This window comes from Vigna unguiculata, chromosome 6, assembly GCF_004118075.2.
Source record: "Vigna unguiculata cultivar IT97K-499-35 chromosome 6, ASM411807v1, whole genome shotgun sequence".
NCBI lineage: Eukaryota > Viridiplantae > Streptophyta > Magnoliopsida > Fabales > Fabaceae > Vigna > Vigna unguiculata.
The window spans coordinates 1467294-1539382 of record NC_040284.1 but is presented as its reverse complement, the minus strand read 5'-3'; the positions used below and the strand labels follow the sequence as shown (position 1 = coordinate 1539382).

The 72089-nt window shown below is 37.0% G+C and overlaps 3 protein-coding genes across 3 annotated transcripts; all 3 read right to left on the bottom strand.

Annotated features, from left to right (window-relative positions):
- Positions 1-35275: 35275 nt before the first annotated feature.
- On the bottom strand, positions 35276-37302 carry LOC114188270 (B2 protein-like). The gene is made up of 5 exons (XM_028076863.1): positions 36507-37302; positions 36237-36337; positions 36030-36113; positions 35708-35818; positions 35276-35568 (listed from the first exon to the last, which is right to left on the bottom strand). Exons 1-5 carry the CDS (start codon positions 37219-37221, stop codon positions 35497-35499), a joined length of 1083 nt encoding a protein of 360 aa, XP_027932664.1. The 5' UTR covers positions 37222-37302; the 3' UTR covers positions 35276-35496.
- Positions 37303-51734: 14432 nt separating this feature from the next.
- On the bottom strand, positions 51735-52640 carry LOC114187814. The gene is made up of 2 exons (XM_028076188.1): positions 52165-52640; positions 51735-52053 (listed from the first exon to the last, which is right to left on the bottom strand). The coding sequence occupies exons 1-2, from the start codon at positions 52638-52640 to the stop codon at positions 51735-51737; spliced, it is 795 nt and encodes a 264-aa protein (XP_027931989.1).
- Positions 52641-59321: 6681 nt separating this feature from the next.
- LOC114187813 lies at positions 59322-60227 on the bottom strand. The gene is made up of 2 exons (XM_028076187.1): positions 59752-60227; positions 59322-59640 (listed from the first exon to the last, which is right to left on the bottom strand). Exons 1-2 carry the CDS (start codon positions 60225-60227, stop codon positions 59322-59324), a joined length of 795 nt encoding a protein of 264 aa, XP_027931988.1.
- Positions 60228-72089: the final 11862 nt, after the last annotated feature.

Genomic DNA, 72089 nt, shown 5'->3' with positions numbered 1-72089 from the left:
ATGTTACCCGAGTTGATCAAGCCTTGTATGCATGCCTTCTAATGGATCAATCATAGGGAAAACAAGCTTGAAGATTGTAATTCATATTGTAGACCTTTTAGCATTAATTAGATGTATAGGGTCTTTGTTGTGTCTTTTAATCTGTTGAAATATTTTTCAATAGGTTAAATGGTGTCTTTTAATCTATTGAATGGATTTTTAACATATTAAAAGGGTAGCTGCAATAGTCTTAATTGTGACTTATTCAATCAATTGATTTATTTTTTAATCGACTTATTTCACTTAAGTTAAGTGAAATCAACGAATTGATTTGAAAATCAACCTGTTGAATTTCAAAATAGTTTGACTATAAGTACTGTATTTTTTGAAAGAGAGTAGCAAGACCATTTTTGAGCGCAAAATCATTATGGAAACCTGAGAATTCTCTCTTTTTCGTGATCATACAGATTGTAGCTGGTGAAGATTTATCTTGGATCAATTCTTGAAGCATTTTGCTTGGTGTTTAAAGCTTGGAGAAGGTGGTTGTGGTAGGTAGGGTTGTGCTACCATTGAGGTTTGATCTTTCTCAAGCTTTGTGTGTGTGCCTGATGGTTTTCTAGGTTTGCAAGATGTGTCTTTTTGTGCTGGTTTGATTCTTGTGTGATTCAAGAGTCTTTTGTCCGTGTTTTTGCATATTTTAAAAGTGTAAGGGTGTAAAATTTGTAAATATTTTGAAATAGTGCAAAGTCAGGCTCAGGTTGCCTTGAAAACTATATGTAGCTCAAGTTTGAGTGAACCAGTATTAAAATCTTGTGCATTACTCTTTTCTCTAAACCTTCTCTTGCATTATCATTTAAAGTTTAAATAATTATGATATAAACAATCTTTTTGACATTCTTGAGAGTTTTGGCATTATCTACAGCATTGATCATGTTTGTATAACTCATTAAAACATGTCTTGACTGATCTTTTACATTGATCTTGCTTTAAATTTCGAATCTGCATTTATGCATTTTTCCCAGTATTTTAGTCTATTGTTTTCGTGATTCAATCGATTGATTATACTAGTACTGCATTTGTTTAATAAAATCAATCGACTAACTCTATTTTTGATCGATTAAATTGTCCACTCCATAAGTGTTTGCATCCTTACTTGGTTGTTGGGTTGATTCAATTGAGGATAATTTTAAGCCTTAAAAGTTACCTTATTTTTTAACTAGCCAATTCAACCCCACCTCTTGGCATTTCAACCATTTCAAATCTTACAATTGGTATCTAGAGCTAGGTACTTGAAATTTGCTCAAGTAAGATCCTAATTCTGTTTTTTAACTACTTGAAATGGTTGAAAACAAGCTCCCCTTTGCTGAAGGTGTCTCCATTCATAGACCCCCTATGTTTAGTGGCATTAATTACCAATTTTGGAAAATTAGGATGAAAATCTTTATTGAATCAATAAATTAAGGGATATGGGATGCAATCATAAATGGACCATACATTCCTAAGCATACTGTTGAAAATGTGCAGGTTGATAAGCCTTGGACTCAATAGACAGAGGAAGAGAGGAGAAAAGCTCAATATGATTGCAATGCTAAGAATAAACTCATGTCATCTCTAAACATGGATGAGTTTTTTCGTGTTTCATAATGCAAGAGTGCCAAGATGTGGGAGGTGCTTGAAGTAACTCATGAAGGAACCAATGACATGAAGAGAGCAAGGAATCATGCCTTGATTCAAGAGTATAAGCTATTCAACATGCAATAAGGAGAGTCTATAGCAGAAGTACAAAAGATATTCACTCACATAGTCAACCAGCTCATAGGTTTGGGTAAGAAATTTGACAAAGAATAGTTAAACATCAAGGTGCTGAAGTGTCTTGATAGATCTTAACAACCAAATGTCACAGCTATCTTAGAAATAAGAGATCTATCCATATTGACTACAACTGCATTATTTGGCAAGCTAAGGGAGCATGAGATTGAGATGCAAAGGATAAATGAGCTAGAGTCAAGTAAGAAAAAGGTAAGGAACATAGCCTTGAAGACTAGCACCAAGAAGAATGATGAACCCGAGGATGAGGTGGTTGAATCAACTAATAGTGAGAACTTTAATCTCCTCGTCAAAAGGTTTGGTAAGTATCTCAAAAAGAAAGGTAGCAAAGATAATCTCAAGAGGTACACTTCCAAACAAAATGAGTCAAATTCTTATAATTTCACTTGTTATAATTATGGAAAACAAGGACATATCAAGATTTAATGTCCAAATGCAAACAAAGAAAATGAGAAGAGTTTTGATATGAAAAAAGGAGAAGAAACCAAAGGACAGACATGGATACATAGCATGGAAGGACAATGATGATTCAACAAGTAACTTTTCACAAGATAAGAGTGAGGAAGCCAATTTATGCCTCATGTCTGGTTGTGAATCATCCTCTTCAAGTCAAGTAAGTTCTCTAGACAAAAATGACTACAATCAATTGTTGCATGATTTTAAAGAGTTGCATAATGAAGCAAACAAGATTTCTTCATTAAACAATCGATTGAAAGGCTTAAACAACTAGTTGGAAAATAGAGTTAGTCATCTAAAAAGAAACAGCTGATTTAAAACTGATTTTGAACATTTAGAAATAATTTTAAGTAATTCAACCGATTGTTCTTGAAATTAGTCGGCTGAAAAATCCTATGAAAACTACACAATTTTAAAAAATCAAGTAAAATACCTTTTGAAAACTTGTGCTAAGTTCACAAGAAGGGAAGCAAACTTAGAAGTTGTCCTTGGTGTTAGTTTTGAAATGGTTGAAATTCCAAGAGAGGGGGGTTGAATTGGCTAGTTAAAAATTTAAGCTATCTTTGAAAGCTAAAAAGCACCTTTGAATAAATTAATTCGATCACAAAGTTAGGATGCAAAAGCCATTGGACAATATACTTTCAATCTGTCAAAAACAGAGTTAATCGATTGATTTTACTAGACATATTATGTACTGGTATAATCAATCGGTTGAAATAGAAAAATAGTCGACTGAAATACTGAGAAAATGCAGAAATGCATATTCGAGTTTTAAACCAGGAACAATGCATAAGAATGATCAAGACAGATTCTAATTGATTATGCAATCATGCTTAATGATGCAGATGCCATCAAAACACACAAGAATATGAAAAAGATGATTCAAATGCAAGTTCTTTAAACTTTAAATGATTATACAAGAGAGGAGGGTTAGAGAAAAGATTGGATCACAAGAATTTTATACTGGTTCACTCAAACCTGAGCTATTGTCAAGGCAACATGAGCTCGACTTTGCACTATTTCAAAAGATTTACAAAGTTTTCACTCTTACACTTTCAAAATAAGCAAAAACCACACACAAGACTCTTGAATCACACAAGAATCACACCAGCACAACAAGAACCCTCTTGCAGACCTGGAAAACCACCAGGCACACACACAAAGCTTGAGAAAGATCAAACCTCAGTGGTAACACAACCCTGCCTACCATAAACCACCTTCTCCAAGCTTCAAATACAAGCCAAAAGCTCCAAGAATTGATCCAAGATCAATCTTCAACAGTTGTTGTCTGAATGATCACGAAAGAGATTAATTGCTTCACCATTGAGCCGACCCTAATTAGATATGTTCTAACAAGGCCATACATATCTTCTAAAGACTCCAACAAGCACTCGAAACACTCCAACCTTCCAACTTTAGGGGTACTCATCCTATCCTAGTCGGGTAGGGGTTGTGCCTACAAAAGACACTATGACGCTTAAGTTCACCAAGTGCGTCAACGTGTAGTAAATGTAGTAATTAATGAAATGTAAAATATTACCTCGTAAACTGTGCTATTTATATTATTATTTTTGGGCTTTTTACCTAGATAGGTCTTGTCCATGTGGCTTATTACCTAAATTAGTCTTTAATTAACCAATCCTATTAATGATGATTTAATCTTGATGTTAATATGGTAAACGTAGTCAATGCTTGCCACAAAGTTTGCCTAGGACAATATATAGTTGGCCAGGTCGTCATGGTATGTCTCTATACCATAAGGGTCGAGTGCATATAGGCATAGGTTGGGATAAGGGGTGGGAAGGTGAAAGGGTGTGAGGTTTTGCTCTAAAATGGGGTTCATTTGCCTTACTTAAGCAGTGAAATCTTTAGAATTTGATCTAGTGTCGATATTTGGTGAGAGAAGTTCAATACTCGAGAGCTGACTAGTAACAGGTATGTCTCATAAGGGGTCCAACATAGGTATTGTGAAGGAGATGAAGGTGATTATTGAGAGCGAGAGGATCCTCTTGAGGAACATGTCGAGGATCAATTACCATAGAGGGAGGGTATGAGTGGGTAGATCCTTCAGATAGGAAATATTTTTCAAAGATTAAATGGTCAAAAATCTTAAATTCTTGGCTAAATAGTGTACTCATGTTTGAGAATGAAAAGGTACAGGATATAGTATCCTTTAGTGTATGAAAAGGTAAGTGACATTGGTAATGTATGTCATGGTTGAGTGTATGAATAGGAATTTTTTTGTATGTACATGTCCTTTTTTGTTAAATTGCACACCCGATTACCCTTTGACGAGTTCACAATGGGTGTTCTTTGTTTGCTAAATGTTGTGCTAACAGAACTCCATTCAAATAGTTGGGGTTGTCTTTAGGTGTTTAGGTTGATATGTTAAGCTCTTTATCTGCCACTTCAACTTGGGTGTTTCCTTCATTCTTACCTTACTCGGCCAAGGAATTCAATTACGTGGTTGTCTTTATCACGTACTACAATTCATTTAAGAAGTTTAAAAATGGGTTTTTTAGGGTGGTAGTAAACCCAACTGGCCGATCATATTTCTATGATGACCATAATAAGTTAAAGCTTCCCTTCTATTTTCTATTAAACCGAAGGACATTATGCCTGATAAGGATAAAAGGATCGTCAGATTCTTGAAGCAGCTATTCCGCAAACTTCCTACTAAAAACATTGTTAAATGTTTACTTATCACCACATCTGGTTACTAACCTGTGTGGTAAGTGTAGAATTTCTTGTAGTTGGACTACTTTTGAGATAATCTGAACATTTTTTGTTGTTTGTAGGTTATATGGCACAATATCCAGCTAAGATGGGAACTAAAGAAGACTTGTTTTGCAAAGTTGTGCCTCCCAAGGAGAGGGGTGTCGAAAAGACAATAAGAGGTTGAAAGTCAAATTTGGTCTTCAAGGTATTAGCTATGGTAGCAAGGCCACTAAGTATGGTGGGTTGAATAATCCTTAATTTATAATGTGTAAAGGTATCCAAGTGTCTATGATGGAGGAGGAAGATGGTGGTAGAGGAGGATGAGCCAATAGTCTTATACTGCCTTCCTGAAATTTCATAGAATACACTTGTGTACAGGCAACGAATCTCTAACCTGCTAAGGAAGGAAATGGCAGATGAGGAGAAGGCCAAGGCGGCTAATGAGTCGGCTAACATGAAGAAGAAGTATGAGGCCAATAAGAAGCCATGGGTCGAAGAGAAAGAGACCCTTAAGGGCAAGAGAAACCAAAATGAGAAGAGGTTGAAAACCTGGAAGGATAGGTGCCTTGACTCTGAGAAAAAATTGGAGAAAGAACAAAGACTTAAGGAAGGTGAATGAAAATTTGAAGGGAACATTTGCCAATAGCGGAAGGCTCATGTAGGAATTGAGGTTAAGATGGTTAAACTTCAACAATTTATAATATATGAGCATACCAAAGGCTTCATTAAGGCGCTTCGGCAAGTCGAGTTCCTCTACGAAGAGGTCTCCTCAAAGGATGCAAGATTTGATGTGAACAAGGATATCTATGAGTGTCGAATGCTAGATGTTGATGATATAGTTGTTGCAAAGGTAGTTGGAAAAATGATCATAACCGAAGATGTCCTTTTTGAAGAGGAGACCAATGATGGCTCTGATGAGACTTACAGAGTCTCTCCTTCTATTGCTACCAACCCCTTCATTAAAGATGAAGAGATGTTTAACACATAATATCATAGACCAATTGATAATATTGTTTTTGTTGTTGTTGTTATTTTATTATTATTTGGAAAGAGGGTCGAGATACATGTGTAAGCCCATTCATGTAATGACTGTCCATTTTAGGCTATTGTCAATGAAAGGTACTTTTGGTCAATGCTCTTTTTTTTCATTCTTTTTTCTTTTGTAACTTGAGAATTATCCCAAATGGTTAATTTCTTAGGCTGGAGTGGTTAAGATCGAGTATAAGGTTTTACAACTAGCTGATTTTCAAAACAACAGGTTGAATTACTTTAAATCATGTCCAAGTGTTTGAAATCAGTTTTTAATTCGATTATTTTTTATTCTAATGGATTAACTATATTTTCTAGCCAGCTATTTAATTTTTTTATTTATTGTTTATGACAACAATTCAGTTAGCTTCACTATGCAATTCTTCACAATCATGCAACAATTAATTATAGTCATTCTTGTCTTTTGATGACAAAGAACTTACTTGGCTTAATGAAGACTCATATCCAACCATGAGGCACAAGTTTTCTCTTAACTTCATCTTGTGATGAGCTACTTGTTGAATCATTATTGTCTTCTCAATCTATGTAGGCTCGTCTTTCCTTGGCCTTTTTCTCCTTTTTCATGTCACCATTATTCTCCTTCTCTTTGTTAATGTTTGGACTTTCAATTTTGAAATGTCCTTGTTTTCCACAATTATAACAAGAGAAACTGATGGAGCTTGGTGGAGACATGGAGCTCCAAATGCAGCGGAAATGATGGAGGAAGCATGGAAGAGTGGAAGGCAAGTTTACAGGCTCTTGCTTGCAATGGATAGGTGAAAGTGTGAGTGATTTAGAAGTAGCTTTAGCTTAGGAAGGGGGCTAGAGGTAAAGAGAGTGAGTTCTCTAAAAGATGACTCTCAAGTACCAATAGTGAAGAGTGTTCTCAACTCAATGTGTCTATTGCACAAAAATTCAAGAGTGAAACAAATGAGTGAATTTTTGGTCTTTATATGAAGCCATTTACACATGAGAAAGGAGAACCATTGGATGGATTGGGCCTTGATCTTGGACGTTGATGAAAGCTTGGAGAAGGAGGCAATGTCACGCCCCTTAGATCTTGGCTTGAAGAACAAGAAGGATTCTTAGCCTTTAGATGTGATGACCAACCTTAGTCAAACCATGAAGCAAAGAAGCCTCCTTGTCTTGCCTTGATAGTCTCGGCAATGCATGAAGAGAATGGGTCGAGCCCAATTTGCACCCCATCTTATGTTCCTTTCATGTCTTATGTATTATTGGAAAACAAAGCCTAAACATTGGCCCAAAATAAATTCTATTCTACTGCAATTACATGTAATCCTTCATATCTTGGTGATTTCCTTAGCCCATGTGAATAATGTGTGGAAGCTTTGGTCTTGATGGCAATTAAGATGAATACCCATTTGAATCTTTCTCATCATAGACCTTGTTGTTGGGCCTCTCAATGGGCTTCCACTGGATGTTAGGCTTGAAGAATCATGTATGCTTGGTGGGATCACATCAGAAACTGGGAGTATTACTTAAATCATTTTGTTTAGAATTGCACCTCTTTTGATTACCTTTGTTTATTTTCCTTGAGATACTTTCCAAACCTCTTAACTAGTAGATTCAAGTTTTCATTGTCACTTGATTCAGCTACCTCCTCCTCCTCAGGTTCGTCATTCTTTTTGGTGCTAGTCTTCAAGGTTATAGTATTCACCTTTTTCTCACTTGACTCTTGCTAATTTAGCATTTGCATCTCAATTTCATGTTCTCTTAGCTTACAAAACGATGTAGTTATGGTCATAGTGCCAACTCCTAAGAAACTTTAGCACTTTGATGTTCACCTCTTCTTTATCAAACTCCTTTCCCAAGCCTATAAGATGGTTGACAAAGTGTATGAATCTCTTTTGCACTTCAGCTATTGATTCTCATTGTTGCATTTTGAACAACTTATATTCTTGGATAAAGGCATGCTTTCTTGCTCTCTTCACATCATTTGTTCCCTCATGAGTAACTTCAAGCGCACCCCACATGTCTTTTGCACTTTTGCATTGATATATTCTAAAGAACTCATCCATGTTTGATGGAGATGTAAGGATATTCTTGGTTGTACAATCATACTGAGCATGCCTTCTTTCCTCCTCTACCCATAGATTTTATGGCTTGTCAACCTGCTTATTTTCAACAACAAATTTAGGAGTGTAAGGTTCATTCACAATTGCATCCCAAATACCTTGGTCAATTGATTCAATGAAAATTTTCATTCTAATTTTCCAAAATTGTTAGTTAATACCACTAAACATAGGTGATCTATGAATAGAAACACCTTTTGTAAAAGGAAGCTTATATTCAGCCATTTTAAAACGTTTTAGGATCAAACTTAAATAACTTCCAAGAAACTTGCTCTAGATACCAATTGTAAATATTGAAATGGTTGATTTAGTCAAGAAAATGGTTGAATTGGATTTATAAAACTTTTTTAAAGCTTAAATACCCTTTTCGTTGAATCAAACTAACCACGAATCAGAAACTTTTCTTGTGCTAACCCTTTTCATTGCAGGATAATACACTTTCAACTGATTAAAATAAAAAATAGCAAGTTAATTTGTTCATACACTTTGATTCAATAGGTTAATTTGGGAAATTATGCAAAAATGTGAAATTCATGAAACTCACTCAAATAACATGCTTTTTCAATCAAGATGTTCCAATCAACATATCCAACTTGATTACACTACTAGATAACGTAAAAACACATGCACACCTAACAAAGATTGATTTGCTTGGTTTTCTTGATATTTAAATGATGAACACGATAAGGGAAAGAAGATCATAGAGCTACATCCAGTTTACCAGGACAACCTGAGCCTGGTCTTCCACTTTTATCAAAAAGTTTTACAAAATTACACAAAGATTACACTTTTAAATAAAGCAAACACCAAGATTTTTTAATCCAACAAAAATATTATCCCCCCACTTACAGACCTAGAATCACACCAGGAACACTATAGAGGCACAAGAACACAAAACCTTATGGAGGCTCTCCCTAGCCAACCAAACACGTGTTCCTCAAGCTTCAACCAAGCCAAAAAAAAGGCCTCCAAGATCAACCAAGATCTTCAATCTACAATTGCAACTATGTGATTATGAGAGAGAGAGAGAGTTTTCCAAATACATATGACTGTTTTTCGTGCTAAAAAATCTCAATTTGTACCTTATCTCTCTGAATACCAACTTATAAAGCTTTGTCATAAGTGAATTCAACAGGTTGATTTGTCCATACAATTTGTTGATTTCACTTAACTTAAGTGAAATCAGTCGATTGAATAACAATTCAACTAATTGAATACATTCATACCAAAATTATATGTAGCAAGCCTTTTTAGTTGTTAAAAACCTTTTTAACAAATTGAAAAGGTCACACCTAAAACAAAACGACATCTAACCTATGTCATATAGTCTACAAATATAATACAACATATAAATGTCATGGTTTTCACATCATTTCCAGATTCAAAAAATTAGAAGTTTGATCATCAATGCATCCTCACCAATTCTTCATTAACATCATGTGATCTCATGCACTTGCTCTATCAAATCCTTGCACCAAGGTCACTTGTGCTAACAATGAATACTTCATTCTTCTCCTTCATCAAATATATCCAAATCTTTCTCGTGAACTTATCTAGAAAGGTGATAAAGTACTTGTTACCACCAAGTTATGTTATATCAAAAAGCCCACACATGTTCGAGTAGACTACTCCATGTGGTTGCTTTGATTTATGTGGTGCAGTGGTTTTGAAGACCTTCCTTGATTGCTTTCTAATGATACACCTCTCACAAGTTTTCAATGAAGGAAAAATGGTGGCATACAACACACCATTTGCTTTCTAATAAGTATATTTAAACTCTTAAAGTTCAAATGACCATATCTATAATGCCACAACCAAATCTCCTTATCAAACATTAGTGGCTGACAAGCACTGAATTACAGTAGCCTTTAAATACACCACGAATGTTCTATTTTTTTTATAGTGGTGCCTTAATCACCAATCTATCCTTAGAATTATAAATTTCAATATGATTATGGTGCATGTTCATTATGTATCAGTTTTCCAGTATTGTCCCAAGGTGAAATTGTTCTTCATGGTGGGAACATAACACATCATTCATGTAGGCTATTTTCCCATCTTTTGATTGATCAACACTTTGTTTATTCTTTCAATAACAATTGTACTATCATCAACAAACTTCATAATGTTTTCCACACATGGATTGATATCAATCAACCAACTTTAATTCCCAATCATGTGATTTGAACATCCTGTATCTAGATACCAAGATGTGCAATCTTCATTATTGATTCCTGCACCAGATTAGCTTTTTCATCTTTCTTTCCTTTCCTGTTTGCATTAACCTACCAACATTCATATAAATAATGCCCAAACTTACCACAGTTATAACACTACATTTTTGTTTTGCAAAAATTCTTCGTGCCCTTTCTTCCTCTCCATCTATGATGATTACCTCCACTCATATCGTTGCTACTATTGGAGGAACGTTCTTGTGATATTAAATCAGTACCTTTGTCTCTATTTATTCCTCCTTCGGATCCCCCTTTGCCTCTGTTAGACAATATTTGTAGCATATCTATCTATTTTGTCGTTTTTGTTTTCTCTCTCCTTTCTGTTTGTATACGTGGTAGTCATTCTGTTACCTTTTATTCTTTCTGTTAGTAATACACAGTGAGTCATCATCTAGGAATCTTTATATAAATTGGTGTATCGTTGATTGTTGAATTAATGATAATAACAGTCTTTTCTTCTTTCCTGGTTATTCTATTCTAACATGGTATCCAGAGCACAATAATATTATTATTTTTTTATCTTGTAGCTTTCCTTCTTCCTATCTGCTCATCATGGGTACTCTTGTAGACCCCAAAACTACCTCTTCACCTGTCCTTTTCTCCTATACTGTCTCTGAGAAACTTACAGACACTAATTTTCTCCTCTGGAAACAACAGGTGGAGCCTGTAATCAAAGGTCACCGCCTCTACCGCTACGTGGTCAATCCCCAAATACCACCTTAGTTCCTCACCCCTTCTAATCGTGATACAATTACCAACAACCCTGATTTCAGTCTTTGGGAAACTCAAGACCAACTCCTTTTATCTTGGTTGCAATCTTCCTTGTCTGTAACCTTGCAAAAGGGGAACAACTCCATCAATGAGTTTCTTCTTCGCATCAAAACTCTCATTGATACTCTCACCTCCATTGGCGATCAATCCTAATTTCAGTCACTAGGAGTATTCGGTTCAACCCTCATCTTTCTCTCCCGTTCGATCAGCACCCTCACTCGCGCCTTCTCGTGCTCCGCTGCTACCCACTCCTCATCAACCTTCGCCAGCTGCTGCCTCTGCTTATTCTGCCTCAGTGCAGTCACCCATGCAGCAATCTCAGACCTAGTACATTGATTCTGGTGCTTCACATCATCTCACCCCTGATGCAATGAATCTCACAGATGCCAGCTCTTCCCATGGCGCTGAGAATGTCTTCTTAGGAAATGGACAAGGTTTGCCCATTCAGTTGTCTGGTTCTGCTTCCTTTCCATCTAGTCACAATCCATCTGTTACCCTCCGTCTTACAAACTTATTACATGTTCCCTCTCTTAACAAAAATCTTGTTAGTGTTAGTAGGTTTGCTCGTGATAATTGTGTTTATTTTGAGTTTCATCCTTTTGTTTGTTTTGTCAAATCTCAAGTTGATGATTCCATTTTATTAAAAGGGTCTTTTGGTTCAGATGGGTTATATCAATTTTCGTTGCATTCGTTCCATTCTCCTGTGCCTGCATCACCAACATGTCTCTCCTCCTCTGTTGACCTACCCATTGCGTCTTCCATTCCTGTTTCTTCAAGTCCTGCGTCTTCAACTCTCACCAATCACAAACTTAGTTTATATTTCAAATGGCACAATAGACTTGGCCATCCATCTCTTACTGTTTTAAATCATGTTCTTAAATTTTGTAATGTGTCCTCCATCAATAAAATGTTAATGGATTTTTGCATAGCATGCTGTATGGGAAAGTCTCACCAATTTCCTACTTCTCCTTCTTCTACTATTTATACTCATCCCTTACAACTTATTTTCTGTGATCTTTGGGGGCCCTCTCATGTCACTTCATCCTTGGGTTATAGTTACTATGTGTCATTTGTTGATGTTCATAGTCGCTATACATGGATTTATTTTCTCAAAAGCAAATCTGATACCTTACAAATCTTCAAATAGTTTCAATCCATGGTGGAACTGCAATTAAACCAGAAAATCAAAGAAGTACAAACTAATTGGGGAGGTGAATTTCGTCCCTTCACTCCCTTTCTCAAATCCTTAGGCATTCATCACCGTATTATTTGCCCCCACACCCATCATCAAAATGGGCTTGTTGAACGCAAACATCGTCACATTGTTGATATCGGTCTCACTCTCCTCTCACAAGCTTCCCTACCATTGAAATATTGGGATCATGCCTTTCACACTGCTGTCTATCTCATTAATAGACTCCCCACTTCCGCCCCTCCTCATACAATACCTTATTCCACCATTTTCAACAAACACTATGTTTATAACTTTCTTAAAACCTTTGGTTGTGCCTGTTATCCACACACCCGACCTTATCACACTCACAAACTCCAGTTTCGGTCCACTCCTTGCATTTTTCTTGGTTCTCATCTTCTCACAAGGGCTATAAATGTCTTGATGTTCATGGCAAACTATTTATTTCAAAGGATGTTCTCTTTGATGAAAATACCTTTCCTTTTCTTTCTCAATCAACCCCCCTTCACGTTTCGCCTTTCACTCGCGCACCATTCCACTTGGCATACTTCCTAATGTTGGTCCCTCATTTCCCATTCAGCATGCTTCTCTGGAATCCCCTGATGTCAGTACTGTCTCACCCGTATCTTCTACTTCTCCTAACATTACTAGGTCATCTCCTCTACCTCCACCCATTGTTCCCATCACAACTTCCACTCATCCTATGCAAACTCGGTCCAAATCAGGAATTGTTAAACTCAAACAATATCCCACTCTGCTTCTCACTATTACTGAACCAGCTTCTATCAAGCATGCCTTGTCTTCTTCTATTTGGCGATCAGCTATGCAAGAGGAATATAATGCATTAATGGCTAATAACACGTGGACTCTCACCTCTCTTCCACCTGGTCGCAAGTCTATTGGATGTAAATGGATCTTTCGTGTTAAAGAAAATGCTGATGGAACTATCAATAAGTATAAAGCATGCCTGGTAGCAAAAGGTTTTCATCAAAAGTATGGTTGTGATTATACTGAAAGTTTCTCTCCCATTGTCAAACCGGTCACGGTTCGCCTCATTCTTACTCTTGCTATCACCAATCAGTGGCCTCTTCAGCAAATTGATGTTAATAATGGATTCTTGAACGGTCTTCTTCACGAAGAGGTTTACATGGATCCTCCGCCCGGCTTTCTTCCCTCCGATTCCAATCTCGTGTGCAAACTCCACAAATCAATTTATGGTTTAAAACAAGCTCCCCGAGCTTGGTATGAGAGACTCACTTCCACTCTCATCAGTTTTGGGTTTGTTAACAGCAAATGTGACCCATCTCTGCTGGTTCTCAACACCACTGCTAGTTGCCTTTATGTACTTGTACCGTACCTAGCCAAACTGGACCAAATAAGTAAACAATGTGCATGTCGAGACCGCTAAGTATCCAACCCAGGCCGAGTTAGCCTAACTTGTACCGGTTTTAACCTAAACTAAATGTCTAAGAGGACAACCTGCACCTCATATCACCAACATAAGCCATCAAGGCAAGTAGTCGGTCTAGACCGACTACTCGAGCATATCTGGTAAGGTTACAGCCTAAGCCGACCACTTCAATACACTCAGTATGATGAAACCCCCGCATTCAATAAATCTTAAGGGCCTGGGTTTGGGCCCTGGCCCACTCGCAAGCCCCACCTAGAGCTCAAGTCAAGGCCTAGCCCATGAAATTGTCAAACGTCATTAATGCTCTATAAATACGCGTGGACCCCATCATTTAAAGGTAAGCATTCATTAATCACTGATTTTACTCTCTGAGAGCTTTGACTTACTTGAGCTTCGGAGACTCTTCTGCAGGTAACCCCTCCTGGGTTCAAGCTGACATGTATCGACTGGGAAGAAGCCAACTAAGGAGATAGCGGACTACGTGGTAAGGTGACGCTTGTGCCTAACCTATCTTAATTGTTCTCTGCAGGAACAATTGGCGCCCACCGTGGGGCACGAGACGAACACCTTTAGTACCCGTTTTTTCTCCGAAGACGGTTTCTACCCGCAACAGAGCTGGAGCGAAGAAGCAAGCGAACGCTGGTCCCTCTGGACCTCCCAGCATCACCCCTGACTTGGCCGCTGTCCTAGACAGCCAGGCAAAGATGCAACAAGAACTCGCAGACCTGAAGAAGCGCAGTGCTGAAGAAATGGAGGCATTGAGACAAGAGAACTCTCGCCTCAGGCGAAGGATCGAAGCGGATCCCAATCTGAAGGGAAAAGCCAAAGAAACCTCTGAAGCTGTGAAGTCTCCGGCTTTCCAGCCTACAGAGGAAGAAAGTGAATACAATCCCACCCCCCACACTTTCACCACCACCCAACAGACACCCGTTACCTCTACACATCCCCATCACTTTCCATCCGGTCAACCGGGACTCACCGCACCCCCAACTCCCGCCCCCACCATCCCCACCACCCACGCCCCTTACAACATACCCATCGCCCTCCATACCACACATATCCCACCCTACAACCCACAATATCTTCCCACAACCCACATTCCTCCTCACAACATCACCTCCACCTTTCCTGCTATGATCAACCACCCACCCCCACCCCACATGCCCCCCCTCACCAACCCAGACGCCGCCACCCATTCACGGATTTTATCGCCAACACCTCTCTCCCGGCCCAGTGGGAACCATTCAACCTGGATCGCTATACCGGCGAAACCGACCCGGACGAACACCTGAAAGTCTACATCACCCATGTCGCCCTGTACACATCCCAAGACGCAGTCTTTTGCAAAGCTTTCCCCACCACCCTCAAAGGCCCTGCCCTAGAATGGTTCACCACCCTTCCGCCCTACTCAATTGATAGTTTCGACATCCTCTCCCACATGTTTTCCACCCATTTCGCTGGAAGCCGCCCACATCAAACCACCACCATATCCCTACTGGGTATCAGACAGGAACCCAATGAACCACTCAGAACGTTCATTGATCGCTTCAGTAAAGCCGCCCTTCGTACACCACACCTCAACCAGGAGATGATACTCCAATGTATGACTCTTACCCTACAGCCCGGCCCCTTCGCCAACAACGTCTACCTCCACCTACCTACCTCCATGCAGGAACTCAACCTACATGCAGCCGACTACGTCCGCATGGAGGAAATGCAAACCCTTCACACCAAATTCTGCAACGACTACGCAGCCAACACCTCCAACCCCACCCCATAACCTCACCCACGCCCTGATACCCGCCCACGCGAACCCCGCCAAGCTCGCTTCACCAGATACGCCCCCCTCACAGTAGCCCGCTCCCGCATCCTAGACGAGGCCCTCCAAGTTGACCTCCTCCCCCCACCACGCAAGACAACCACACCTCCCAACGCCGACATGACCAAATATTGCCGGTACCATCGCAACCATGGTCACACTACGGAAGAATGCAAAGTGCTCCAGGATAAAATAGAAGAACTGGTCCGTGCTGGCCACTTTCGCCGCTTCATCCGTAGGGATGACCATTCCTCCTCCTCCCGATCCCGCAACCCCCCGCGACCTGACCACAGACGCCAACCAAACGACGCCCATCACAATAGCCACCCCACCCAACCCAACAACCAACAGCCACAGCCCGCCCGTACCGACATCACCCCTGCCGACCCCCTTTACGAGGCACCATTAACACCATCTCTGGTGGCTTCGCAAGTGGAGGCTCCACCTCGTCTGTCAGAAAGAGACACCTCCGCCATATACAATCCATCAACCATATCACTCATTCCCACCACATACGCCGTATGCCCCCCATCGTATTCACGGATGACGACTTCCACGGCCTCGACCACCAGCAGGATGACCCCATGGTCATCACCATTGAAATCGAAAATTATGCTGTTAAGAAAGTCCTTGTGGATCAAGGCAGATCAGTTGACATCCTCTACTGGACCACCTACCAAAAATTACAACTTCCTGACACCGCCATGATCCCGTATGATGACCCTAGAATAGGCCGGGATGTCCGCCTCGAACCAGTCGAGGACACCACTCCTCTGGAGCTCCCCAATGGCCACTCCATTAACTTAGGCACTGGTTTAAACTCAGATGAGCATGCCACCATCACACCCATCCTCATCAATAACACAGATCTTTTCGCCTGGTCAGCCGCCGACCTCCCTGGAGTAGACCCCCAGGTGGCATCCCACAAGCTTTCCATATATAAAGAAGCCCGCTACGTATCCCAGAAAAAGCGCAAGCTTGGGGAAGAACACCGACAAGCGGCCAAGGTGGAGGCCGACAAGTTACTGAGCGTAGGGTTTATAGAAGAAGCTCAATACACTACTTGGCTTTCTAACATTGTCTTGGTAAAGAAAGCCAATGGCAAATGGCAGATGTGCGTAGACTACACAGACTTGAATAAGGCATGCCCTCGCGACGCCTACCCCTTACCCAACATCAATCGACTCGTAGACGGCGTGGCAGGAAACAAGGTGCTTAGCTTTTTAGATGCATATTCAGGATATAACCAAATCCCCATGGCCACAGCAGATATGCACAAGACCGCCTTCATCACAGACGATGCCAAATACTTCTATAGGGTCATGCCCTTTGGCCTCAAAAACGCCGGGGCAACTTACCAGCGACTAATGGATAAAGTCTTCAGCCATCTAACAGGACACTGTGTCGAAGTCTACGTCGATGACATGGTTGTCAAGTCCCCCAGCCATCCTCAACACGCTAAAGACTTGGAGGCAGTGTTCTCCGCGCTGCGCCAATATAACCTCCGCCTAAATCCCGATAAATGCGTATTCGGCGTCGACCGGGGTAAATTCCTTGGTTTCATGCTAACCCAACGCGGCATAGAAGCTAACCCTGAAAAATGCAAGGCTATCATCGAAATGCGCAGCCCCACTACTGTCAAAGAAGTCCAACGCCTAATTGGCTGCCTCACGGCCATCTCTCGCTGCTTACCCAAACTAGCGGAACAAACTCAACCCATAATCCAGCTCCTAAAGAAATTCGCCCGGTTCACGTGGACTAATGATTGTGAACAAATCTTCCAAAAACTCAAAACAACCCTAACCTCACCCCCCATCCTCCACAAACTAGACACCAGCCAACCCCTGTTGGTATATATCACGGCCACCGACTATACCGTCAGCGTAGCCCTTGTTCAAGAAGTAGAAGGCACACAACATCCTGTGTATTTTATGAGCAGAACACTACAAGATCCTGAAACCAGGTATCAGATGGTAGAAAAATTAGCCCTATCCTTGGTCCATGCAGCACGCCGCCTACGCCCATGTTTCCAAAACCACACCATAACCGTCAAGACCGATTACCCAATCCAAAAAATATTACAAAAGCCGGATCTAGCCGACGCATGTCATCATGGGCCGTGGAACTGTCAGAATTCAACATCCGCTATGAACCCCACGGCCCCATCAAAGCCAAGTGTCTCTTAGACTTCGTCAATGACCTACAACAAACACCCGTTGAGGACCAGTGGACGCTTCATGTAGATGGCTCCTCAAACCCAAGGGGTGTCAGCGCTGGCATCATCTTAGAAGGCCCCAATGACATCCTCATCGAGAAATCCCTTCACTTTGCTTTCAAAACATCAAATAACCAAGCCGAGTACGAAGCTATCCTCGCCGGCCTTTCCCTAGCCCATGAAGTCGGCGTCAAGAAGTTAACGTGCAAAACCGACTCCAAACTCACCGTAGGTCATCTAAATGACGAGTTTCAGATCAAAGACCCCATCCTTCTACAATATTACCATCTGGTCCGTGCAGTTATTCAATCCGCTTTCGAACAAGTCCACGTCGAACACATCCCAAGAACCGACAACGTCAGGGCCGACATCCTTTCCAAATTGGCCAGCACCAAGCTCAAAAACCGTAACCGATCCCTACTACAGCAAACACTCTCCACACCTTCCATTACACACACTTGCCAAACATTAACCCACACCCCAGCTAACAACGTCACCCCCTCCCAAACCCAAAACTGGATCACCCCCTATATTCAATACCTTAAAACCGGCAACCCCCCCTCGACGCGGACAAAGCTTGGCTGGCTAAGGCCGCCAGGAACACTATGATAGGTGATGACCTCTACAAACGTGGATACGGTCAACCCCTACTTAAATGTGTCACGACAGAGCAAGCCCAATATATCATCAAAGAACTACACGAAGGAATTTATGGTTATCATTCAGGCGCACGCACCATGGCTACAAGAGTTCTTAGAGCCGGATACTTCTGGCCCACTATAGAAGCGGACTGCCAGGATCATGTCAAGAAATGCAAGCCATGCCAGAGGCACGACAACCTTATTCATCAAAAACAGGAATAACTACACCACATACTATCCCCATGGCCATTCGCTAAGTGGGGAATGGACATCCTCAGCCCCTTCTCACCCGGCAAGGGGCAAGTAAAATTCCTCATATTAGCCGTTGATTATTTTACCAAATGGATCGAGGCCAAGCCGCTAACCACCATCATGGCCCAGCAAGTCCAGCAGTTCGTGTGGAAGGACATTATATGTAGATATGGTGTACCACATACCATTATAACAGACAATGGCCGGCAATTTATCGACAAAGAGTTAGCCAAATTCTACACCGGCCTAGGCATCAAGCACATAACAAGCTCTGTAGAGCATCCACAAACCAATGGCCAAGCAGAGGCAGCAAATAAAGCTATCCTCGTGGAGCTGCGCAAGAGGTTGGATACCGTAAAAGGCCGAGGGCCTGAAGAATTAATAGAAGTACTATGGGCTTACAGATGCACCCCCCAATCATCAACAAACGAATCCCCATTCAGCCTAGTCTACGGCGTAGACGCCATGATACCGGTAGAAATTGGTGAACCATCCTTGCGCCGAGAATTATACGACCCAACCCACAACAACCAAAACATGGCCTTACATCTCGACCTCCTACCCGAACTCAAAGAAAAAGCCCAAATACGCAATCTAGCTGCCAAACAACGAGCTGCAAGGAAATATAACGCAAATCTACACCCACGATCATTTGTCGTCGGGGACCTAGTATGGACAATGGCCAGTAGTGCTAGAAAGAAGGATGGCAAGTTCTCCGCCAATTGGGACGGCCCGTACCACATACGAGAGGATGCAGGAGGAGGGGCTTATCGCCTAGAACAATTATCTGGGGAAGAGATTCCCAACACATGGAATGTATCCTACCTCAAATTCTACTACAGCTAAATGTGTATTGTAATTGAACCAATACTTGTAACCCCGGGTGTACTCTTTTTCCTCACTTGGTCTTTTTTCCCTAAGGAGGGTTTTGGCCAAGGAGGTTTTAACGAGGCACCCCTATTTAATAAATAAAAAGAAGGGTTCCCTACTTTATGATTCTATGTATTTACTCTTGGTTAATTCGTTTAAGTTCCCCACCCTTACCCCAAGTAAGCGGCCTGGGTCGAACACCCTTTACTCTTGGTTAATTCGTTTAAGTTCCCCACCCTTACCCCAAGTAAGCGGCCTGGGTCGAACACCCTTTACCCTTGGTTAATTCGTTTAAGTTCCCCACCCTTACCCCAAGTAAGTGGCCTGGGTCGAACACCTTTTACTCTTGGTTAATTCGTTTAAGTTCCCCACACTTACCCCAAGTAAGCGGCCTGGGTCGAACACCCTTTACCCTTGGTTAATTCGTTTAAGTTCCCCACCCTTACCCCAAGTAAGCGGCCTGGGTCGAACACCCTTTACTCTTGGTTAATTCGTTTCCCACACTTACCACAAATAAAACGATCAGGGTCGAATACCCTCAATAAAAAATCGAATTCGCAAAACATCACATACATCAAAACACCCACTCATAATTATACCATCCGCTAACGCACCACTCTCACGCAAGTTATCGGCATCCAATAAAAAACATAACATACACAAAGCATTCATCATATTAAAGACAAAGTAAAATAGTGTACGGATGATTACAGACATAGAATTCCAGTTTCAAATTATAAAAAATAAAGGTCCTACGTCACCTTGTTATCATCACCCTCCACGGCAGCTTTCGCATCCTTCTCCTCCTCAGCCGCCTTCTCCTCCACCTCCTCAGCATCCCCTTCATCCTCCCTCACCAACTTCCCATCAACTATGTCCTTATCTACGTCAAATCTTGAATCTGAGACATCCACATCCGGATGGAAGAAGGCCGCCTGCCACAACCCCTTCTCGAAACCATTAATATGCTCTTGGATGACGTTGTTCTTCAGATCATCAAGTTCCCCAACAGCCCCATCATACTTATCCTTCAAATCCTCATAGTCTTCCTCCAACTCCCCTATACGCTTGTTTAGTTTTTCCTCAGAGTCCAAGCAACACACCTTCCATGTCGCCAGCCTTTTCCTTTCCGCTTCCCAGCCTTCTTTCTCCTTTTCTAAAGCCGCCTTCTCCTCCTCAAGCTTATCCACCTTACCCTGCAACTCCCCCACCTCCTTTACTTCCCTTCTGTAAAGAGACCCTACACGCCGGCTCAGGACTAAGGCCTTGCTTCCAAACTCTACCATTGTTCTCACAATATGATCCACCTCCATATTATCAATAGAGTTAACAACGGTATCCGGAAGGTCGATCGAGATATCCTTCCTAACGGATATCTCCGGCAACTCGATCAACCCAGCTTCAGGCACCTTCTCCCCACTAGCCGACCCCGCCCCGCTAGCCGTTCCAATAAGAGTTGTCCTTATCTTCTTCACATCTTTGCCCTTCCCGGGTCGAGGCGGAAGCTCAGCTTTCCTTTTCGTCCCGCCATGTACATGCACCTCCACAACCAATTCCTGCAGGTTGGGAACATCAGCTTTCCCAGCCGCCTTGGCCTTAGCGGCCATTTCCTTCCTCAATGATTGAAAGAGCGCCAGATTCTTCTTGCCAGATTGCGCCATATGCCCTGCAATAACATATCACGACTCGGATCAAAACAACTTAGCATTATTAACACAGCTTAAGTAATAAACAGATACCTTCAATATCTATTATCGGATGCACCGAATTATAAACCCTAACTGGGCCCTTAGTGGGCAACTTATCCACAAACTTCAACAACATCCCCACCACCTCCCTGTCACCAGCCGACAACTCCTCCACTCCCATGTCTTTATATCGAGAAGGATTGTTGGTCCAGCTAAAGGGAAACTTGGTACTCCCATCCGCATTCAAAAAATGAGATTTACCCCCTTCCTTAACGACGACTTTGAAGTACCTGTCTTGGAAATGCTTGAAAGACTGGGAGAAAGCATCCAGTCTGCTAATGCTGGGGCGACTGATTAAAGAGAGCCAAGTAGCCGGCCTCCGGGGTCTGGTGTCATAAAAATATAAGAAAGCATAGGGAGTAGGCTCCAAATATAAGGACTCGCAAAGAATGCGGAAGGCCTGCAAGTAGGCCCAGCTATTAGGATGTAGCTGAGTAGGTGCCACATTCAACGCTCGCAGCACACCCATAATGAAATCGTCTAAGGGCAGTCGCACATGAAGCTGAGGAAAGTGGCACATATACATGTAGAAGAATTTTTCGGTAGCCCCCTCCTACCCGTGGCATACCCGGTCGACAACACTCACCCTCTCCAGCAAAACAATGTCTCCACTGACACCCTTGGACATGACGGGTGTGCAGTTCAGCCAAGAGTTCAACAGACGAGACCACCTGAATAAAGATGATTGATCACGAACATCAGCAACAAACCACCCATAGCCACCTTTCACCGGCCAGTTGCTCCCCTCCAACTCTTCGGGGGGATCCTCTCGAACCTCCCTCACAACCTCCATCGGCATCCCGCTCGTAACAACTCCAGAACTCGTACCCTCTTCGCCGAGTCGCCTATCCTTACTTCTATCTGACTCAGTACTTTCACTACTACTAGACGAAGACACGCTACCACTACTGGACATACCTGATTTCATTTTTTACGAGAAGATGTCGGTCGAAATTGAGGACTAGTCGGACACTTTTACGCGCACAAGGTCTCTAAATTCAGAATTCACAAATGAAACAAGTAACCCCTCATCTGTTTGCAAACCCATATTTATAGTCCATAATCCCAAACGACGAACCTCTTCCCGCCAAAACCATATCACAGACCAATCGACACCATCATTACAAAAGATATGACACTTCAAAACGACGGCGCCAAAACTTTTCGATTTGACCACTGATGCCCCTTCACCTACCCTCTGACGGTTATCACTTTTTTAGCCTTAACACTGTTCACTACACTTAAAGGCTGGGGGACTGGTGTATCACACCTAACCGGTTCCGCTAGCTTATCAACACATATCATCCTTGACCGACAACCCATATCGAACAAGGCTGGGGGACTGGTGTACCGTACCTAGCCAAACTGGACCAAATAAGTAAACAATGTGCATATCGAGACCGCCAAGTATCCAGCTCAGGCCGAGTTAGCCTAACTTGTACCGGTTTTAACCTAAACTAAATGTTTAAGAGGACAACCTGCACCTCATATCACCAACATAAGCCATCAAGGCAAGTAGTCAGTCTAGACCGACTACTCGAGCATATCTGGTAAGGTTACAGCCTAAGCCGACCACTTCAATACACTCAGTATGATGAAACCCCCGCATTCAATAAATCTTAAGGGCCTGGGTTTGGGCCCTGGCCCACTCGCAAGCCCCACCTAGAGCCCAAGTCAAAGCCCAGCCCATGAAATGGTCAAACGTCATTAATGCTCTATAAATACGTGTGGACCCCATCATTTAAAGGTACGCATTCATTAATCACTGATTTGACTCTCTGAGAGCTTTGACTTACTTGAGCTTCGGAGACTCTTCTGCAGGTAACCCCTCCTGGGTTCAAGCTGACATGTATCGACTGGGAAGAAGCCAACTAAGGAGATAGCGAACTACGTGGTAAGGTGACGCTTGTGCCTAACCTATCTTAATTATTCTCTGCAGGAACAGTACTGATATATGTTGATGATATTATTTTGACAAGATCTTCTTCTTCACTACTACAGGTTGTCATTTCCAAATTACATTATGTGTTTGCTCTCAAACAGTTGGGTGATCTTGACTATTTTCTTGGCATCGAGGTAAAAAGGTGCTCTAATGGTTCTCTGTTGTTATCTCAATCTAAATACATTCGTGATCTTCTTGCTAAAGTTGGTATGACAGATGCAAAAGGCATTGCCACTCCTCTTCAAGGAGGATTGAAGTTATCCAAACATGGGTCCAAATATATGGATGATCCTCTTCTTTATCGTTCTATAGTCGGAGCGTTACAGTATGTTACTATTACCCGGCCTAAACTCAGTTATAGTGTCAACAAAGTATGTCAATTTATGGCTCAACCTTTATTGGTCCATTGGCAAGCTGTAAAACGCATCCTTCGCTACTTAAAAGGAACTCTGGCTTTTAGATTACACCTACGACCTGCTGCTCTCACTAATGGGTCTTACACTTTAAATGCTTATTATGATGTTGATTGGGCCTTAGATGTAGATGATCGTCGATCTACCTCTGGTGCCTGTATTTTCTTTGGCCCTAATCTAGTCTCCTAATGGTCCAAAAAGTAGACTCTGGTGGCACGTTCTAGTGCTGAGGCCGAGTATCGTAGCCTTGCTATCACTGCATCTGAAATTCTCTGGCTGCAGTCTCTTTTAAAAGAACTTCATATCAGTTGCACTACTCCTGTGATTCACTGTGACAATCAAAGCATAGTAGCTCTTACTCACAATCTTGTCTTACACGCTCGCACTAAACATATGGAGCTTGACATTTTCTTTGTTCGTGAGAAAGTTCTCAATCAGTCCTTATACGTGACTCACATCCCTGCCATTGATTAAATTGCAGATCTTCTCACCAAACCACTATCTCACAGTCGTTCTGCCTTCTTCGTGACAAACTCAATGTCATTGATATTCTTCAATCACCATGAGTTTGAGGGGCACTGTTAGAGAATATCTGTAGCATATCTATCTATTTTGTCATTTCTGTTTTCTCTCTCCTTTCTGTTTGTATACGTGGTAGTCATTCTGTTACCTTTTATTCTTTCTGTTAGTAATACACAGTGAGTCATCATCTAGGAATCTTTATATAAATTGGTGTATCGTTGATTATTGAATTAATGATAATAACAGTTTTTTCTTCTTTCCTGGTTATTCTATTCTAACAGCCTCTTCTATTCCAACCACCACAACCCTTGCTACTTTGACCAGTCTTGGCTTGTATAGCTTGATCTAATAATTTTTCACTGTTCTTCCTGTCAATCACTCTTTGCCTAATAATTTTTCACTGTTCTTCCTGTCAATCACTCTCTGCTCATGTGCTTCCATGGAATTATGCAACTCTTCAACTATCATGAAATCAAGATGCTTTGATTCTTCTAAAGCAACAATTATGTGATCAAACCTTGGAGTCAGTGCTCTAAGCAAATTTTCCAAAATCTTGATATCTTCCACAGTCTCGTCACAAGCCCTGATGGAGTTTACAAGATCTTTTGAAATATTCAACAATAATTTATCGCTCAGTCATAGAGAGGAGTTCAAACTGTTTTTGTAAGGATTGTAGCCTTACCTTCTTGGTTTTTACAACATTCGTATTCACATGTTTCGACATGTCCTATATTTTCTTTGCAGCAGTTGCTTTCAAATCTTTTGAATAATATTCAATGAAACACATTGATGCAATAAAGAAAATTTTGTAATCCAATTTTGTATTCACCTTGTATGTTTATTTCTAATCTTCCGTAGCATTCTTGACAGGTTCTTGGAACCCAATTTTCACAATTTCATCAACTTCTTGAAAACCAAAGATATCACGCACCAATTCTCGTATCCTTGCCCATGAAAATCAGGAAGACTCCTTGGTATAGCTCTTGCAGTAGTTATAGCTACACACACTGATGCACTTCTTTTCTTCCTCATAACATGTCCCTTTACAATCTTGCACTTGATACCAAAATATGTTGAGGCTAAGATCAATAACCATACATACACACACAACTATGTAGAAAAAACATGTATTATTTTCTCATTAGACAAAATTTAGTGTATATCTTTTAATTTAGTGTTATTTAAATGAAAGAAATCAAAATTTAGATTAAAAATGTTTTATTTTTTGTTTATTCCAATAAAAAATGTAGTTCTTTTAGTCTTTGAATATAAAAATAAAATAAAATTACCCACCTAATTATTTTTTAATAAAATTCCACTCAATTATATTTATAAATTATAAAGTATGAATCATGGTTTGTTGATCAAAATTGAGTCTCAATAATATAATTATAATGATATTTCTTACCATACTATTCTCTCCATGAGACTTTTATGGTTATTTTTCGATAGAGTAAGTCTTTTTTTGAGAACCATTCGTTTTAGTTCCTTAGTCTTTAAAATTGACTATTTGTAAAATGACTAGTAATTTGGTATTTCTGACACACCAATATTTATTTTTTTGTCATAATAATTAATAATATTTTTATTATAAGATCAAATATAATTTTTTTATTAAGAAAATAAAGAAGGAGATATTTTATTTTTGTATTTTCTTTAGACAAATATATATTTAAAAAAAATCCTAATTTTGAAGACATATATAAAACTAGTAATATATTAAATTATTGTATATTATATAAAGCAACTAAAATGAATGAAAAATGAATATAAAATGAGAAGGAAGGATAATAATGATAATGTAGAGAAATGTGGGGTTAGTTGGTTAGCAGAAGAACATAGAAATTAAAAAAGAATGGTTCAACTTTCCGACCAAGTCAGTGATTGGCACGCAGGGGTTTGTCGGTAAGTATGCAGCGCCACGTGCCACACCTTCTTAAAATGATAAGTCAGATATTAATTAATTATTAATAAAGAAAGATAAATATTAATGCTAAGTGTAACTGGTTGGGATGATAATTACAAAGTATTTTTATGTTGTCTATCACAAAAGTAACTTTAACTTTTAAAATAATTAACTTAAATTCATATCTATATTTATTTTTGTCTAATGTTATAGTTTACAAATTGTAAGGAAATAAAAGTCAAGAAAAAATAATGATTCATCCCATGCCTTTGTATCCACATATATGGCTTATAAGTTCAACAACCAACCAAAATATGGGTTGAGAATTTTGGATTACCTAACCCTACCTCCATACCTTTATGTTCTTGGATGAGTTGGCCACCTTGAAATGAGTAAGCCAATTAGTCTATTCACGTTGCGTTCACGCCACCGCTAATCACACAATATTATATTCAAATATTCATTTAAATTAAAAATAATAATTAAATATTAACTACCTCATCAATTTAAACATTTTTAATTATATTCTTATTAAAAAATTATTACTTAAGTTTACAAATCCTTTTATATTTTAGTTCGATGATTATTTTTTTATATTACAAGAAAAATTCATATCAACAATCAAAATTTATTACCATAATAAAATTGTGTTAACCAAATAAAATTTTAATAATTAAAAGTTTATCATTAAAATATTTATTAGTATATATTTTATCAATGACTAAGAGAAATTTGTTAGTAATTATCAACAACTATAATTTGTCGATAACTTTTACGATTTGATTATTCTTTCATATTTTTTCTTCTTCTCATTCTTATTCTCTTTCTTTGACTCCGTATCCTCTTTCTCTAGCTCTATCTCCTTGGGTTCCCCTCCCACTTTTTCTTTCTTTTCATTCTTCTTATTCTTGTTCTTTTTATCACTCATATTAATAACATAATTCGTCAAATTTGGTAGAAAATTTGATGTCATTTTATGAATGGATTTATCGACAAATTTTACTAATGAAATTTATTGTTCATTTTACTATTAAATGGTCAAAGTCCAAAATAAATGACAAGAACTTTGGTGTCCATTTTACATGATTGAAGTTACCGATGGATTACTACAACATCTAATTATTAAAAGTTCTAAATTATCGATGGAAATATCCATGGTAATAAAACATCTACAATTCAAAGGTAAAATTTGTTTCATCGACAAATTTTTATTTGTTAGTAAAATTTATTGCCAAATATGAATTTTAGTCTTACATCACAGTAAAAATTGTATTTGCCGATAAGGCATTAGTTATATACACATAAAACATTTGACACCACTTTTAACTCAAAACCTTAAGGCATTGGGATCATGGGTCTTTAATGTTATATAGTGTTTAACTTTGTGTTTTCTACCCAATGTAAGACTTGTGACCAACTTATACCTTTGTGGTTGGTGTTGTTATAGCGAATGTAAGTCATAATTGTTTTGTGGTTCATGGCATTAGTCTTACATCACACTAAAAATTGTATTTGCCGATAAGGCATTAGTTATATACACATAAAATATTTGACACCAATTTTAACCCAAAATTTTAAGGAAAAAATATAAATGCACTCTCTATCTATATGCTCTCATTCAACTAATTCAAACTTACTATTATTTTCTAGGAAAAAATATAAATGCACTCTCTATCTATATATGTGGAAGGAAAAAAGAGATAAAAATCAAAAACAGATTTAACTAGAAGTAATTATAATACATGCAATATGTTTTTGTTTTATAAAATTCATGTTAAACGTACTTTAACCTCTTAACTATACTAATAAAATATCTATCATTTCACATATCAGCTATATTAGACATCTCTATACCTACATGTAATAATAATTGCAATATTGGTGATATTTCTTTATAAATATAGATATCAAAATCTAAGGATTATTGGATAATTCTAAACCAACAATTCATTCATAATCTCCATAAATATTTCTGTAAAAAGTAATTATATATAGTTTATCAAACGATCTTGTTTAGTTTATTTATGCTGGAAATCTAATATATAGTTTACTTAGTCTACGAAGAAATTGTGGTCCAAATCTTTGGTCAAATCATAGGTAGATGCTTCCATTTTAGTTTATGCAATTGTTAGGTTTAAGGCAATGCTAGGTCATCCATGTCACTTGCTTGATGTAGCAGTTTTGCCTAACTAAAAATTCCACATTTTAAATAAATTTCACTTCGCTAAGACATCAAATTGTAATAAATTTGATATTCTTATAAACAACTAATTATTTGATTTTTTAACATTTACGCTAGCGCAAAATAAGACTGTCAAATTAACACCGTATTAAAAAAAACGCAGAAAAAAATGCGGCGACAAAATTATAGAAAAACAAACTTTATAATGATAATTATTAGAAAAATTATCAATAAAAGTTGTAGCATGCGAAAAGGTGACGGTTAATCGGAAAAATCGTTGTTGAAAGTTTAGGGGATGGGAAACAACGACATATTTACTAACAATCGTCGTTGAAAAATTTGATAATTTTTTTAAAATCGCCAACTTCCTATTTTGCTCGTTTTTCAAGAATTATATACAGTCTCATCGACTCTCTTGTTCCACTGTTAAGACATTGACGCTTTTAACGTTGACACTACTACTGATGTCGTCGTGTCGCCATTCTCTCTCTGTTGCTAATTACATTATGAGGAAAGTTCTTTTGCAAAGTTGCGCTCTCCACCGTTGCCTAGTTCATGCGCCTTGTTGCTGGGTTCGCTCTTGACCACTGTTGGGTTCGTTCGTCTCTACCATCAGTGTTCGCTTTCCTTCTTTACTTCTTTGCCCCATTCGTTGCTGCTAGGGTTCTCCTCGTTTGCTGCCTCTTCGTGTTTCTAAGGGACACTCGACACAACACCACAAACCCTCGCATTGTGTGTCGTAGTACTTCTCCCATGGTCTTCTTTCTTTCGGTCTTTTTCTTCCAGTTAGTTTCATATTTCAATTTTTCTTTAGCTTCATTATTAATTTTTTTATAAAATGTACTAATATTAAATTAGATGGAATACGTTCTTATAATAGTAGTTTTTATAAGGCTTAATTAGAGATTTAGTACTCTAATTTGTTGGTTTGGTACTCTTATTATTTTTGGGTTCAATTTAAACCTCCAAGTTTTTAAAAAGGTTCAATTTGGTCCTCCAATTGTTTAAAAAGGTTCAATTTTTTTAAAATTTTCAATTTAGTTCCTTTATTTAAAATTTTGATTCAATTTAGTTTTCCTATTTTTTAAAATTATCCAATTTTGTCTTCTCCAATTTGAAAACAAATTAGTAATTAAGCTTATTTGCAATTTATATATACATGTTTAAATAATTTTTTATAATTTATACATCAAATCACTCCATCTAAATACTCAAATTATTTTAGTTTTTCTCTCCACCTAAATACTCAGATTTTTACATGTAGGTGGAGTGATTTGATGTATAAATTCTAAAAATAAATTTACATGTATATATAAGTTGTTATTAAGCTTAACTACTAATTTGGTCTCAAATTGGAAAAGACAAAATTGAATAGTTTTAAAAAATAGAGGGACTAAATTGAATAAAAAAAATTTAAATAGAGTAACTAAATTGAAAACTTTTAAGAAATTGAACTTTTTTAAACAATTGGTGGACCAAATTGAACACTTTTAAAAAAATAGAGGACTAAATTCCACCCAAAAATAATAAGAGGACCAAAATGAACCAAATTGAAAAATTAAAGGACTAAATCACTAATTAAACCTTTTTATAAATGCTTTTTGCTTAATCTTTTCATATTAAGTATGAATTCTTACATATCGTTTATTTAATTTAAAATATATGTTTTGGTTTAAGTTGCATATTAAGTATTGATTATGAATATTGAGTATTGAGTATGAATGCTTAATCACTAATTTATTGTTTGTAATTTGAAATATCTGTTAAACATGTTGGGATTGAGTTCAGAGTTGTTCGACCTTCGACAAACATTGAGTGATCTTTAGTTTTCTGTTTGAGATTTAATACATTGATATATCTAGTACTCCTATTTTAAACAACCTAAACTGTATTTAATTTTGGTGGAGGTTGTGCGGACAATAATTGTTGAATCTTGAATTGTCGGTGGGACAATTTGGGAAGATTAATCACTTTTTATTATTTCATTAGTATATAACTTATAATCTACATTTGATATATTTCACTTAATTTTGGTTTACTGCATTTTTGTTGATCTTCGGGTGCATATTTGATTATGTTCACCACTTTCACTTTGTGCCACCTGAAGACCAATTTGAAATGCTACCAAAATTTTATGAAATATAAGAAATGGTGATTAAATTTTATGTACTAATAACTATAATAAAAGTGAATCTTCTCAAATAGGATAGGGTCATACCTTTTATAGGAAAGAATGAGATGTATGTGCATTGAACAAAAACATAATTTCAATGACCTACATACAGAACATGGATCGAAGTTGGATTAATTCATCCCATATAAGTGATACTTGCAAGTGTGGTTTGTCACATTATAAGGTCAAAGATGTTTAATTAGGAGAATAATGACGAGATCACAAAGCACAAACCTACTTCGAAGGTAGTTTGGTATCTACTAATAATTCAAAGGTTTTAACTCATGTTTGTGAATCTACATGATGCAAAAAACCTTAGATGGCATGCTGATGAGTAGAAATGTGATGAACTACTCTAACATGTTACAAATTATATGCAATGGAAGAATATTGATAAGGAATTTCCTGCATTTGGAAATGAATCAAGAAATTTAAGGGTTGGACTAGCTATAGATGGAATGAATCCTTATGAAAATTTTAGTACCAATCATAGTTCATAGCCTATTTTGTTAGTGATTTCTAACTTGCCTTCGGGTTTGTGTATGAAGAGAAAGTACATGAATCTATGATGATTTATGGTCCACCACAACCAGAGAATGACATAAATGTTTATCTTAGTCCATTGAATGATGATTGAAAGTTGTTCTAGGATGATAGGGTTGAAGTCTTTGATGGGTGTGGAAACAAATATTTCTTTATGCATAATTCTATTTTTTATTATCAACGACTTTCCTACATGTGAAAATTTGTCAAGTTATAGTGTGAAAGGTTACAGAGTATGTCTAATTTGTGAATAAAATACACCATATGAGCAGTTAAAACATGGAAGGAAAATAATATATCTTTGGCATCGTTGATTTCTATATAAATTTCACTCCTATTATAGATTAAAAAAGGCTTTTAATGGACACTAAGGACATGACATTTCTCCAATTCCATTAACTAGTGTTCATATTTTTTGCGAATGTGAAAGATCTTTATGTACTTTTGAGGGAAAAAGGGAAAGGAAACTATGACTAACATATGGAAGAAGAGGTCAATATTTTTTTTATCTTCTGTATTGGTGCAAGTTAGATGTGCATTACTATATAGATGTAATGCATGTTGGAAAAAAATGTGTGTGATAGCTTAATTAAAACACTTCTAAATATAAAAGAGACGACGAAGGATGACGTCAATTCTCGTTTAGATATGATTGAAATGACTATACATATAACTCGATTGTGTTCATTTTTAAATTTCATATGTAGCAAAGTTATTGACCCTCAAAAGTTGGATGAATTTTAAGAAGAGATTGTTATAATGAGATACCCACTTGCTTTCTCGTGGTGGTTATCAAAAGGTAGAGTAGAAGATGATAAGAGAAAAGCTTAAAATACATTCTGCTTTTGGCGATGACGATGGTAGTGCATATTCAATTGAATCTCCATCCCCACCATCCCACCATGATAAAAAAAGGAAGTAGTTTAGTCTAAAGAATTTAGGAACATGGACTTCCATAGTGGGTAGTTGAGCGATTTGTAAATAAACGTGTTTCAACAATTTAATTTAAAACTTTTAATTTAATTTAAAGTCTTCTAATTTATGATGCAATGTGCTAGGATTATCTAGTTTAGTAACACACCTAGGGTAGTTTTCATTATGGTCAAGAAGATATGTTTTCTTCTCTTAGAGAACCTGGACACCATGGACATGTTCGTACTACAGGATATGGTGTAGGGATTCAATATTAATTTAGATCCTCATTGTAACGCCAATCCCATTCACCCACTACACCTAGTGAGAAGTACCTGCAACAACTAAAGGCTGACCTCAAAGATGAGCTATGAAAGGAGATGAAACAAGATCAACTAGAGATGATGCAAGGGTTTGACAAATGGCTAGAGAGCTTACTACTCTTGCATAAGGTCCCCATTGTAGTAAAACCTGACCTTTCTCCTATTGTCAGAGTTAACACTAAAGGAAGTTATTCAACTGCAATTGAAACTAGAGATGACATTGACTTCGGTTGCCAATGTGAGTTGTACACATTGGTTGATTATGTATGTTCGTTCTGATTGGTGGCCCACTGAAAGTGCTTTGAAAGTTTCACCATGTTACATGGTCAACCCTCTCCCCTCACATTTGTTACAAGTTATGGTGGAGATGGTATATTACGGTGATGTTGTAGTTCCTGTACCTACCGACATCGGAGGTTGGTATTGTATCAGAAGCATTGCAAACCTTCATTGCCTAGCCCAAACATCTCGTTAGGATGACATCAAGCACTTTGGTTTATATCTCCACTAGTATTGTTACATATGTAGTATATATTATGCTAACTAATGTCAGTGTTGGTTTTGTGTGTTGTAACATGAAACGAAGTTGCATGTGAATAAAAAGAAAGTATTGTTTGTCAAGTATCCAATGGTCACATATAAGGAAGTTTCTACAACCATAGAGACAAACCTAGTGGAGATTCCTTAGGATGCTACTATTTTTGACAGAGATACAATTTTCGATTGTACATAAATAGTTCTAATTTGTTAGAAGTTTGTAACAAGGAATCAAGAGTTAAACATATATGTTTTGCAATTATGGATGATGTAAGTTTGTAAAAGGAAATTAAGAGTTCAAAATAATTTTTATTTGTTGCCTATGTGATATTAATAATGTATCAAACTTAGGTACTTGCATGGTTTGTGTTTAGAAGCGGGAAAGCATGACACATACGAGTTTGTAGACCCTCAACTCATGATCCCAGTGGGTAACAAAAGAAAATAAACACAAATGTACATCAGCAATTCAATATTGAATCAAAATAAACAAATTTACCTTGATCTATATATAGATGAGTAAGTCTATCCTTATTTAATAACTCATAATTTTTGCATTTTAAATATGTTTTAACTAATTTTTGAATGCAGACATCATTGGTAGCTCCTACATATATCAGTATGGATCGTACCATTGTATAGTTTTGCTCCTTGTATAAAAATCCTCCAAGTTACTTGAAACATAGTGGAAACGTAAGTTTATATTAAGAAACGCCTACTATTACATTGACCTTGAATACAATGTCATGTTTCCTAACATTAAATGTTCTTATTATTTTTAGTGCTTGTGGTGGACATAATATATTGAGTGGTAGAACAAGTGTCATGACTTAAAAGGTCACATGGATGCCCCTTAAGGTATTTATATGTATCATTCATTTACTTTGTATTATCATTTAATTTATCTAAATAGTTTTCCTATGGACGTAGTGCAATAAACAAATTGAAGACTATGAGTGTGGCTATTACGTCATGCAATGAATGACATCCATTGTGCAACCTAGTTTTCAAAGAGGTTATGATTAGGTAATATGCTATAACCTACTATTACACATATAAAATAATGCAATTCTTTAATATGTACTAATTTTAACTTCAATTCACATTTGTAGATTTTTTATGTACAACCATTGGATTTAAAATATATACTAATTTTAACTTCAATTCACATTTGTAGATTTTTTATGTACAACCATTGAATTTAAAAGCATTAACCTATCTTAAAAAGCATGAGCAAAGTATTTTATTCATAGATATAAGGATTTATTGTAGTTGAAAAGTTAGAGTACATTAGTTTATAGTTCTTTTATATTTTTATCAACTTTGTTTAGAAGATTAATTAGTTATTATTAGAATTTTTAAATTATTATATCATTTGAACTGTTTGAAGAAACACCGTAAATGTGTTCATGCAAAATTTTGGCAGAATTGTGGTAAAATGGAATTGTAAATGCAACTTATTTTTTTTAAAAAAGCCATTTTTAACTATGGTTGTGTCTCAAACCGTCATTGTATCTCACATTTCCTTTTATCTTTCATTTCTCGATAGACCCTTTAATGATCGTTCTAATCCTAAACGTCATCGTATTTTTTCCTTTATTTTTATTTTTGGAGTAGCTTTTAAAAACATTTTTGTTATAAGTCGTTTGTATAAAATTTTATATTCTTTTACGTAAATCATGCTTTTAACGATGATGTATGGAAAGTGTCGTGGTTTGGAATTTTAATAATAACTATCCAAATAATTATCTTTCAGACTTTTAACGACAAACAATTCAACTACGGTTCTAAAACAATTTTAGGATGAATATTTTAACTGTCATAAAAACAGTTTTATGTAATAGTGTTGATTAATTTTCATTTCAATAGAATTTTTTATTAACAAGTTACTTAATGTATATCTTCTCTCTTCAACATTTTTAATTATGAGTTTTACGCAATATTTGTTTTAAATATAAGAAACTCAAAAATAATTTCTTAACAACCCAAAATTATACTCTAAAATAAAATTTATTGAAACTGGCATAATATTGTAATTAACTATTCAACATTATTTGTAAATCAACAATGAAGATATCTTTCTTCCATGTCTATTTTTTTTTTTAAAGATGAATAATCAAACTTTAGATCCTCATTTAAAAAAAATGCAATTAATATGTTAATGTTTCAAAATTAGCAAATGAATCTAGCGTTTTATTTGAGAATTATATAGAAAATCACATAGATATATCATCACTTATTTCAAAGAAACCCTGCTTCTTTTAATTTCTTATTCAATATCATGGAATGTGGTTAGCATTTTCCATAAATCAAATCTCCTCTGCAAATGGAGACCTCACATTCACCATCTATTAACTTGATGGTAATTCAGTAGTTAATCATTTGGAATAAAAAAAAAGTCATGTTGAATCTTCATTGTGTAAAAACTCATGAACCTAATAAGGATAGTTACAGTTCTCCAAACAAGACTAGTTTATGACTAATTAAAAGGAAACAGTCATTACTTATTTTAGTAGAGTTTAATTTCAGCAATTAGTGCATAACACACCTTTTCCTTCAAGTTGTAATTTGCATAAAGATAAGCACAAAGAAAGTTAGTTGATTTTTATTGTGTAGTTTTTATGTGATGTTCATATAGTCCCATAACAACAAAAATGGGCAGCAAGCAGGCATATCAGCCTCTATACAAATAGCCCCTATACTAAGTATAACACATAATAAATATATAGTGGCTGAATTCATTGTCTTAAAGTATCTTCTCATGTTTATAATCTGTATTGTCCATCCTCTATGCAGGAATGGCCTTGAAAATATCATCGAAACTGTTCTGATCTGCAAATATGTCCAGGAGAGACAGTGCCTGAAATAGTTCAGATATATACAATTTAGTTTATCATGCACACACTTTAAGCAAGTAAATACATGTTTGTGTGGATTCAAACTCAACATCTTAAATGTTAAACTAAACACATTAATATCTTGAAGAAATTGATGCTTACCTCAGGCACACTCAGCTCAAGACGAAACTTAGGACCATCATAGTGATGAAGAATTGGTCTGAAGGAATCCTCCTCCAGTGGCTCACAAACTTTCCTAGTAATCACTTGAACCTGTAAGCATCATGTATGGAAAATTCATAAGATTTACCAAAACCAAGTAATATGATTCGAGTTTAATCACTACTTTCGGTACTGTGAACTGATCAGAAATCATCTTTAAATCACTTTTTAAGATAATTGTTGTGAAACTCAATAAACTTTCATGGATAAATAATTAGTATAAGTTGTGTAAATATGATACAATCAATTAGATGATAAATACCTGAGCGGGGAAACGAGATTCACCAGGGCACTTCTTGTCCTCCCAAGCTACTGGATCAATATTGGTTCCTCCAAAACCTGCAGCCTGAACAAAGCCAAAACCAAGCAGTTATTATAATTGATTCATTAATTGATTTCCGAAAAAAATGAAGCATTTTCATCAAATTGAAGTGAAGCCACAGACTAAAGAAGGAAAGTATATACATACCTCGAAGATACCATGGAGTTGGTGAGTGGAGTAGTTATAAAGAAAAAGGGGCAACCCTGGAGTTATTGTTCTAACTGAATCTCTATATCGTGGAGGCAGACCTGCAAAGCACAAAAGAAAAAGAAAATGATCAACAAAACCATTTGGAATCACAAAGGAAGAAGAGACAGCAAACAGTGTGTTTCTATAATAAAATTGTTATTGATATCTCGGTGAATTCCTGAAAAGATTTAGAAAAACAGTAAGATTTGTTAAAGAGAGGGGACTCACCAAAGAGCTGTCTTTTGAGATTCTCTGCCATGGTATCGTTGTTGCAAACAAAGATGTAACCTCCAATGGTTTCATTCTTAGGCAGAGACTCTGCTGGTGGCAGTGTTTTGAATTTTTTCTCAGAAGCAGTCTTGGTGGCATCGTTATTAGTGTTGTTGTCCCCATGCTTTTTGTTGGTGGTGTTGTTGTTGTTCTTCTTGGAAGTTTTGGGTGTGTGGAACTGATCTTCAGCCTTAAAGAATGTCTTGTAGCCCTTGAGATTGGTGTTGAGATGGTGGTTGTTGTTGTTGCTGTTAAGGTTAAGATTAAGATAAGGGGAGGATGGCGTGTTGGAATAGATTCCCTTGTTGAAGCCTCCAAGAGTGTTGTTGTTAAGGTTAGGATAAGAGGAGGTGGTGTTGTTGTTTGAATAGATTCCTCCCTTGTTGAAGCCTCCAAGTCCAAGATTGTTGTTGTTTTGAGGGACAGAGAAAAGGGTTCCATTGGAATTGGTTATGTTCCAGCCATCATTGAAATCATGAGACTTTGAGGAGTTGTTGTTGTTGTTGTTGTTGATGAGATCAGTGGAACTGACATCAAAGTTCCTCCTCTGATCAGGCCTCTTGGAGCTGTAGCTGTTGCTCCAAATGGAAAAATCATTGAGAGAGAGATTGGCCAAACCAGATTCAAGCCTCAACTGGTCACTGAATTTCCAGAAGTCATTGTTGTTGTCCATGGTCAATGAACAATTGTTGTTGTTGTTGTTATTGTTGAGAGAGAGAGAAAGAGGAGATGATGGTTGGAGAAAAAGAGAGAAGAGAGCTGTTAAATAAAGATTGATGAAAGGTGCGAAATTTCCAGGAAAGTTAACAAATGGGGTAGGCCATTATTTTTTGCGCGTATAATTGTCAAAGGGTGATTTCGATACAAGGAAACTGGTAGGAACCAAATTTTATATACAAGCTTACAATTCTCTTATATTTTCTTCTATACAATTACGCATTGTCATATTTTTAGTCTTCAGATACCGAGTGTCACTGACTTTTTCATCAGACTAATTTACTGGTTTAGTTTACAACTATGATAAACTACGTTTTTTAATTAATTAGACAAAAATATAGCAGGATAACCTAACATTCTGTGAAAATTTTAGAATTATTTATAGTTAACTACCTAAAAAGAAAATGTATATGAAAATAAATGACTACTAAAATTTTAGTATACTCAAGCATAGGATGATGTAATTTATTATAAAAACTAATTATATAATAATAATAATAATAATAATAATAATAATAATAGTTTTACATTAATGTATTAGTAAAAATGCATTTCATTTAGTTATTAAATAATTTAATTATTTATTTAAACACAATAAATAAACTATTCTGAGACATAATTTCAACCGTTTAGCGAACAATGTTTTAACGACTATTATACATACAGAATATAAAATATGTGTTGGAAAATATAGTATAATTCAAAGGATTATTTATTAACATTAGTATATCAATTAATTTATTAAAATCATGTTGACAAAGATTTAGGTAAAGGTAAAAAAGGAAAAAAAATATATGAAAAAAATTGAAAGACCAATCTGATTATTGATTGATATTTGTTATAGATGTAATAAAGAGTTTAATATAAAACAATTAAATATAGAGTATAGTTTGCTACCTATTTAAGGATTAAATATGCTTTTTGTCCTTCTTTTAAATGAAAACTAGAATTAATCCATTTCAAAAATTTAGTTTAATTTAATCTTTCAACTTTAAAAATGTATAAATTTAATTATTTTAACCAAATTTTGTTAAATTTAGTTGACATTTTAAATGTGTTTCATGATAACATTTACACTGTTTGATACATTTTCGCTTCAATGTTAGTTAATAAACATGTTTGAAATATCAAATAAATTTTACAAAATTTGATTAAATGACTAAATTCATATATTTCTAAATATAAGAGACTAATTGGTCTAGAATTTTAAAGAGAGACTAATTCTAATTTTTATTTAAAGTTAAGAAATCAAAACCATATATAACCATATATAACCATATATTTAAAGTAATCTCTAAAAAAATTATATTAGTAGTTAGTGGCATATTTTGAGAAAATATTATGTGAGAGTTAAAATAAATGTAATTTTAAAAAAAACAAATATATAAAATATATTAAAATTAAAAACAATATTTTTTATTTATGTATTATTTTATATGTGTGAAGAAAAATTGGGGGTCAAAGGCTGTTATTTGTAAAGCAATCCGTCACTCTTGGTAGTTTTTTTACATTTTGTTAATTAGTCTATAAAATTTTCTTTATGCGAACCTTATGATGTTATTTATGTCATTGAGTATGTTTGGAAGCATAGGTTCTCACTCCTTTACTGAAATGCGATTCGATTTTGGTGTGCAATTATTTTTCTTTTCAAATATAGTTATTTGGATTCTTAGAAGTAAATGAATGGAATATTCAACTCTTTGTAGAGAAATAAGAGATTTATAGTTTCACAAATTTTATTAAAAAAATAATTGTGCTCATAAACTGACTAATTTAAATTTAATAAACAGACCAAATTTGAAATGGTATTCTGTTTTACCTTTTAGCCTTTGATTGATTTTTTTTTTCCATAATAGATATCAGTTTTTAATATATAGGAGAACTTAGTTTTAGTTAAAAATTTGTCATATATTATTTGTTTACAAGTTTGGTTTGGCTCTAAAATTGTTTATATATATATATATATTAATAATATTTTTATATGATGATAAATAATAAATGTGTTTTGGTGTAAGATTACTGAGATTGAAAAAAATATATAATAATATCCATCTTTAACTTTTGATAAAAAGAAAAAGGAATCTCAATAGTTTTGGTTTGTTGATTGTTTCCTAGGATGGGGAGTGTCGCTTAGCCTGAAAGAAAAAAAGTAAGTTTGACGAGGCAAAGCGCGTTTAGAAAAGAAGACAAAGAGAGCGTTGTATGTGTGGTTTTATTTTTTTTGTCGGCTTTTCTAGAAGCTGCAGTTGAGTTTCTGGTTGAACTCTGGTCCCACCTATGACTTTGAATGCAATAAAATTACTTTCTTATTTTTTCAGTTTATTTGTAACTCTTAAATTAGAAATTATATTTACATTTTTTCTGGTTAAGCACAGATTTTGTTTTTCTTTTATCCGCGATTATTATGACGTTTATCGTTTTCGTACTTTTATTCTCCTGTTTAAACAAAATCTACAATTTTTAATTTTGCATTTTTTTTCATTTTAATTAATTAAAAGGGTATTTTCAGTGAGTATTTTAGATTTAAGATTCGATTGGATCAGAGTAAAACAAATAAAAGATACTTCAAATTAAAATGGTTTTAACGAAGGGTTCTTTTTATGTCAATTTTATGTCACCCAGGTTAAAATTTTCATTAAGTTATTTATTTAGGATTTTAATTTCTCCCGCTAAACAGTTTGTTGTGAAAGTGTGAGTTGGGGTTTTTACGAATTCAAGAAATTAATTAATAGTTGAAAATTTTTTATTCTCTTGTAATTAACAAAGATTTTAAAATCTCTGTTAAGTATTGTGAATTTAAAACTCTGGTTAATTACACTACACTGAGTTTTAGAACCTTCGTACAATATCTTATGTTTTGAAACTTCCATAACATATTATGGTTTTGAAACTTCCGTAAAATATTACCAGTTTCAGAACTTTCATAAAATAACTACTTTCAAAACTTTTATAAACTACCACCGGTTTCAAAACTTCCACAAACTACCATAGATTTTAAAATTATTAATATTTTTTTACTCATCTATCATTTATGTATTCATATATTTTTTCAACCACAATCGTTTACATTTATTATGTTTTTTTACTATATTTGATGAAGTTATACATAAATAGATATAACACTCATTAAATTGACAAGTTATTTATAGATAATTAAAGTATATCAAAGTATAACAAGTAGACACATTAAAATTAAAATTCAAATACAATATTAGTAAACAAAAACTTGCAAAAACTGTCATGTGGCATGTTTATAATGTATTTTCTTGAATGCTTGGAATGTGTGGATATCATTGTATATTTTTGTGCGTGTGATTAATAAGAAAAATGAGATATTTGGTATAGTTTGGAGTGTTGGCTTGAATCTTAGAGGTGGTCAGTAACTATTAACATTGAGTTGGGAAAGGAAAAGGTTGGAGGTGAAAAATTGTGAAGTTCAAAAATAATTTTTATTACTTCTATGATATGTTTTCATTGCTTGTTAAGGGGAAAATATAGAAGTTTTGTGTTAAGTAAACAATTGGGTTTGGAAGAGATGAAAGAGCAACATGAGGTTTGGGAGAAAGGGGGAAATCAAAATTTTGTTTAGAATGTGAAGAGCAAAGAAGCATAGAGCAAAGATAGTGGTTTTGTTGCAGAAATTCCAGGTAAGGGGAGCTATCCTTGCGTATTGTTATTGTGTGTGGATAAATGTTTGAGGTTTGGATTATGAAAAGCTGAGATGTGGTCTTATGGGAGAATGGTAATTTTAGTAGATGAATCTATGGTTACATTTTGGGATTCTTAAGGTAAGGGGTGTTAAGCTTTGTTCTTCTTGATTTTATGAACGTGTATTGAGTGTGGGTTTTCTCCATAGAATTGTAAGGAAAAGTACTTTATTTTATTTTTTTTGTTTTGTGTTGATGGGGTATGGAGTAAAATGGTGCTTTCTTTCTTTTGCAAATGGTGAATCATGATGGGTTAGTGATTTTTTTTTTAAAGATACATGTATATTCGGTGGTGTGGATGAATCCATGTTGTACTTTGGAATTAATTTTTTTCCTCTTACAATTTTGTGATATTGTGGTCAAGACAAATTTCACCTCTCCTCCCGCCAGGCCCTAAGTCTCGAGTTTTGGGTTCGGCAGGCACTGGTTCCCTACCACAAGGTATGACGTCCTAACTATTATATAAATAATTATTATTTGATAACAAAATATATATATTCCATTACAGTACAAAACCCTAAATATATATATATATATATGTCAATAGTTACATTTATGTAATTATTCATGAAATATTACAAAAATATGTATTTTGTATAATATTAAGAGTTTTACATCACAATAGAAGATTATCTATATTTGTAATATCTCTTAAAGATATTAATATAAATTATCCACGAGTCAATCTTTAGAAGATCCCCTAAATTTTCCGAATAGCTCTCATTAAGCAAATTCCTCTTCCACTCGTACAATAGGTACATATGAAAGAAAAATGAGAAAGGAGTGAGGTCTTTATAAGCCTTAAATATTAATCTTAATAAACTCAACAAACAATACAAGCACTAGGGGCCTAGAATTTGACCTACAACCACAAGACTCAAATTCAACTTATCATACATATGGATCCATATACAACTTTTGATTATCCATTATGAACATCAAAATTTATTTTGGGAAATGATTAGATAGTTGAGGATTTCTCATGAAAACATCAGTACAATCATAATTATTTCTTTCTTATGAATTTTAGCCATTTACAGGCCCATTAAAAAGACATATATCTCACTACCTAACCTTGGCGATGCCGAGCAAGTATCGGGTAGTCCCAAGTTTGGCCTATAAATATCCTAGTTAATGGCGTTATTCTGAACTATCCAAATACTCACCTACTTGGTAAAACTTCCTTAGACCCCACCATGGTCCCTGTCTTTCTTCCCATAGTGTACTAAATAGTGACTTCGCAAGTACAAACACTCTAACATTGGTTTTCTTAACTAATATATTATTGGACATATTCAAAGATCATAAAATGTGATGACTATCAAGTTATGTCATATTTGACCTAATAATATATATACACCATACACAAAGAATATAAAATAACAATAAAACATATAGGTAACTTTCTTTTATCCAAGCTCATTGAATAAAATAATATTTTCTTTTACTTTATTTTTATATTTTTCAAATTATAAAATAATGATAAAACAAACTAGGAATCGAAGCAAGAACTTCAAATAATTAACTATATACAAATTAGAATGTTATAAAATAAAATAAATTATAAATTAATATAAAGATTCGTGCAAAACTGGAGATAAATGAAATGAAATGAATGAATAGGACCAGTACGTAATGAGAGGTAATTAAATAAAATAGATAAACAAGACCAGTGTATAACTGGAGATCAAACTACTCATTCTCTATTTCTTTCTTTTATCCTCACGTAACTCTTCCTTTTTGTTCACTCTTTCACATTCTTATCACTTGAAACCTATTTATAAACCAACATTTTGTAAGTAATCATTGCATTAAATGTAATACATGTGCATAATATCATCTTATCTCATCTTTCCTTCATCATCCATTTCATTCATCCATTTACAAGTCATGCATGTGCCAAAAAATGAATGCATGCATTAAATGTAATGTTATTATGTATTAAGATAAGATTCCTTTCATTAATGAAGAATTATATCTTCTCTATCTTTTTTTTTCTTTTTTATATCATTTATTTTTATTATTACTTAGTTATAATATTTTTTTAAAGCTACTTGATTTATTATTATTATTATTTATAACGTTCAAACTACATTTAGATAAAATATGAAACCTTAAAAATAGAAGATTTTCTAAATCTTATTTGTAAAGATGAGGATAAAATAAATAATATAGTTATTTAAAAGTAGGGATATTACATTTCCCCCCTCCTTTTAGGAATTCTGTCTCCGAAATTCACTTGGTTGTAAAAAGATGGGGATAAACCTCTCTCATATTACTTTCTAATTCCCAAATTGTATCACCGTCATATTGCTCACTCCACAATACCTTCACCAAAGGTATGTCTTTTCCTCAAAGTTGTTTAACCTTTGATCTCCAATCCTCACAGGAAACACATCTTAAGTAAGGTTTTCTTGTATTTGTATTATATCAGGTTCTATCACATGAAGAGGGTCAAGAATATATTTACGAAGTTGAGACACATTAAAAACATTGTGAAGTTTCAAAAGGTTTGGAGGTAAAGCAATTTGGTATTCGATAGAACAAATTCTTTTAAGGATTTGATAAGGATCGATAAACTTGGGTGTAAGTTTTCTAGATTTGAGAGCCCTACCAACCCCAATTACAAGTGTAACTTTCAAGAACACATGATCTCCTTCTTCAAACTCAAGGGGTTTCCTTCGTTTGTCATAGTAACTTTTCTGCCTATCTTGAGAAGTTTTCATCTTTTCCCTAATCATTTATATTTTATCAATTGCTTGTTGAATTATCTCTAGACCCCAAACTAAGGAATTTCCATTCTCATACCAACACAACAGGGTTTTACATCTTCTGTAACATCCTGCTAGGATATTACAGATTTTTCGTAAAATAAAGAAAATAATAAACACGTCGCATTTAATAATACCTCATTTTCCAAAACGCGGGAAATTAAAACTTTATTAAATAAATAAAGAGTACGCAAAATCCATAACTTACAAAACCAGAATATTAGAAAAGCACCCATAAGGGTTTACAACTTTATTTTAAAACCAATAAATAGAAATATAAGCATAAAACTCCCGAGTTATCCCCTCTCTATACCTAAGCTCCACTAGAACCACCTGCATCAACATCATCTGCTCACGTATACTGCGTATGCGATCATCGCCAAACATAAGCAGATAGGGTGAGCTTAACAGATAAAACATACAAAAATTGTATTAACAGATACAATCACATTTATATAAGCAACACAATCATCCCAATGAATCCCATTCTTTTATCTCATAACACTGGCCGCCACCAGGTTATTCAGGTTCTACATCTTCTAGTGATTACTTCAAGATGACTTGCTGCCATACCTATCGGCCACAACCGATAGAGCATGTGTGGGAAACCATGTTACAGATCATACACCGTAACGCTAGGTGGAGTTCCCAAATACGAACATATTTCGCAACGTCCCAAGACTACCAAACTCATCAGTGAACTATTGAGGAGGGCCTCGCCAACCCGAGCCACAACTCAAGAGTTCCTCGTGTTCATCCGCCATCCCGAGCCACAACTCAAGAGATGCTATTCCGAGCCACAACTCAAGGAATACCACGTGCTTTAACCCTTATCCCGAGCCACAACTCAAGGGATACGTGTCGAGCCACAACTCAAGGAACACCAACAATCCCACCTTTGAAGCATCACCAAAAGCATTTTAGGTCACGACTACAGAACCAACAACCAAAGGTTACAATAGTAAAATCGCCTGGCGGGGGACACGTGCTGCCAGGCGCTGCTAGCTTCCAGACCGCCTGGCGGGGGACGCGTACTACCAGGTGCACAAAGCCTCTGATTAGTTCTTGCTGCAGGCACCGCCTGGCAGAAAGGCCCTCACCGCCAGGCGCACACGACCTAGCAGCTCCCTGTTGAAAGGCTATTGCTTGGTAGAACCACTTATGCAGCTAGGCGTCTACGGTCCAGGTGCTTTCTGTTTTCACGTCTATCGCTTGGCGGATTCCCTCCATCGCCAGGCGCTGTATCAGAACAACAGAGCCTTCTGGTTTATGTTCTCTAACTCGGATTATCCAATGCTAGTAGACTTCTAGCACCCAGTGTAAAACTCGCCAAATTTATCATGTCATATCATTTTTGATAAGTTGGGCTATTTACTAATGTGTCTCCTGTAACACCCCAGATGGATGTTACTAGATAAAGCATATTTCGTAAAATTTCTTTTGGAAATTCAGACATTAATTAAAGTTCCCAAGCGCGGGAAAATTTAAAACTTTTCTCGCGATAATCCAATCATACTACTCTATCTTTATTACATGTTCGTAATAGATAAAAGCATCATAACGTCTATTACAAAATGCAGGAAAATAAAATATAACGAAAAATCTCCCATCGTCAGCCCCGCTCTGTCGCTAAGGGTCAGCGTTCTCACCTGAATTCACATCTGCTCCCACGTAACAAGTGACGTGATCATCGCCAAACACAAACACACAAACAAGAAGGGTGAGCTGAGAAAGAAAAATAATACAAACAATAAGATAATAAGAATTGACCCTCACCCAATCTAACTTAGCCAATTTTAGTTTATTGACCTTTTTATAACATTATACCCCCAATCTCATAACCTATATCAGAAAGATCCATTCACAGCCTTAGTCCTTAGGGATTATCATGCTCCCACGAACCTGTCCGCTCGTGGTCCAACTCTACGGACCTCCCCGCCCGTAGTCCAACTCTATGAACCTGACCGCTCGTAGTCCAACATGCGTGAACACCTACTATGAACCTCCCCGCTCATAGTAGCCTCAAGTGTGAGCACGGAACATACGAACCTCCCCGCTCGTATCCCCACACAAAAGTACAACAAATACGGACCTCCCCGCCCACATCAATCACGCATCTCAAATCTCCGTTACGAACCTCCCCGCTCGTAACTAATCCAGCATGGCCCTGACCAAACTCTCAAGACCATCGATGTAAAATGCTACAAAATAATATATTGTCCGCACACTATTGCCTGGCATTGCCTAGGCACCGCCATACGAAGTTGCGTTGCAGACTGCTTGGCAAAAACCTCTCGCCGTCAAGCGCCAGGTACTTGCAAAAATCATAGCACATATCTCATAAATCAATTATTCATACAGAGAGGTATACATTCACAATTGAGACTATGCTAACACTTGAGTTTATTCAAGAGTTAATCATACTCGATAATTTAAATAAAGTCGCAATCATCGCCCAATAGGACATAATCTTTAACTTTTAGGAATTACACATTTTAATACTCACTTCATCTAACCCGATGTAGTCCGCATAATAGTATTTAAATACTTTAAGTTTCCACCACTGCATATACATTATATACCTTGGTTACTTTTATAATTATTAAAATCTTATACCTCCCTCCAAATAAATAATAATAAAAAACTATAATGACATATTCCTTATGCACTGTCCTGATCTATAGAACTACTGAATCCGAATTTTTCTTTGCCCTCTACACGTAATTAAACTATCAAGCATCACAAAATAAAAATCTGCACTTTTATTACAAATCCAAAACAAGCCATACTTATAAATTAAGATAAACTTTAACTTTTATATACTTTATACATTGTTCCAAAATTAAGTCAACTTAATTGATGCGAATTAAAAACACTCAATATACTAAAAGCCTATGAATTATATACATCCTATTAATTATTGATAACTAGGCAACCCTGACTACTAATATACTAAAATAATATTTCTATAATTATACCCATTGCCTTGCACTTTCACATACATAGAAAATTTACCTGCCGCATGATAGCATATTCACTACCTGTTATCCCACCTAAGATTTACATCCAATAATTTATATATATATATATATATATATATATATATATATATATATATATATATATATATATATATATATATAGAATCTTCATTATCCACACTTGACACTAAAAAAAAATATAACAAAATTTTCTTTTCACTCCTAAACCCGACAACCCCAACTTTTCACCATTACTAGAAACTAATAGATTATACAATTTAAAATCCTTGAGAAATCATTACAATCAAAATCCTATACGAATTCATGAAGTTTTAACTTTGATATACTTAATATATATAATAATACTGCAAACTTTGATCAAATGAACAATCCCCCAAAACTCCAAATTCTTATAGCATAGAAAAGTATTTTTCCCGTCCTTCACATGAAATTCATGATTGATTTTTGTGTTTAACAAAATTCTTGTCCAGATTGAGGGAACGTAACAAGAAAGAAAGAGAAAAAAGGAATGAACTTTACTTTTGCGAGTGAGAGGAAAAATAAGTCAGCATTTGAATTTATGAAATCGTATAGATTCAGAAGCATATCAATTGTTGTCGAATAAAATAGTATGTGCAATCAAATACCCAAAATTAAAGAAAACATATATTTCTGGTAAATTGATTCATGTTTGACAGATAGAGACAGAAGATGAGTCCAACACATCATGGCATGCGATTTCTATCCAACAACCACAACACGCATATGTGACGCTAAGATGGAAGTATCATCATGCAGATAAATAATCACAGAGATGAATAATCACAGCAATTTCAAAGACAAGCAAGTTAGCTCCCCTTACCTGGTGTTTTAGCTTCAAACAATTCCAAATGAATTCTTCCTTGTGTCCCAAAGTTCTCCTTCTTGCCTCCATTCCAATTCCCTTTCTGGATTGCAATTCTCAGCCCTCACTTGACACACACTATGACTCTTTATTTTCCCCACTCACTCTTCTCTCTCTCCCCAAATTCAGTCCAAAATAAATAACACAAATGATAAAAACGAGATTAATTTAAATTCAAGCTTTTATGACCATTATTTTTTATTACTGCACCCTAACTACTACCTATCTGGTTTCTCAGGGGATTTTTTCTAGATTTTTCCATCACTTAGCAAAAATATATAAAAAAATAAAAGGCATACTTTAACCAAGACTCAAACCCACAACCTTTCAACCCATTAAACATATGCACACCAACAAGCCATCACATTATTCATGTCAATTTACCCATTCGTATGAACCTAAATCATGCTGTCACATTCACAATATAATTGCAAAATAAAATAGAATTAAATAAATCTACTAATGACATGCTTAGGACTTAAACCCAAGTCCTTTCAACGTAATTAAGTGCTCTAAACCGCTTAGGTTCACATTGTTTCTTGTCTAGGATTTATCAAGGAATTCTCCTAAGGTAGTCTCAACCCCTCATTTCTTATATTCTATTAATTATTAATTTTCATAAATTTCCTGGATCTCACATTACTCCCAACTCAAAAGAATTTTCGTCCTCGAAAATTTCACTTACCAGGAAATAAATATGGATATGATTCCTTCATGAGGTCCTCCATTTCCCACGTTGCTTCTTGGGTTGCCTCATCCCAAATGACTTTTACTGTCCGGATCTCCTTCCCTCTCAGCTTCTTGACCTGAAAATCCACTATCATCACCGGTCTCACGTCCAATGTCAGATCATCCCTGAATTGGACATCATTTGTCTCTAGCACATGAGTGGGATCCGCAATGTATTTACGTAACTGGGACACATGAAACACATTGTGCAAGTTGGCTAGATGTGGTGGCAACGCAATTTCATATGCTACCGGCCCGATTCTCTTATTGATCTAATATGGCCCTATGAACTTCGACGTTAATTTCCTGGATTTGATTGCTCTCCCAATGCCTGTAGTCGGGGTGACCCGTAGGAACACATGATCCCCCGCTTGAAATTCTAGCGGCCTCCTCCTTTTATCTACATACGACTTCTGTCTACTCTGAGTCGCACGCATCCTGTCCTGAATCAGTTTGACTTTTTTCGTCGTCTGTTGCAACAACTCTGGCCCAATAGTAACTGACTCTCCATCCTTATACCAACATAGTGGGGTTCTGCATCTTCTTCCATATAATGCCTTGTAAGGCGCCATTCCAATGCTTGAATGGTAACTGTTATTGTAAGTGAATTCCACTAAGGGAAGTACTTCACTCCAACCACCCAAGTGATCCAATACACACACCCGAAGCAGATCTTCTAGTGACTGTATAGTTCTTTCCGATTGACCATCCGTTTGAGGATGATATGCAGAACTCATTCTCAGTTGAGTTCCTAGCGCTGCTTGTAAACATTGCCAGAACCGTGAGGTGAATCTCGGGTCACGATCTGACACTATACTTGTTGGAACCCCATGTAATCTTACAATCTCCCGAATGTATAACTCTGCGAGTTTATCCATTGACATCCTCAGATTGATTGGTAAGAAGTGCACACACTTGGTGAGTTTGTCAACTATCACCCAAATGACATCATGTCCTTTTACAAATCGAGGCAGGTGAGTCATAAAATCCATAGAGATACCATCCCACTTCCACTGGGTATCTCTAGCGGTTCTAGGGTACCTCCTGGCCTTTGGTGTTCAATTTTAGCCTTCTGACACACTAGACAGGCTGCCACAAAGTCTGCCACATCTGTTTTCATCCCAGGCCACCAGAATGACTCCTTGAGATCCTTGTACATTTTTGTCATACCCGGATGGATACTGAGGCGGCTTTTATGTCCCTCATCCAGAACCCTCCTCCTCATCCTCCAATTTCCAGGCACATAAATCCGATCACAGAATCGTAAGATACCATCAGCCCCCATCTCGAATTCCTTCCCCTTCTCTATACCCAACCATCCAACAATCTGTTGTAACTCGGCATCATGCACCTGCCCTTCTCGAATCTCCTCTAGAAAGGTGTTTGTAACCGTTAACATACTGCACCAGATATGATCAGAATCCAGTTGTAATCCCAAATTCATATCGCGTAATTTCTCTATCAGTTCCAATTCTTTCACCATCAGCGAAGACATATGTACCCGCTTCCTGCTCAAGGCATTGGCTACCACATTAGACTTGCCTAGATGATAGAGGAGCTCGAAATCGTAATCTTTAAGGTACTCCATCCACCTCCTTTGTCTCATGTTAAGTTCTTTCTGATCAAATAAATACCTTAAGCTCTTATGATCACTAAAGACTCAGAATTGGGAGCCATATAAGTAATGTCTCCAAGTCTTAAGAGCAAAAACTACCGCAACCAGTTCCAGATCATGGGTGGGATAATTCTTCTCGTGGATCTTCAACTGTCGAGAAGCATACTCTACCGCCCTTTTCTCTTGCATTAATACACATCCCAACCCCTGGTATGATTCATCACAGTACACTTCAAATGCTTGAGTTGTATCAGGAATAGCCAATACCGGAGTTGTGGTTAGTCTCTTCTTCATCTCTTCAAAGCATGCCTCACACTGTTTTATCCATGGGAAGGGTTTATCCTTTCGCGTGAGTTGCGTTAAAGGACTTACCATTTTGGAGAACCCTTCTATAAATCGCCGGTAGTACCCAGCCAACCCCAGAAAACTTCTCACTTCTGTCACCGTCTACGACCGTTCCCATTTCAACACAACTTCTATCTTTACAGGGTCGACTGCGATACCATGAGCCAGATTACATGCCCAAGAAATTGGACTTCACTCAGATAGAACTCACATTTGGATAATTTTCCATACAACTGATGTTCCCTTAGTATTTCCAACACCACCCTCAAGTGCACAGCGTGTTCATCCCGATCTCTGGAGTAAATAAGGATCTCATCGATAAACACAACAACAAACTTATCCAGACACTGCGGAATATGCGATTCATATAATCCATGAACATCGTTGGAGCATTTGTCACCCCAAACGGCATCACGACATATTCGTAATGTCCATAACGAGACCGGAATGCCGTCTTTTGTACGTCCTCTGGCTTGACCAAAATCTAATGATACCCAGATCTTAAGTCGATCTTTGAGAACACCCCAACTCCTCGCAGCTGATCTAATAGATCATCTATCCGCGGTAATGGGTACTTGTTCTTAATTGTGAGTTTGTTTAACTGACGATAGTCGACGCATAATCTGGAACTCCCATCTTTCTTCTTAACCAGTAGTACTGGGGCTCCCCATGGAGATGCACTTGGCCTGATGAATTTCTTTTCTAACAGATCTTCTATCTACTTTTTGAGTTCGGTTAATTCAGCGGGCGCCATTCTGTAAGGGGCGACAGACACCGGACCTGCCCCAGGGATGAGATCGATAGTGGAATCCACATCCCTGCTTGGGGGTAATCCAGGAACTTCGTCAAGAAACACATCCGCAAAATCAGCCACCACCGATATGTTACGGATCTGCTCTTCACTACTCTTTTTCTCTGACTAAGCTATCATCATGAAACAGGTAGCTCCCTCTCTCAGTTCTTTCATAGCTTCTTGAGATGAGATCAATTTTACCCCTTCAGTTTCTGGGAATATCAATCTGCGCCGTCCACAATCCATTACCACATGGTGATTGGACAGCCAGTCCATCCCCAATATCATATCCAAATCCTCCAACGGCAAGCAGATAAGGTTCACCTTGAACCTACGGCCCGCCACCTTGATCGAGCATCCATCATAACTAGTATTGGTTGTAACTTGCCCAGACGTCGGTGTCGAGACTACCAGCTCGCATCCCAAGTCATGAACTTCTAATCCCAACCTCCCCACACATGCATTGGAAATAAAAGAATGCGAAGCTCCCGAATCAAAAAGCACCCATACATTATGACCCATCATTACACATGTATCTTGTATAAGATTACCTGATCGGTTTGCCTCGGCGCTAGTTAGCGCAAACACTCTCCCTGCTGCTATTGGCCTCTCTGTAGAGGGCAACTATGGTCGTGGCTCTGCGACTGTCTTCTTATTAGGGCACCTGTCTGCAAAGTGGCCGGGTTGATCACACACAAAGCACTTTCGCCCCCCTCCACTATTCCCTGCGTTACGAGCAAGTCTGGGACAGTCTCTTTTTAAATGTGCTCCCCGACTCTGGAAACACTTCAACCCTGGTGACGACATCTGAGGTCGATTATAAGGCTTCTTCTGGTGTCTAGCCTCTACAACATTCCTTTGCGGTCTGGCTACTCGACTAGGCCCCATCTCTAATTGTTCCACACTTTTCGCTTGTTCCACCAAGAGAGGAAATTCTCGGATCCTGAGTGGCACCAGAACCCTGAGCAGTTCATGTTGTAGACCCCTCTCAAATTTTCGACAACGCCATTCCTCGGTGATATTCTATGTGTAAAACCGCGCCAGATATTCAAACCGGTTAACGTAAGCCTGCACAGTCATATTACCCTGCAGTAAGGTCAAGAACTCAGCCTCCCTCTCATGCTTAGCACTATCTGGAAAATACTTTTCCAACAACCTCTTTTTGAAATTCTCCCAGCTCACTTCCTCCTCCCTAGTTCCCATCTGTTGCTGCATGCCAACCCACCAGTATTCTGCATCACTCACCAAGAGAAAGGTGGCATAGGCCAGCTTCTGTTCATCTGAGCAGCCTAGTACATGGAATATCTTCTCGCACTCCCTGATCCACGCATCTGCGTCATCAGGAGTGGCCTTGCCATTGAATTTGGCTGGTTTGTGCCTCATGAAATCGTCCATGTTGACATGTCGTGGTGCAGGCTGTGGTAGCACCACCTGTTGCAGCTGCATAGCGTCAACCAATCGGTGAATAGCATGGGCAATTTCATCAGCTGAGTTATTGGCACCAATTCTTCTACCTCTTCCACCAGCCATTTCCTAGTTTCTGGAACATAGGTATCATACACCACTATAATTCATCTCGGAAAAATGCATTAGCAATACACACCATGCAATAAAACACCCCAGATGGATGTTACTAGTAAAGCATATTTCGTAAAATTTCTTTTGGAAATTCAGACATTAATTAAAGTTCCCAAGCGCGGGAAAATTTAAAACTTCTCTCGCGATAATCCAATCATACTACTCCATCTTTATTACATGTTCGTAATAGATAAAAGCATCATAACGTCTATTACAAAATGCAGGAAAATAAAATATAACGAAAAATCTCCCATCGTCAGCCCCGCTCTGTCGCTAAGGATCAGCGTTCTCACCTGAATTCACATCTGCTCCCACGTAACAAGTCACGTGATCATCGCCAAACACAAACACACAAACAAGAAGGGTGAGCTGAGAAAGAAAAATAATACAAACAATAAGATAATAAGAATTGACCCTCACCCAATATAACTTAGCCAATTTTAGTTCATTGACCTTTTTATAACATTATACCCCCAATCTCATAACCTATATGAGAAAGATCCATTCACAGCCTTAGTCCTTAGGGATTATCATGCTCCCACGAACCTGTTCGCTCGTGGTCCAACTCTACGGACCTCCCCGCCCGTAGTCCAACTCTATGAACATGACCGCTCGTAGTCCAACATGCGTGAACACCTACTATGAACCTCCCCGCTCATAGTAGCCTCAAGTGTGAGCACGGAACATACGAACCTCCCCGCTCGTATCCCCACACAAAAGTACAACAAATACGGACCTCCCCGCCCACATCAATCACGCATCTCAAATCTCCGTTACGAACCTCCCCGCTCGTAACTAATCCAGCATGGCCCTGACCAAACTCTCAAGACCATCGATGTAAAATGCTACAAAATAATATATTGTCCGCACGCTATTGCCTGGCATTGCCTAGGCACCGCCATACGAAGTTGCGTTGCAGACTGCTTGGCAAAAACCTCTCGCCGTCAAGCGCCAGGTACTTGCAAAAATCATAGCACATATCTCATAAATCAATTATTCATACAGAGAGGTATACATTCACAATTGAGACTATGCTAACACTTGAGTTTATTCAAGAGTTAATCATACTCGATAATTTAAATAAAGTCGCAATCATCGCCCAATAGGACATAATCTTTAACTTTTAGGAATTACACATTTTAATACTCACTTCATCTAACCCGATGTAGTCCGCATAATAGTATTTAAATACTTTAAGTTTCCACCACTGCATATACATTATATACCTTGGTTACTTTTATAATTATTAAAATCTTATACCTCCCTCCAAATAAATAATAATAAAAAACTATAATGACATATTCCTTATGCACTGTCCTGATCTATAGAACTACTGAATCCGAATTTTTCTTTGCCCTCTACACGTAATTAAACTATCAAGCATCACAAAATAAAAATCTGCACTTTTATTACAAATCCAAAACAAGCCATACTTATAAATTAAGATAAACTTTAACTTTTATATACTTTATACATTGTTCCAAAATTAAGTCAACTTAATTGATGCGAATTAAAAACACTCAATATACTAAAAGCCTATGAATTATATACATCCTATTAATTATTGATAACTAGGCAACCCTGACTACTAATATACTAAAATAATATTTCTATAATTATACCCATTGCCTTGCACTTTCACATACATAGAAAATTTACCTGCCGCATGATAGCATATTCACTACCTGTTATCCCACCTAAGATTTACATCCAATAATTTATATATATATATATATATATATATATATATATATATATATATATATATATATATATATATATATAGAATCTTCATTATCCACACTTGACACTAAAAAAAAATATAACAAAATTTTCTTTTCACTCCTAAACCCGACAACCCCAACTTTTCACCATTACTAGAAACTAATAGATTATACAATTTAAAATCCTTGAGAAATCATTACAATCAAAATCCTATACGAATTCATGAAGTTTTAACTTTGATATACTTAATATATATAATAATACTGCAAACTTTGATCAAATGAACAATCCCCCAAAACTCCAAATTCTTATAGCATAGAAAAGTATTTTTCCCGTCCTTCACATGAAATTCATGATTGATTTTTGTGTTTAACAAAATTCTTGTCCAGATTGAGGGAACGTAACAAGAAAGAAAGAGAAAAAAGGAATGAACTTTACTTTTGCGAGTGAGAGGAAAAATAAGTCAGCATTTGAATTTATGAAATCGTATAGATTCAGAAGCATATCAATTGTTGTCGAATAAAATAGTATGTGCAATCAAATACCCAAAATTAAAGAAAACATATATTTCTGGTAAATTGATTCATGTTTGACAGATAGAGACAGAAGATGAGTCCAACACATCATGGCATGCGATTTCTATCCAACAACCACAACACGCATATGTGACGCTAAGATGGAAGTATCATCATGCAGATAAATAATCACAGAGATGAATAATCACAGCAATTTCAAAGACAAGCAAGTTAGCTCCCCTTACCTGGTGTTTTAGCTTCAAACAATTCCAAATGAATTCTTCCTTGTGTCCCAAAGTTCTCCTTCTTGCCTCCATTCCAATTCCCTTTCTGGATTGCAATTCTCAGCCCTCACTTGACACACACTATGACTCTTTATTTTCCCCACTCACTCTTCTCTCTCTCCCCAAATTCAGTCCAAAATAAATAACACAAATGATAAAAACGAGATTAATTTAAATTCAAGCTTTTATGACCATTATTTTTTATTACTGCACCCTAACTACTACCTATCTGGTTTCTCAGGGGATTTTTTCTAGATTTTTCCATCACTTAGCAAAAATATATAAAAAAATAAAAGGCATACTTTAACCAAGACTCAAACCCACAACCTTTCAACCCATTAAACATATGCACACCAACAAGCCATCACATTATTCATGTCAATTTACCCATTCGTATGAACCTAAATCATGCTGTCACATTCACAATATAATTGCAAAATAAAATAGAATTAAATAAATCTACTAATGACATGCTTAGGACTTAAACCCAAGTCCTTTCAACGTAATTAAGTGCTCTAAACCGCTTAGGTTCACATTGTTTCTTGTCTAGGATTTATCAAGGAATTCTCCTAAGGTAGTCTCAACCCCTCATTTCTTATATTCTATTAATTATTAATTTTCATAAATTTCCTGGATCTCACATTACTCCCAACTCAAAAGAATTTTCGTCCTCGAAAATTTCACTTACCAGGAAATAAATATGGATATGATTCCTTCATGAGGTCCTCCATTTCCCACGTTGCTTCTTGGGTTGCCTCATCCCAAATGACTTTTACTGTCCGGATCTCCTTCCCTCTCAGCTTCTTGACCTGAAAATCCACTATCATCACCGGTCTCACGTCCAATGTCAGATCATCCCTGAATTGGACATCATTTGTCTCTAGCACATGAGTGGGATCCGCAATGTATTTACGTAACTGGGACACATGAAACACATTGTGCAAGTTGGCTAGATGTGGTGGCAACGCAATTTCATATGCTACCGGCCCGATTCTCTTATTGATCTAATATGGCCCTATGAACTTCGACGTTAATTTCCTGGATTTGATTGCTCTCCCAATGCCTGTAGTCGGGGTGACCCGTAGGAACACATGATCCCCCGCTTGAAATTCTAGCGGCCTCCTCCTTTTATCTACATACGACTTCTGTCTACTCTGAGTCGCACGCATCCTGTCCTGAATCAGTTTGACTTTTTTCGTCGTCTGTTGCAACAACTCTGGCCCAATAGTAACTGACTCTCCATCCTTATACCAACATAGTGGGGTTCTGCATCTTCTTCCATATAATGCCTTGTAAGGCGCCATTCCAATGCTTGAATGGTAACTGTTATTGTAAGTGAATTCCACTAAGGGAAGTACTTCACTCCAACCACCCAAGTGATCCAATACACACACCCGAAGCAGATCTTCTAGTGACTGTATAGTTCTTTCCGATTGACCATCCGTTTGAGGATGATATGCAGAACTCATTCTCAGTTGAGTTCCTAGCGCTGCTTGTAAACATTGCCAGAACCGTGAGGTGAATCTCGGGTCACGATCTGACACTATACTTGTTGGAACCCCATGTAATCTTACAATCTCCCGAATGTATAACTCTGCGAGTTTATCCATTGACATCCTCAGATTGATTGGTAAGAAGTGCACACACTTGGTGAGTTTGTCAACTATCACCCAAATGACATCATGTCCTTTTACAAATCGAGGCAGGTGAGTCACAAAATCCATAGAGATACCATCCCACTTCCACTGGGTATCTCTAGCGGTTCTAGGGTACCTCCTGGCCTTTGGTGTTCAATTTTAGCCTTCTGACACACTAGACAGGCTGCCACAAAGTCTGCCACATCTGTTTTCATCCCAGGCCACCAGAATGACTCCTTGAGATCCTTGTACATTTTTGTCATACCCGGATGGATACTGAGGCGGCTTTTATGTCCCTCATCCAGAACCCTCCTCCTCATCCTCCAATTTCCAGGCACATAAATCCGATCACAGAATCGTAAGATACCATCAGCCCCCATCTCGAATTCCTTCCCCTTCTCTATACCCAACCATCCAACAATCTGTTGTAACTCGGCATCATGCACCTGCCCTTCTCGAATCTCCTCTAGAAAGGTGTTTGTAACCGTTAACATACTGCACCAGATATGATCAGAATCCAGTTGTAATCCCAAATTCATATCGCGTAATTTCTCTATCAGTTCCAATTCTTTCACCATCAGCGAAGACATATGTACCCGCTTCCTGCTCAAGGCATTGGCTACCACATTAGACTTGCCTAGATGATAGAGGAGCTCGAAATCGTAATCTTTAAGGTACTCCATCCACCTCCTTTGTCTCATGTTAAGTTCTTTCTGATCAAATAAATACCTTAAGCTCTTATGATCACTAAAGACTCAGAATTGGGAGCCATATAAGTAATGTCTCCAAGTCTTAAGAGCAAAAACTACCGCAACCAGTTCCAGATCATGGGTGGGATAATTCTTCTCGTGGATCTTCAACTGTCGAGAAGCATACTCTACCGCCCTTTTCTCTTGCATTAATACACATCCCAACCCCTGGTATGATTCATCACAGTACACTTCAAATGCTTGAGTTGTATCAGGAATAGCCAATACCGGAGTTGTGGTTAGTCTCTTCTTCATCTCTTCAAAGCATGCCTCACACTGTTTTATCCATGGGAAGGGTTTATCCTTTCGCGTGAGTTGCGTTAAAGGACTTACCATTTTGGAGAACCCTTCTATAAATCGCCGGTAGTACCCAGCCAACCCCAGAAAACTTCTCACTTCTGTCACCGTCTACGACCGTTCCCATTTCAACACAACTTCTATCTTTACAGGGTCGACTGCGATACCATGAGCCAGATTACATGCCCAAGAAATTGGACTTCACTCAGATAGAACTCACATTTGGATAATTTTCCATACAACTGATGTTCCCTTAGTATTTCCAACACCACCCTCAAGTGCACAGCGTGTTCATCCCGATCTCTGGAGTAAATAAGGATCTCATCGATAAACACAACAACAAACTTATCCAGACACTGCGGAATATGCGATTCATATAATCCATGAACATCGTTGGAGCATTTGTCACCCCAAACGGCATCACGACATATTCGTAATGTCCATAACGAGACCGGAATGCCGTCTTTTGTACGTCCTCTGGCTTGACCAAAATCTAATGATACCCAGATCTTAAGTCGATCTTTGAGAACACCCCAACTCCTCGCAGCTGATCTAATAGATCATCTATCCGCGGTAATGGGTACTTGTTCTTAATTGTGAGTTTGTTTAACTGACGATAGTCGACGCATAATCTGGAACTCCCATCTTTCTTCTTAACCAGTAGTACTGGGGCTCCCCATGGAGATGCACTTGGCCTGATGAATTTCTTTTCTAACAGATCTTCTATCTACTTTTTGAGTTCGGTTAATTCAGCGGGCGCCATTCTGTAAGGGGCGACAGACACCGGACCTGCCCCAGGGATGAGATCGATAGTGGAATCCACATCCCTGCTTGGGGGTAATCCAGGAACTTCGTCAAGAAACACATCCGCAAAATCAGCCACCACCGATATGTTACGGATCTGCTCTTCACTACTCTTTTTCTCTGACTAAGCTATCATCATGAAACAGGTAGCTCCCTCTCTCAGTTCTTTCATAGCTTCTTGAGATGAGATCAATTTTACCCCTTCAGTTTCTGGGAATATCAATCTGCGCCGTCCACAATCCATTACCACATGGTGATTGGACAGCCAGTCCATCCCCAATATCATATCCAAATCCTCCAACGGCAAGCAGATAAGGTTCACCTTGAACCTACGGCCCGCCACCTTGATCGAGCATCCATCATAACTAGTATTGGTTGTAACTTGCCCAGACGTCGGTGTCGAGACTACCAGCTCGCATCCCAAGTCATGAACTTCTAATCCCAACCTCCCCACACATGCATTGGAAATAAAAGAATGCGAAGCTCCCGAATCAAAAAGCACCCATACATTATGACCCATCATTACACATGTATCTTGTATAAGATTACCTGATCGGTTTGCCTCGGCGCTAGTTAGCGCAAACACTCTCCCTGCTGCTATTGGCCTCTCTGTAGAGGGCAACTATGGTCGTGGCTCTGCGACTGTCTTCTTATTAGGGCACCTGTCTGCAAAGTGGCCGGGTTGATCACACACAAAGCACTTTCGCCCCCCTCCACTATTCCCTGCGTTACGAGCAAGTCTGGGACAGTCTCTTTTTAAATGTGCTCCCCGACTCTGGAAACACTTCAACCCTGGTGACGACATCTGAGGTCGATTATAAGGCTTCTTCTGGTGTCTAGCCTCTACAACATTCCTTTGCGGTCTGGCTACTCGACTAGGCCCCATCTCTAATTGTTCCACACTTTTCGCTTGTTCCACCAAGAGAGGAAATTCTCGGATCCTGAGTGGCACCAGAACCCTGAGCAGTTCATGTTGTAGACCCCTCTCAAATTTTCGACAACACCATTCCTCGGTGATATTCTATGTGTAAAACCGCGCCAGATATTCAAACCGGTTAACGTAAGCCTGCACAGTCATATTACCCTGCAGTAAGGTCAAGAACTCAGCCTCCCTCTCATGCTTAGCACTATCTGGAAAATACTTTTCCAACAACCTCTTTTTGAAATTCTCCCAGCTCACTTCCTCCTCCCTAGTTCCCATCTGTTGCTGCATGCCAACCCACCAGTATTCTGCATCACTCACCAAGAGAAAGGTGGCATAGGCCAGCTTCTGTTCATCTGAGCAGCCTAGTACATGGAATATCTTCTCGCACTCCCTGATCCACGCATCTGCGTCATCAGGAGTGGCCTTGCCATTGAATTTGGCTGGTTTGTGCCTCATGAAATCGTCCATGTTGACATGTCGTGGTGCAGGCTGTGGTAGCACCACCTGTTGCAGCTGCATAGCGTCAACCAATCGGTGAATAGCATGGGCAATTTCATCAGCTGAGTTATTGGCACCAATTCTTCTACCTCTTCCACCAGCCATTTCCTAGTTTCTGGAACATAGGTATCATACACCACTATAATTCATCTCGGAAAAATGCATTAGCAATACACACCATGCAATAAAACACCCCAGATGGATGTTACTAGTAAAGCATATTTCGTAAAATTTCTTTTGGAAATTCAGACATTAATTAAAGTTCCCAAGCGCGGGAAAATTTAAAACTTCTCTCGCGATAATCCAATCATACTACTCCATCTTTATTACATGTTCGTAATAGATAAAAGCATCATAACGTCTATTACAAAATGCAGGAAAATAAAATATAACGAAAAATCTCCCATCGTCAGCCCCGCTCTGTCGCTAAGGATCAGCGTTCTCACCTGAATTCACATCTGCTCCCACGTAACAAGTCACGTGATCATCGCCAAACACAAACACACAAACAAGAAGGGTGAGCTGAGAAAGAAAAATAATACAAACAATAAGATAATAAGAATTGACCCTCACCCAATATAACTTAGCCAATTTTAGTTCATTGACCTTTTTATAACATTATACCCCCAATCTCATAACCTATATGAGAAAGATCCATTCACAGCCTTAGTCCTTAGGGATTATCATGCTCCCACGAACCTGTTCGCTCGTGGTCCAACTCTACGGACCTCCCCGCCCGTAGTCCAACTCTATGAACCTGCCCGCTCGTAGTCCAACATGCGTGAACACCTACTATGAACCTCCCCGCTCATAGTAGCCTCAAGTGTGAGCACGGAACATACGAACCTCCCCGCTCGTATCCCCACACAAAAGTACAACAAATACGGACCTCCCCGCCCGCATCAATCACGCATCTCAAATCTCCATTACGAACCTTCCCGCTCGTAACTAATCCAGCATGTCCCTGACCAAACCCTCGAGACCATCGATGTCAAACGCTACAAAATAATATATTGTCCGCACGCCATTGCCTGGCATTGCCTAGGCACCGCCATACGAAGTTGCGTTGCAGACCGCTTGGCAAAAAGCTCTCGTCGTCAGGCGCCAGGCACTTCCAAAAATCATAGCACATATCTCATAAATCAATTATTCATACACAGAGGTATACATTCACAATTGAGACTATGCTAACACTTGAGTTTATTCAAGAGTACTCGATAATTTAAATAAAGTCGCAATCATCGCCCAATAAGACATAATCTTTAACTTTTAGGAATTACACATTTTAATACTCACTTCATCTAACCCGATGTAGTCCGCATAATAGTATTTAAATACTTTAAGTTTCCACCACTGCATATACATTATATACCTTGGTTACTTTTATAATTATTAAAATCTTATACCTCCCTCCAAATAAATAATAACAAAAAACTATAATGACATATTCCTTATGCACTGTCCTGATCTATAGAACTACTGAATCCGAATTTTTCTTTGCCCTCTACACGTAATTAAACTATCAAGCATCACAAAATAAAAATCTGCACTTTTATTACAAATCCAAAATAAGCCATACTTATAAATTAAGATAAACTTTAGCTTTTATATACTTTATACATTGTTCCAAAATTAAGTCAACTTAATTGACGCGAATTAAAAACACTCAATATACTAAAAGCCTATGAATTATATACATCCTATTAATTATTGATAACTAGGCAACCTGACTACTAATATACTAAAATAATATTTATATAATTTTACCCATTGCCTTGCACTTTCACATACATAGAAAATTTACCTGCCGCATGATAGCATATTCACTACCTGCTATCCCACCTTAGATTTACATCCAATAATTAATTTTTATACATATATATATATAGAATTTTCATTATCCACACCTGACACTAAAAAAAAATATAACTAAATTTTCTTTTCACTCCCAAACCCGACAACCCCAACTTTTCACCATTACTAGAAACTAATAGATTATACAATTTAAAATCCATGAGAAATCATTACAATCAAAATCCTATACGAATTCATGAAGTTTTAACTTTGATATACTTAATATATATATAATAATACTGCAAACTTTGATAAAATGAACAATCCCCCAAAACTCCAAATTCTTATAGCATAGAAAAGTATTTTTCCCGTCCTTCACATGAAATTCATGATTGATTTTTGTGTTTAACAAAATCCTTGTCTAGATTGAGGGAACGTAACAAGAAAGAAAGAGAAAAAAGGAATGAACATTACTTTTGCGAGTGAGAGGAAAAATAAGTCAACATTTGAATTTATGAAATCGTATAGATTCAGAAGCATATCAATTGTTGTCGAATAAAATAGTATGTGCAATCAAATACCCAAAATTAAAGAAAACGTATATTTCTGGTAAATTGATTAATGTTTGACAGATAGAGACAGAAGATGAGTCCAACACATCATGGCATGCGATTTCTATCCAACAACCACAACACACATATGTGACGCTAAGATGGAAGTATCATCATGCAGATAAATAATCACAGAGATGAATAATCACAGCAATTTCAAAGACAAGCAAGTTAGCTCCCCTTACCTGGTGTTTTAGCTTCAAACAATTCCAAATGAATTCTTCCTTGTGTCCCAAAGCTCTCCTTCTTGCCTCCACTCCAATTCCCTCTCTGGATTGCAATTCTCAGCCCTCACTTGACACACACTATGACTCTTTATTTTCCCCACTCACTCTTCTCTCTCTCCCCAAATTTAGCCCAAAATAAATAACACAAATGATAAAAACGAGATTAATTTAAATTCAAGCTTTTATGACCATTATTTTTTATTACTGCACCCTAACTACTACCTATCTGGTTTCTCAGGGGATTTTTTCTAGGTTTTTCCATCACTTAGCAAAAATATATAAAAAAATAAAAGGCATACTTTAACCAAGACTCGAACCCACAACCTTTCAACCCATTAAACATATGCAAACCAACAAACCATCATATTATTCATGTCAATTTACCCATTCGTATGAACCTAAATCATGCTGTCACATTCACAATATAATTGCAAAATAAAACAAAATTAAATAAATCTACTAATGACATGCTTGAGACTTGAACCCAAGTCCCTTCAACATAATTAAGTGCTCTAAACCGCTTAGGTTCACATTGTTTCTTGTTTAGGATTTATCAAGGAATTCTCCTAAGGTAGTCTCAACCCCTCATTTCTTATATTCTATTAATTATTAATTTTGATAAATTTCCTGGATCTCACATCTCCAACCACTTAGGTTCGCAATTTCAATTGTCCCATTCTTAAACTTTATTAAGATCAATACTTGAAACTCCAGTCTAGCATAATTGCTAATACCAATTAAGATATTTCGTACATTACTTTAAGTAGTACATGTGTCTCTCACTTAGCTTGCTCTCATTTTCCCCTCTTCATGGCTTACATACATACTAAAACCAACACACCATCTTATGCTCTTATCTTAAAGCAACTCTTGTATTCACTTTGGCATCCCAACAAATCCCATCAAAACCATACAATTTGATTACACCAAATTACGCATCCCATCAGTGTCCCGACAACTTTTATGATCTAACAATCACATGTACTTAACTCAACATAGTTAACTATAATTTATGTGGAATGCAACTCATAAGCCCATGATCCCATGACCCCAGATTTCATCATAATGAACCAATTCTTCCCAGAACAACTTCCCAGACCCACAATGCCCAATTTAGCCGCACAGTATTATAACCTCTACGCTGGCGCCTGGCGGCAAGCCCCGTGCCACTAGGCGGTGCATACTATCTGGGCATTTCCAGATTCTTTCCCAGCACCCGTAATCCCACCATTCTTCATTCTTTGTGAATTTCCCTCAATCTCCATCCAGACTCAATCACAATCAGAACCATCCAAAACCTAATCACATTAATCAATTATTCTCGCCACCAATTCATGGTATTCATTGTCGAATCATAAATCTAGATACCCCAACATTCAAACCTAAAAGGTTTTCATAGCAATTTATCAAATTGAACATTCAACCTTATGAAATTCTACAATTTAACACCTTACATCATCAATACTCAAGTAGGACTGCATTTTCCCCCGATCAGAATCACTCCATAACACACAAAACATCAAAACCGAGTCAATTCGACTCTTGTCGCCTGGCGGATCACTTGCTACCGCTAGGCGCTTCATCCCAACCTAGAAAAACTAGGTGAATCGCTATGTGTTGCCTGGCGGCCGGGAATGTGCCGCCAATCGGTTCCTTCTCCAGGAACCCATAAATGCTAAAATATGATGAGCCGCTTGGCGGCTAAGCATAGCCCGCCAGGCGGTTTATGGAAATTTTCCAGAAACGCAAAAATTCCAGCCAAATCAAATGACATTGATATTAAGCACAAAATATAGCATGCGATTCAGGCTTAACATAATTTAAAACGTGTAAAACTCCCCTAACCTGGATTCCTTGGCTTAAACTTTGGCACTTAAAGATTCTCCCTTCACCAAGGCCCTCCTTTTCTCCTCCCAATTTAGCCCTAAAACCTCACTCAAACCTTACCAATCTCAATAATTCGTGCTCTCATTTCTGAGTACAATTCCAGCCTTGCAAAACCTTCTCTCTTACCTCAAAATGGCCTTTTAAATGTGTCTTAATGTGGGTTTAATGTAGCAAAACGAAATTGGCATTAATCATAGGTTAATTACCATTCAATGTCCTAATTCATTATGTTTTTCAACCACCCTTGGCTGCCATGCCTACTAGGGTTTTCCTTAACCCTTCAAATTCAAGCCAAAGCCAAAAATAACAAAAATGAAGTTTAATTTGGGTTTTCCAAGGCTTGAACCCACAACCATGCCAAAGCCAAATCAAAGCCAAACCATCATACCAATTCATGTTTCTTGCTAACTAATATAATTCACATATTATATTGTTCCACAACATGATTAACGTATATTCAAAACAATAACAAATAAATAACACACAATTGGCATACATAGGACTTGAACCCAAGTCCTCTCACACAATCAAGTACTCTCAACCATTTGAGCTAGTACTTTTTCATGTCATACAAATTAGAATTTAATGCCATAAAGGCTTTTTCCTACTCGCATTTATTAATTAATTAATTATTTAATTAATTAAATTTCGCGGGTCTTACATCTTCTCCCATATAAAGCCTCATATAGAGCCAATCCTATGCTTGAGTGTTAATTGTTCTTATAAGTGAACTCTATAAGTGGTAGAAATTGATCCCAACTTTCAGTTTGTTCTAGACAGACTCTCAACAAGTCTTCTAAAGATTGGATAGTCCTTTCTGATTGTCCATCAATTTGAGGGTGATAAGCTTAACTGAGCCTAACCTTTGTTCCCAAAGCTTTTTGTAAGTTATCCCAAAATCTAGAAGTGAGACGAAGGTCTCTATAAGAAATTATACTAGAAGGCACTCCATGTAGCTTGATAATTTCTTTTATGTATAAGTGAGCTAACTTTTCTAAGGAAAATATAATGTTAATAGGTAGAAAGGGAGCAAATTTTGTTAATCTATCTATAATGACCAAAATTGCATCATGACCAGACATAGTGTTTGGTAAACCTGTCACAAAATCCATGGATATGCTTTACCATTTCCATTCTAGAACATCTAAGGATTGTAGTTCCCTATAAGGCTTTCTGTGTTCAACTTTTATTTTCTAACATACTAGGCAACGTGCGGCAAACTCCACCATTACTTTCTTAATCCCAGACCACCAAAACATTTTCTTCAAGTCTTGATACATCTTTGTAGCACCCGGATGAATACTTAAGCTACTCTTATAGGCTTCCTCCATTATCAGTTTTCTCAATTCTTTTATTGTAGGTATGCAAATTCTATCTCTAAACTTGATGATTCCATTTGAATCCTTTTGAAACTGATATTCCTTTCCTTCTACATTCGCTATCAACTTTCCTTACAAAAATTGATCTCTTTCCTAAGCTCCCTTTATTTCTTAAGAATCCACTTGAAATTTTTAACATTCCTAAGCACATGCTATTTGGTCTAAGTTTTACAACTAAGTTTAAGTCTCTAAACGATTCTATCAGATCCAGTTCTTCCACCATCATCATAGACGCAATATATACTTTCGACTCTAAGCATTGACAAAAACATTTGCTTTCCCAGGGTGACATTGCAGCTCAAAGTTGTATTCATTCAGAAATTCCCTCCATCTATGTTGTCACATGTTTAGTTCTTTCTAATGAAAAAGGTACTTCAAACTTTTGTGATCACTGAAAACTTTAAACCTTGCTTAATACAAGTAATGTCTCCATATTTTCAATAATCCTTCGATGAATTTTCTATAGTAGCCTACCAGTCCTAAGAAATTACGTATTTCTGTGATATTCATTGGTTGTTCCTAAAACAATACCGCTTGAACCTTTGAGGGGTCAACTGTAATGTCACTTTATGATATCACATGTCCCCAAACTTGAATTCTTTCAACTAGAATTCACACTTTGACCATTGTCCATACAATTGTCTCTCTTAGAAAATTTGTCGCTCATGCTCTTCATGATTTTTGGAAGAAATTAAAATGTTGTCAATGAAAACAACCACAAATTTATCCAAAACTTCATGAAAAATACGGTTCATATAGTCCATGAAAATGGCAAGAGCATTGGTCACACCAAAAGGCATTACCAAGTACTCATAATGACTATATCTTGTCCTAAATGTTGTATTTGGAATATCATCCGCCTTGACTCAAATCTGATGATAGCCATATTTTAAGCCAACTTTGGAATAAACCACAACACCTCTTAGTTGATCCATCAAATCATCAAATTTTGGGAGAGTATATTTGTTTTTAATAGTGATTTTGTTAAGTTGACGGTTGTAACACCTCAATTTTTGGATGTCACGAAAAATAATAAAATGAGCACTTTTAGCGGAAACAATTATGGATAAAATGAACTTAAGTAAAAATTTATAATTTAATCTATTACAAATCTTAGTTTAAACATCCATTGTCTAAAATTTTTAAATAACAACGGCATTGAAAATAAATTACAATATCTCTAATGCATAATTTAACAACTTAATAAAAAAGAACAAAAATCTCGAGTTCACCCCTTTCTCTCTTTAGTCTACTCCACGCCAGAATCATTTGCAATATGATCTGCTCCCGTCTAACACACGTGTCATACGATCATCGCACACACACAAACACACATAGCCAAATAGGGGTAAGTTAACCATACTTTTGATATATAAACGAAAGTTAATCAAATAAGACATTGCAAATAATACTGAACATCACATATAAATTCAATATTTAAGCATTATAATCACAACTCAGCTCTAGTTTATTTTTTTCAAAAATCATACTTCAGTTACTCGTGCACACATTATTTCTTTTTCCAAAAATAAAAAATTCAATACTATTACCTATTGTTATATTTTACTTTAGTTTTAGATTTATAAAGACTTGTGCAAGAGGAAAAAAATAAAAATAATAAGTGATCATATAAAATAACATGTGATCATCCATCTCTTTTATTTAAATAACAAAAAAGCTATCATCCAAATTATAATAATGATTTCCTATTTCACGTAGTTTATATAAAACAAACACATGCATGTTTTTCTTTCTTTTTATTATATTAATATTTTAATATATATATATATATATATATATATATATATATATATATATATATGTATGTATGTATGTATATTTTTAAAGTGAACCAGGACTTTAAACCCTTTTTCCTCATGTGGGCCCTCACAAACCCTTTTGGCGCCTTCTCCCTGCACCTCCAAGAAATCTCCTGTACCCCCAAAATTTACGCTTATGCCCTTATTTAATATACTGTGAGAATGGGTGAAAGTGGGTAGGGACGCAGTAAATTTCATTTACTGCGTCAACGTCCCTGCACCCCCCAAAACGTTACTATACGTTTTGTACTCCGTTTCTTCTCCATCATCCAGCTACTTTCATTAAAATTTTTGCTCAGTGGTTCGGGGTCCTGAGAGTGAGAGTTGTCCTTCTTCAATCGTTCATTCTCTCTGTAGTGGTCCCTCTTGTCTTCATTCGTTCATTCTGTGTGTGGTGGTCCCTCTTCTGGTTTGTATTGTATGACTTTCATTTATTTTTTTTAAGGAATCCTGTTTTGTTTATTCTGTCACTCAGTATGCATTATTATGATTGAATGTTGATTCTTTGAAGGAAAGTCTTGTGAGTTGTGAGTAACTGCCTTATCTTGGAGAGGTACTTCCGTCAATCCAGGTTAGCCTTCATACCACCTTAAGTTCTTTGTAAACGGAATTTGTTTGAAGGGATTGTCTGCGTTTTCAAAATGTATGGGAAACGGAATACAGAATCCGTTTCAAAATGTTATGGAACGGTTTCTGTAATCCGTTTCTAAAAAAATTTGCAAATTTTTTTATGAAACGGAATACAGAATCTGTTTCATAACGTTTTGAAACGGATTCTGTATTCCGTTTCATAAAAAAATTTGCAAATTTTTTTGAAATGGAATACAGAATCCGATTCAAAACGTTATGAAACGGATTCTGTGTTCCGTTTCATAAAAAAATTTGCAAATTTTTTTATGAAACGGAACACAGAATCCGTTTCAAAACGTTTTGAAACGGATTCTCTATTCCATTTCCTATAAATTATGATTTTCGCATCCATCACAAAATTACACACACACACACACACACACATATATATATATATATATATATATATGTTTATTACTCATGTTCGTAGGTGGTTGTGGGGATGCTATAAGTCAAGAATACATTTGTTTTTGGTATTCTTGGTGTACGTTTGTTAGATGATAAATAAAGAATCCGTTTCACAATATTTTACGAAACGGAAAGTGTATGCCATTTCGCATAAATCATGATTTTTTTTCTGCCCATAAAAAAATAACACGATCACCCCATTATTTTTAAATGTTACTTTTAAATGTTATTGGTAAATAAACCTTGCATAATATTCTGTTAAAAATTACACCCACACACCCTCACCCCATTTCTTTCTTCTTGATTCCATTTCCAGTTCTGTGCAAAGAAAAGAACTGGTGAATAAGATTGGTGGCATGCATGTACGTGCTGTCATGGAAATAGAATTGAATCACTTATTTCGTTGAAATTTCCACTCCTTATTTGCATGGATGTTTTGTCCGACAGACCAAACACTTGAAGTCCAAACACTTGAAGTCCAAACACTTGAACATCAAATAGAAACCAAAATTTTGTTTTTCCAAACAGATTACATAATCCGTGTCTTAAAGATGTGAAACGGAATAGCTATTCCGTTTCATACTATTCTGTTTCATACTTGGATTTTGTGTGTTGGTGTGTATATTGTGTTATTGGTGAATTTTTAATGTGAGTGAATGTATACTGTGTGATTGGTGAATTTTCTAACGTAAATTATGCAATGAATATCAACATGCAATTAGTTTTCAATTTTTGATACGTGTTGCATTCACTCGTTTTCTGTGATACGTGTTGCATTCTTTATGCATTTAGATGGGTTATTTACATATTAAAATTTCTTTTTTTATTATAGTTCATTATGGAAGATCATCATTTTAGTTATTTGAGTTTCTTGGATTCTCAAGCGGATTCTCAACAAAATTGTAGTCTCATGTCAGAGTTTTCTGATTTTGTTCATGATATCTGCGAACAAGATTATACATCTCATTTTACAACCGATGATATTTTCTCAACACGTGAAGATTTAATTAAATGGGTTAGAGGGGTTGCTTATAATCTTGGGTTTGTCGTTATTATTCTAAGATAGGATAAATACAATGGACAACCAGGAAGAAAGACCCATGTATTATTAGGTTGTGAAAGAGGTGGAAAATATAGAAAATACAAGTGTGATGCAGAACCCAGTTTATCTGGGACAAGAAAATGTGATTGTCCCTTTAGATTGAGAGGGAGACCCATCTCTCGAGGGGAGGGATAGGTGTTGAACGTAAAATGTGGTTACCATAATCACGATGTCTCTTCTACTCTAGTTGGTCACCCCTATGCGGGTAGGTTGAAGTCTACTGAACAATCGTTGCTTGTTGATATGACCAAAAGTCAAGTCAAACCTGCAAATATACTTCTCACTCTGAAAGAAAAAGATGATTGTAATGTTACAACTCTGAAGCAAGTGTATAATGCAAGATATAGGTACAAACGCTCAATAAGAGGTTCAAGAACTGAGTTACAACAGTTAATGTTGATGTTGGAACGTGATCACTACATCCATTTTAGTAGATGTGTTGATGAATCTGATGTGGTAAGCGATTTGTTCTGGACCCATCCTGATGCTGTGAAGTTGTTAAATTCATTCAATATTGTGTTCTTAATGGATAGTACCTATAAAACCAACAAATATCGGTTGCCATTACTTGAGATTGTTAGTGTGACCTCAACAGGATTAACTTTCTCAGCCGCTTTTGCATTTTTATCTAGTGAAAAGCAAAATAATTTCATTTGGGCTCTTGAAAGGCTAAGAGGTCTATTTATGACGTCCGAGGGTGGTCCACAAGTCATTGTAACTGATAGGGATCTTGCTCTAATGAATGCTGTTGGCATGGTGTTCCCTGAGTGTTATCATCTTCTATGTCGTTTCCACATTCAAAAAAATGTGCAGGCAAAGTGCAAAATGTTAGTAAATTCTGTTGATGCATGGGATGTTGTATTGCAAGCCTGGGAGAATGTCATGGACTGTGAAGATGAATTAAAGTTCAACGAGTGTGTTCATCGTCTTGAGCTTGTTTGCCAGCCATGGCATGTATTCTTTGAATATGTTAACGACTCGTGGATCATTCCTTATAAAAAATTCTTTGTGAAGGCATGGACGAACAAAGTTATGCATTTGGGGAATACAACATCAAACAGGTATGTTTGTATTTTGCTATTAATTAATTTTTTTTATTAATGGTTTATATGATTTCCTTGTATAAATTGTACTAGGGTTGAGTCTGCTCACTGGAGTCTAAAGAAAGTTCTTGGAAGTAGTATGGGAGATCTTTGTTCGTGTTGGGATGGAATTCACAACGTTATTATCTTGCAACACAACGAAATTAAGGCGTCTTTTGAAAGAAGTTTAAATCTGATCAGTGACTCTTACAAGGCATTGAGTTATAGAAGATTAGTGGGAAATATTTCTAGATGTGCCTTAGAACTCCTTGTTCCAGAGTTGGAAAGAGTAAAGAAGATTGGATTCGATAGTAGTCGTTGTGGCTGCATTCTCAGACAAACTTATGGTCTACCATGTGCGTGTGAATTAGCACGATATGATCCTGGGATTATTCCTCTCCAAGAAATTCATGTCATGTGGACTAGGTTGAGCTTCTCCAATGTCTCGTCTTCACAATCTGAAGGGCAATTATCTATTCAGAGGGAGGTTGATCTACTGCTTAATCTTTTCAAAGAAGTTGATATTGCAGGAAAAGTGACCATAAAACATAAATTACTTGACATAGTTAGCCCTTCCATGACATCGATGTTACCACCACCGAGTAAAGTTAAGACGAAAGGTGCAGCTAAGAGTCATAGATCAAAGAAGTCAACCAAACGTGATCCCTCCTATTTTGAGCATGTGGACGCCTTCATTGAGTCCTCAAGACAAGACACGTGTGTTGCAAAAACAGAAAACAAGGTGAAGAGCAAACGTGTAATTGAAGAGAAAGTAATACCCATGCTAGAACAGTTCAATCCTGTTTTTCATCCTTATATACTCGATGTTGTCGATGTTGTGGCGGACGGTCATTGTGGATATAGATGCATTGCTGCATTGTTGGGTATGGGTGAGGAGTCGTGGCCTCTAATCAGACATGATCTATACAAAGAACTTAGTCAATGGCGAGATGAATATGCAACGTTAGTTGGAGGCTATGATCGACTGGAAGAACTGAGAAAGTCTTTGCTAGTTCAATCACCATCA

What these genes read in the sequence shown, in the direction of transcription:
- LOC114188270 (XM_028076863.1), bottom strand. Translation starts at nt 37,221, where the DNA reads ATGGACAACAACAATGACTTCTGGAAATTCAGTGACCAGTTGAGGCTT. An exon ending in TCTCAAAAGACAGCTCTTTG is followed by an intron (nt 36,338 to 36,506) that starts GTGAGTCCCCTC and finishes TGTGCTTTGCAG; the next exon opens with GTCTGCCTCCACGATATAGA. An exon ending in TTGAGCTGAGTGTGCCTGAG is followed by an intron (nt 35,569 to 35,707) that starts GTAAGCATCAAT and finishes GAACTATTTCAG; the next exon opens with GCACTGTCTCTCCTGGACAT.
- LOC114187814 (XM_028076188.1), bottom strand. Translation starts at nt 52,640, where the DNA reads ATGGCTGGTGGAAGAGGTAGAAGAATTGGTGCCAATAACTCAGCTGAT. An exon ending in GTGCAGGCTTACGTTAACCG is followed by an intron (nt 52,054 to 52,164) that starts GTTTGAATATCT and finishes GGTGCCACTCAG; the next exon opens with GATCCGAGAATTTCCTCTCT.
- LOC114187813 (XM_028076187.1), bottom strand. Translation starts at nt 60,227, where the DNA reads ATGGCTGGTGGAAGAGGTAGAAGAATTGGTGCCAATAACTCAGCTGAT. An exon ending in GTGCAGGCTTACGTTAACCG is followed by an intron (nt 59,641 to 59,751) that starts GTTTGAATATCT and finishes GGTGCCACTCAG; the next exon opens with GATCCGAGAATTTCCTCTCT.